The following is a 67,207-nucleotide window of genomic DNA, read 5'->3' as shown; positions in this document are numbered from 1 at the left end:
AGTGCCAGTTGCATAGTAGGAAAGACGCTTTACTTATTGTCTTCTCTGTAGTCCAGATCCTCGTTGATAGAACTTCTCCACGACCATTGTCTTCTTTGTCTTGAGAAGGTAGATGTCAGGCTTCCATCGTTGTCACTCTCTGACTCAGGTTGCTGTTATTTCTCTTTGCCTCACCTGCACATAAGTAGATGGCATTTATTTCACAAAACTCACACAGTTGACGTCACACTTCTCTTTCGCCACAAGTTTTACATTTCTTTACGTCAAAAGTCATGGCAGTATAACATTCTTATGATTTTCCGACACCGAATCGGTTCGGCGCCACGGGTCGAAACGAGCTGGATTGTTTTCAGGGACTCCGTGCCTGACGTCGTGAGTCTTAGACCCGTTTCATCTCTTCTGACTCCTAGACCTAGCTCTTTTGCTCTTCATCTCTGCGATATTTCACAGCGTAAGTATTGATCTTGAGTGTATCATATATGATGTCTAAAATGTTTAGTGTTTTGTTCAGTAGTAGTTTGTCCCCATTCTGGGTATTCCAATTGTGTGATGTAGTGCTGCATGTTTATTGCTGCTCCTGTTGCGTTAGGGTGTTGTATTATACTTGTAAGGTCGTCTGCATATGACAGGACCTCGTGCTGTAAATAATGGGAGATCGTGTAGGAAGAGATTGAAGAGGGTTGGAGAACGAACTACCCCTTGAGGAACTACACAGTAGAGTTACTGGGTTTAGGTGGAGCCACTCTGACAGCGTTGGCGGCCGGCTATGAAATTGGCAATCCTTATGTTAATGTTATAGTGGGTGATGTCGAGTACATTTTATGAGGATGTGCGGAGGGACAGTGAAGCAAATGCTTTGATACTGTTTATTGGCAATAATATTGTGCAGGAAGGGGTTTGTGGTTGGTTAAAAATATCTTGGTTATGTTGTGGGGTCAGTGTGTGGTGCGATGATGAAGTGATGGGGTCTGCAGCCTTATTGTGTACATGGGAACAGTTTTTCACGCTTTCAATAATGAAGACAGGAGTGACAAGGGGCATTAGGAAGTGGGGGAGTTGGTTGGTTAAGATGGTATACATTAAGGTAAATGGAAATGGTGAACAACTTTTGGAGTTGTGTGCTCAGTAGAGGAGGGGGAGTTAAGTGGTTAACATGGTATTCAGTAAGATGAATGGAAATGGTGAACAACTTTTTGAGTTGTGTGCTCAAAAGGGACTGGTGATTGGAAATAGCCAGGTCAAAAAGAGAGCCATGCATAAGTATACATGAGGAAGGGAAGATGGAAAGTGGACATTATTGGATTATGTATTAATTGACAAGCATACAAAAGGAACTTGGATGTGCACGTGCTCAAAGGAGCATATGGTGGGATGTCTGACCATTACTTCATGGAAGGCTAGGATGAAGACAGAAAATTACATGGGTGAGAATATGGTAATAATTAGGAGGAACCTTGGAAAAGGGGGTTTGAAGAAATACCAAGAAAGATTTGAGTGTAGAATGGGAAAAGGTGAGAGCAGATGAAGCTAAGGGAGTGGGTGAGAAATGAGAGGTATTAAAGGAACCATGGCTGACATGTGCAAAAGAAATGTGTGGCATGACAAGGAAGGGGATGGGTGCGTGAAAAATGTTAGTGAGCAGTGGGATGATGAAGTTCCCTGCGAAAGAGAAGAGGTGTATGAACTATACTTACAGGGAAGGATTGTGAATGATTTGGGGATGTATAAGAGAAAGTGGCAGGAGGTCCAGAGGATGGTGCAGAGGCTGATAAAGATGACAGCTTTGGTTTCTTTCCATATCGACATCACTTACACAGTTCCAAATATGAGGTAGGTCTTCGATACATTGAATGCTCAGTCATCCTGTGTAGGTTTCAAGTTAGCCTTAAATTTTATTAGCAAGAAGAAATTAAACTGTCCTGTGTATGATGCTTTCTGGTAAGTTGAGTGAGTGAAACTGTTGTTCTCTTTGTAAATATCAATACTTAAGAAAGGAAGTTTACTGAATTTCATTACAAGTGTTTTCAGTTCTACTTATATAATAGTAACTGAAAATGATGTCTAGCTTTGAAAAATGGAAATGTGTCATAGACATATCTGTAATAGAATGAAAACCTAAATCAGGAAGATACTCAGCTAACCACTTTTGGTCATAATAACTACATCCTCAATCTATTTACAAAGCTTACCATTAAAGAAAAATAATGTTATTGGTGATAAACTGCAAATGGGAGGTTTTCACATTTTAGTGAGGTGATGGTGGGTCGTGCTAGAAGAGACTCAAGAGGGCTGAAGAAAGAACTGCTCCTTCTGGAACTCCACTGTATGGCTTGAAAATATTGAGAAAGGCTTTAGCTTGGCAGCCATCTATGAAGTTGGCTAGCATTTTTTCTCATTATGGTGGAAGGTAGTTTTAGGTATCTTTGGTGTGAGGATGTGTTGAGGTATGGTGTCAAATATTTTGCTGATATCTGTTGCCACTTTTACTGTGCAAGAGAGGATATGTACGGTTGAAACCATCCACGATGTGTTTTGTGAGGTTCATGTGCGGTGTAGTAGTGGAGTGATTGAATCTTGTTATATGGATGAGAGTGGGATACTTTAGTTGACTCTGTTGTCGATCAGTGTTTCTAAGTTTGGAACTGACAACAATAATGACATAGGAGGAAGGGGAGTTAGGTGATTTGGAGGTATTGGGATGGATGCTATACTGGAGGTTTTACAGATGTTTCAAATTTTACGGTGTGACCAGGAGAGGTCACAGATATCTGTAAATGCTGGAATTACATTTGGGCTAGGGTGTTTTATAAGGAAATTTGTTTTGTTGTCTGAGACAACTGCAGGAGAGATCTCTTTAAGGTTTTAACAGCTGGCAGTGTCAGTGGAAGAGAAGGGTGGGTGAGTAGTTGTTTCAGCATGTATTTTATGAAGGTTTTTCATGGCTGTTCTGTTTGCTTTATGGCTAACTTTCAAGGAAGGTTTAAAAAATGTTTGTGTGCTCTCTAAAAGGAATGGTGTGGGTTTAGGTTAAAAGTGCTTAGAATGTAAAAGCCAGGGTAGCATGGGTGTATTGTCTTTTCATTATCGTCATTATTATTATTCTTTTCTTTCTTTTAAACTATTCGCCATTTCCCGCGTTAGCGAGGTAGCGTTAAGAACAGAGGACTGGGCCTTTTTTGGAATATCCTCACCTGGCCCCCTCTGTTCCTTCTTTTGGAAAATTGAAAAAAAAAAAAAAAAACGAGAGGGGAGGATTTCCAGCCCCCCCGCTCCCTCCCCTTTTAGTCGCCTTCTACGACACGCAGGGAATACGTGGGAAGTATTCTTAATCCCCTATCCCCAGGGATAATTATTGTTATTATTATTATTATTATTATTATTATTATTATTATTATTATTATTATTATTATTAGCCAGAGGTGGGTGTTGATGGTTGAGAGGTTCAGATATTAAAGGAGTATCAGTTTGCTCAAATTACAGAGGTATAAGTTTGTTGAGTATTCCTGGGAAATTATATGGGAGGGTATTGATTGAGAGGGTGAAGGCATGTACAGAGCATCACATTGGGGAAGAGCAGTGTGGTTTCAGAAGTGGTAGAGGATGTGTGGATCAGGCGTTTGCTTTGAAGAACGTATGTGAGAAATAGAAAAGCAAATGGATTTGTATGTAGCATATATGGATCTGGAGAAGGCATATGGTAGAGCTGATAGAGATGCTCTGTGGAAGGTATTAAGAATATATGGTGTGGGAGGCAAGTTGTTAGAAGCAGTGAAAAGTTTTTATCGAGGATGTAAGGCATGTGTACGTGTAGGAAGAGAGGAAAGTGATTGGTTCTCAGTGAATGTAGGTTTGCGGCAGGGGTGTGTGATGTCTCCAAGGTTGTTTAATTTGTTTATGGATGGGGTTGTTAGGAGGTGAATGCAAGAGTTTTGGAAAGAGGGACAAGTATGCAGTCTGTTGTGGATGAGAGAGCTTGGGAAGTGAGTCAGTTGTTGTTCGCTGATGATACAACGCTGGTGGCTGATTCATGTGAGAAATTGCAGAAGCTGGTGACTGAGTTTGGTAAAGTGTGTGAAAGAAGAAAGTTGAGAGTAAATGTGAATAAGAGCAATTTTATTAGGTACAGTAGGGTTGAGGGTCAAGTCAGTTGGGAGGTAAGTTTGAATGGAGAAAAACTGGAGGAAGTGAAGTGTTTTAGATATCTGGGAGTGGATTTGGCAGTGGATGGAGCCATGGAAGTGGAAGTGAATCATAGGGTGGGGGAGGGGGCAAAAATTCTGGGAGCCTTGAAGAATGTGTGTAAGTTGTGAACATTATCTCGGAAAGCAAAAATGGGTATGTTTGAAGGAATAGTGGTTCCAACAATGTTGTATAGTTGTGAGGCGTGGGCTATGGATAGAGTTGTGCGCAGGAGGGTGGATGTGCTGGAAATTAGATGTTTGAGGACAATATGTGGTGTGACGTGGTTTGATTGAGTAAGTAATAATAGGGTAAGAGAGATGTGTGGTAATAAAAAGAGTGTGGTTGAGAGAGCAGAAGAGGGTGTCTTGAAATGGTTTGGTCATATGGAGAGAATGAGTGAGGAAAGATTGACAAAGAGGATATATGTGTCAGAGGTGGAGGGAACGAGAAGTGGGAGACCAAATTGGAGGTGGAAAGATGGAGTGAAAAAGATTTTGAGTGATCAGGGCCTGAACATACAGGAGGGTGAAAGGTGTGCAAGGAATAGAGTGATTGGAACGATGTGGTATACCAGGGTCGACGTGCTGTCAATGGATTGAACTAGGGCATGTGAAGCGTCTGGGGTAAACCATGGAAAGTTCTGTGTGGCCTGGATGTGGAAAGGGAGCTGTGGTTACGGTGCATTATTACATGACAGCTAGAGACTGAGTGTGAACGAATGTGGCCTTTGTTGTCTTTTACTATCGCTTCTTTGTACACATGAGGGGGAAGGGGGTTGTTATTTCATGTGTGGCGAGGTGGCGATGGGAATGAATAAAGGTAGACAGTTTTTTGTGTGTGTGCATATATATGTATACGTTGAGATGTATAGGTATGTATATTTGCATGTGTGGACGTGTATATATATACATGTGTCTATGGGTGGATTGGGCTATTCTTTCGTCTGTTTCCTTGCGCTACCTCGCTAACGTGGGAGACAGCAACAAAGCAAAATAAATAAATAAATAGAATAAATCAGTATGCTGTTTGCTTTGTTTTTCAGTTATTAGATTGATGAGCATTTTTCAGAGATTGGATTTACTCCAGTGGTTTCTTTTGATGGTAAATAGTCTTATCTGAGCTTGTTTCATTGCCTAATGTGGTCCTTGTAGCGTGTACTGTTTTTGCTGGCTTGATTGACAGTGCTGTTGGAATGTAAGAGGATATGATCTAGAGATGGGAAATTACCTAAGACGAAGTTCTGAAGGTTGAAGTGTATAAACTGTGGAAAAGCTAGCTAACCTGTTTACCTGTAGTTTATGTATATTTCTTAGTGACTGTGTGAGCTGGATGGGTTAGGTGAAGAGTTATCAGGATGGGAAAGTGGTCTTAGCAGAGTTCATTAAAATCTAACTCTGTTTTAAAGAATACCCTGAACAGTTAGCCATGGACCCGTAGTAAATTGTTACATTTTTATCTAGAAACTCTGTGTCTATTTCAGTGTATTCAGCTTACTTAAATTAACATAAAGAACAAACAAGAAATGGGAACTTTTTTATTCTCAAAGTGTATAGCAAAAACATATTTTTCATGTAATGTGTACCAATGCTTGAATGAATTTCTAGTTACTTCTAAAACAGTCAGTTGGATTGCACCAGGAGGAAATGAAAATCAATAAATAGTAACTATTCCTTCTTACATTTCATTTTCAAAAATACAAGTTCATAATGCATTAACATGAATCTTTATAACATCTTCGATGTCTTCCAATTTTTGGATGACTGTCGCCAGCTGTTTTGCACTTTCCTCAGGGAAAGTTATTGGCGATTTTGGTATAAAGTCAACATCAGCATAAGTGATTTCATAACCGAGGTTCTCCAGACCTTGTTTTACTTTTATAAAGTCGACAGGTGAACAGGTGAACTGGGGATAGAAAAATTAGGTTAAAAAATTCATCCACATATTTATATAGAGGTACACCAATGGGAAGCCCAAGAATTATCATTCCCTATTACTTTAAAATTATGCTAAGCTCCAGTTACTGAATGAAAAATCCCCTCTGACAAATTAGTTCACAGAACACCCCACACTCCTGATAAACTTCAAAATCTCCAAATGCTTTCATATTCAGTCCTCTCCACTTACCCTTCATGCATATATATTTTCAACTTCACTTTCTACTAGTACCTTATCTGAAGTCTCTTATCTTATCCTTTAAAATTACTATAGCAATAATATTCACGAAAAGACATATTTGTGTAAATTAACATTTTGTTTTTGGTGCACCTATATGAAAATGTAAGTTTAAAAGCTGAAAATCCATTTCTCTAAAGTTAAGTACATTTAGTACTCATTTCCTGGTGGTTCACTAGCTAGTGATAAGCTTGTACGGTGCTCACAATGAAATAAATCAATAATATAGTAATGTCACACGTGTAGCATTTATGGATCTGGAGAAGGCATATGATAGGGTTGATATACATGCTTTGTGGAAGGTTTTAAGAATATATGATGTGGGAGGTAAGTTGCGAGAAGCAGTGAAAAGTTTTTAACAAGGATGTAAGGCATGTGTATGAAGAAGAAGAGAGGAGAGTGATTGGTTCCCAGTAATGTCAGTTTGCGGAAAGGGTGTGTGACATCCCCATGGTTGTTTAATTTGTTTATGGATGCGGTGTTTAGGGAGGTAAATGCAAGAGTTTTAGAGAGAGGGGCGAGTATGCAGTCTGTTGTGGATGAGAGGTCCTGGGAAGTGAGTCAGATTTTGTTTGCCAATGATACAGCTCTGGTGGCTGATTCAGGTGAGAAACTGTATAGGTTGGTGACTGAGTTTGGTAGTGTGTGAAAGGAGAAAGTTGAGACTGAATGTGAATAAGAGCAAGGTTATTATGTTCAGTGGGATTGAGGGACAAGTTAATTGGGAGGTAAATTTGAATGGAGAAAAATTCGAGGAAGTGAAGTGTTTTAGATATCTGGAAGTGGACTTAGTAGAGGATGGAAGCATGGAATTGAAAGTGAGTTATAGGGTGGGGGAGGGGGCGAAGGTTCTGGGGAGTGAATAATGTGTGGAAGGAAAAAAATTTTATCTTAGAGAGCAAAAATGGGTATGATTGAAGGAATAGTAGTTCCAACAATGTTATATGGTTACAAGGCATGGGCTATAGATAGGGTTTTACGGAGGGGGGTGGATGTGTTGGAAATTAAATGTTTGGGGACAATAAGTGGTGTGAGGTGGTTTGGTCAAGTAAGTAATGGAAGGGTAAGAGAGATGTGTGGTAATAAAAAGAGTGTGGTTGAGAGAGCTGAGGAGGGTGTGTTGAAATGGTCTGGACATATGGAGAGAATGAATGAGGAAAGATTGACAAAGAGGATATAAGTGCCGAGGTGGAGGGAACAAGGAGAAGTAGGAGACCAAATTGGAAATGGAAGGATGGAGTGAAAAAGATTTTGAGCAATAGGGGCCTGAACATACAGGAGGGTGAAAGGCATCCAAGGAATAGAGTGAATTGGAACAATGTGGTATACCAGGGTCAACTTACTGTCAGTGAACTGAACCAGGGCATGTGAAGTGTCTGGGGTAAACCATGGAAAGTTTTGTGGGGCCTGGATGTGGATAGGAAGCTGTGGTTTCGGTGCATTACATGACAGCTGGAGACTGTTTGTGAACGAATGTGGCCTTTTTTGTCTTTTCCTGGCACTATCTCGCTGAAGGGGGGTATGCTATTTCCTGTGACGCAGGTTAGTGACAGGAATGGATGAAGGCAAGCAAGTATGAATATGTACATGTGTATATATGTATATGTCTGTGTATGTTTATATATTGTATGTATCTCCCCTGATGATGTAATCATTACATGAAAGTCCACTTAGGAACTTACTGTGTTTCACTTTCCTCATGGTTATCAGCAAATATATGTATATGTGTGTATGTGCTTATATGTATATATATGTATAAGTGAGTGGATGTGTCTTTCTGCATCTCTTTCTTGGAGCTCCCTCACTAACACAGGAAATGGCGATCAAGGAGCAGTGTAGTTTCAGAAGTGGTAGAGGATGTGTGGATCAGGTGTTTACTTTGAAGAAAGAAGTCTGATTATGTCTGAAAGGCTTAGAGATGCAGAGAATTATGAGCTGGTCCGTCTGGTGCAGCATGACAGCCAATGGGATGATGTCAACACTGGGAGGTGACTGCTGATTGGAGTGGGCATACTCATAGTGGGTTTAAACAACTTCAGCTGAATGAGTGGTATTAACCCCACCAAATGACAGAGATTAAATGCTTTTAACTCCTGGAGATCATGGAGATCCTTTTTGATGATTCAAGGGTAAATCCTATCCTAGAGAGAAATATTCTTATGATAAAAATAATAATCACAGAGTAATGGTCACATTTATTTCTTACCACTAGGTTATCATCTTCTTCAACAACTTCCTCTGCTCCAGTCTCAATAGCACTGTCCAATGCAGCCTCAAGAGATGTTCCTTTACTAGCTGCCACCACAACCCCCTTCTCTTCAAACATACGAATGGCACTTGCTCTAGCTTCTTGTATACTGTCAGAGAACATTTCTGTGTATCAAATTAAGTGTTGATACTCAAAATATTTCAAAGTAATTTTCATTTTTATACTCAAAATAATATCATTATCAATAGATCATCTATATACTAAATGCTTTTCCACATTAAATGGGAAATATCCTTTGCCTCTCCTTTTTCCACAATTTTTCTATAAGACTTTATACCTTTAAAGCATAAATACAAAAACATTGAAGAAGACTTACAGAGACAAATAAATCTTAGAATACAGTTAATATAAAGCTGCATTACTTAAACTTTTTAAGCACTCCTTGCAAAGTCCCCCTACTACGATTCAGGTTGTCAGTCAACAGTTCAGCTAAGATGAACAGACCACTTGGTCCTCTATATTCCAGGATGGCTGATTTGGCATTATCTTGAGACTTCTGCAAAATTGTAAAAAAACAAAATAGCATAAGTACTCTACACCTATCTATTTGTCTATGATGACTTGTGGCAGAAGTTTTAAGTCTGCTGTATTCAGATGCATCTTCCCTAACATGTTGCATAACCCTACCTCCTAGGTCCTCTCCCCATTATATTCCTTCACTTTTCATTCTCTATATGCTAGTTGTCATCCCTTCAGTTTAACGTCTTCTCTTTAGCAAAAATTACCTAATAAATTTGGGCAACAATGCACTGACTGGAGGGCTATGCTGTTATAACATTATTTTGAATCTCAAACATGTGAATTTCTGCCTATCTAAAAACCAAAAACAAATATCTTCAAACATTGTTTAATCACATGTAAAAGAGAACAAAAATATAGGGAATAATATTACAAGAAACTATTTGCCCTTCACAGTAAAACTAAAGTACACTAAACAGACTACACACTGCCAGTAAGCTCATTTTCTGATGTGATGAAATAAATGCCTAGAGTAGTTACTACACTGTTTTTAGCCTTACAAAATTTTGATTACGGCAATAACAAAACTAAGTCTGTTGAATGTACCTGGTAAGGTATGTGGGAGTGGTGGTAGCACCACACTGGGGAGAAGCAATATAGCTACAGGAGTGGTAGATAAAGCATGAAAAATACATATAGAAAGAGAGGCTTTGTAAATGGTATTCATGGACCTGAAAAAGAGCTCCCATGTGGAGGATACTAACAATAAGTGTCAGAGGAAACCTACTAAATGTAGTAAGGAGTTTCATGAAGACAGTAGGGCTAGTGCACCAGAGGAAGGGAAGGACAGTGAATGCTTCCAAGTGAAGGTAAGTCACATGTTCTCTGCATACCCATCATCTTAATTATCACTCTTCCACTGATAAATATTTGATTTTTATGATTAATGAAAATATAAGAGAAGTTCCAATAACTTGCACTTTTGGACCCCTTAAATAATGTAGGGTACTACAAGATTTCATTAAATCAGTATTTTCACTGAAACCGTTTATCATAAATGAACTCAACTATACTTTATTAATGTAAAAATAAAGAATTTAAAGTTTCTGTTCATACTAAATATTTCTTACCTGATGGGTTTCTAGTATATTATTTATACTAGCTTGTGGCACGTTACTGCAGCGTGCAGATTCAATAGCTTTAGCAAGCATGGAGTTCAACTTTGGATCTGCATTTCCACCTTCTAAAAGTAAAAAAAAAAAATATTTACATCTTTCACACTAACTTCACAACACTGATGATTACTCTAACAGTTATAGAAAGTAGTAAAAACTAGAGGAATTATACCAATCAGCAATAACAGTCTGAGAATCAGTGATGGTACTCATGTGTGAAAAAAAATTAATATGTAATCCTAGAACCCCGAGAGAGAATCGTACTGACAGCAACACATAAGACAAGATTTTACCAAAAGATAAGGCTTGCATGTAACATTTGCAATACATCTTTCTCATTGAATACTTTTTTATTTGCTGATCAACCATTGAAGAACGGTCAATTCTGGATTCATCTGGGACTTACTTTAATGATATATCATCTCTATTCCTGTGTTTCTTAATATCAATGTCTCTCTTTTATAATTTACCAAAACACTATTCCAATTTTGCTGATGATATGGCTTACCTTTAATAGCAAATCTGATGAGACGGGAAAACTTAATAATAGTCCTCTGTTTTACAGCATCTTTGCCTGCTTTAATGTGCCTTATATTAGCCCATTTGCTGTGTCCTGCCATCCCTCGTGACAGTCTTGCTGTATAAAGGATATCAGTGCTTTTTAACATACAGTCTAGATTCTTGTAAATAGCATTCTCCCTGAATACACACGGCGCTGAAGCTGCTCCCAATCTCCAAACCTTAAAGAATCAATTGGACTGTATTAAATAATGCAATAGATGCTTGAACAGATATCATGGACTTCCAGAATATTTATCAAATCTAAGGCATTTAATTTGTTCTTTTCATGAGAACATAAACTATTTACACTTGTACAGTTACTTTTTAAAAAGTGTGATGGCTTTCAACAAAGACAAGGACATTTCTTAAATGAGCAAATAATTTGAAATTAATGGATACAAATAAAAGATATCTATATTACAATACAGGCCTATATCTAACACCCGTGCTAAAATAACCTTTAATTATGAATCAAACTAGGATCACTAATACTGGGTAAATAACAACTGTTTAAAGAAGTTTTGATCTTAAGAAAATCCAAAAAAATCTGCAATGATACATATAGACTGCAACATTTTTTCTCTTTTAAAACATCTCTCAGCTTTCCCAAAAAGAAACTTCTGCAACTGTCTGAATATCAAGAGACAGGTTATTCAGTTCAACAGTATTCTAAAATCAAGGAACACCAAGTAATGCTGGATTTAAAAATGTTTTGATGCTATATACACTAAAAATTTTAGCTACTTTGTAAGGTTTTCATATGTTTTGTTGATATTTTATGAGTGTTTTACCTACTTTTGCATTAACTAACCTCGTTTTCCTCAATACACATTGTTATCACTTTATTTAACATCGTTTCATAAGAACCAATGCTCCAAATCATACTCTGCAACTATCATCTACTCTCTAAACATACCGTATATCAGCACTGAAGCACAAGAGTTAATAATTCAAAGCTATCAGTGATATGGAGCTATACTAGTCTATCACCAAAATGCCTGTCAATGGACTCAGACTCCCTACAGCCAGCATTATAATTTTTTCCTTGCAATACAATAATGAAGAGACTGGAAACTATAAAGATCACACTCTATGGTTAATTGAAAAGTAGTTGAAACATCTGCAGAAATCAAGATACAATGAGAACCTCACCAAGCTTCCCACTGCAGCATAGATTTATAATAAAAATGTAGAAACATTTAAGGCAGTAAGCAAATGAGGTTCATGACAAATGATTTCTTGAGTTGGCCGAGCAGTTGAACAACCAGTTGCTGTACTGTCTGCAATATTTATGTTTTGGGGGTTAGTGCATTGCCAGTAGTGGTGTTTGGTAAATTTCTATTAGAATACTAAAATCAAAGGTAAACCGTAGCTGTCAAAGAACATCAATTGAGATTTTCATGATTTAAGATGATGCACTCGCCTTTATATTAATTGCACATTTTCACTGATTTTCATAGCCCATTCAATCCTAATATACCATCGCTGGATTAAAAAGCAAATCTATTCGCTATGCTAGTCTACATGCAAGCAGTCCACTAATTTGGGATTCTTCCAAATTCCTTGGGTATTTCTGTGGTGTCCCTAAAGTGATAAATAGCCCGAGTTTTGTATGTTTAAGATCTATGGAGATGTAAGTACATAATTTTTCCCTGAGAAATTATCATTCTTTTTAGCCATACCGTTGGGTATGATAGCCAGCTTATAGAAAATTAGCTAATTCTTGAAACTAAGCGCTGAACTAAATCAATCCTTTCGATTTTTAAGTACTTCATCGACAGTACTCAAGGATACATACAAGTTCTGGATAAGCATCATAAACTCGTTATTTGCAAACCAACAACTAGGTATAACTATATATCAACCATCCTTTTCAAGAGTAATATCATTGCGATACAATAATGAGTATACAATCATTGAGATTTACTACACTCGTTGCACTGGACAATTATGTAATATATTTGAAAGCAATTGTTTGGGCAAGATCTCGTTTTATGTACTGATAGGCACACATAAGCCAATTTCATCAGGTCACACAGGCCAATTTTACTGAGTGCTTATCAAAGTAAAAGAAGCAATGATATTCCAAATTAGGAACCCCTCTCAAAATGGTTACAGTTTTGTGAAGATCGGTCATCAAAATTTGTATACCGGTACTATATCGTTTATTACTTTACGAAATATCATATGTTTTATCTTACCTGTACCATATAAGCCATAGTCTTTGAGTTAAATAATGAATGTATGGTGAATGTTCTGTAATTTGTCGGGTTCTACTTGAACCGACCACTTGGCCCGAGTCAGTCCTAGGGTTGGACTCATAACTTGTTGGAGTTAGCCCGAGCTTCTGAAGATCCTCATTTCGGACCCTCTATTCGAACCATATGAAACCCAATATTATGAACCACTGACTATTCCATTTAGCTCGACGGCGACGAGTCCATCCCTAAATTTGATGGGTTGATGGTCAAAAGGGGCTTCCTCCGTGAAGGTTGAAGGTGGCTGGCTCTGAACTCTGACCTGAGTAGTCGCCTTGGTCAGTGAAAAGTAAAATGTCATATGCTTAATGCGATAATGCAAATGGCCAGGCGAGGTGATATGAGTGTGATTTTATTAAACTGGACTTGAAATATTTATTGACATATATACATCAAAAGGTCGAGGTAGTATACTATCCCCTCCTCATATTGTCCTTGAGTATACTGTAATAGTACAGTTTGGAGGCAACTGGTCATGTAATTACAGGTAATGACGCTTGATCAATGCTTTAAGCTGTTTTGCTTTATCAAATATATATCTAACTATGGTAACCGATCTCATAATGAACTTACTTTATACAAAAGCCTCAACTAATTCTGTAAGAATTTGACTAATGTTTATAATTTAGCATTCAAATGTTAAGAAGCTTTAAAGTTCTCGGAGATACCACTCCTGTGTTTCGTCATTATCTTGGCAAGTTCGTAAACCCTCCCACCCTGAACTGAACCGACTCCTAAAGATAACTGCATGAATATTCAATCCCTTTGTATTTGTGGAGGCTGGGACACACGGAGAAAGAGCAGTGATGGAGTAAATTGTGTAGGATAAAGAGAGGACAGCAAAATCACGGCGGACAGAAATGAGTGGTTTGAAAGAGGTGAAGATACTAAGAAAGGAGGCTTTTGATTCCACTTTTTGCCTTGTTTTCTTTAGATTATTATCCTGTTCCAGTTTATCGAATATAATATTCCGCTTTTTTATCCATTTATCTTTAACCTCCATACTCATTTCTTGTATTGCTCGTACAAAGTCATTTCCATTATCTTTTGTGGTATATTTTAGATAATGAGTTCTTCCATAATCATTGGTTCGTTCACTGTCGATGCTCTGTTTCTCCCTTTAATGTTTCCTGGCTATATATCGCTATGTGAAAGTGGATACGATTATGCTAGTTTTTTTTTATTACAGGGTTGATTATTGGTGATTTGCGTTTTAGAGAGGCAAAAACTGCCCCAGTAGCAAAGTTTAAAAAGAAAAAAAACGGACGCAATCTCAAAATTTTGTTTATTCTAAATTGATATGATGAATCGTGCTCTGAAGAATGATATGCAAAGTTTTCTTATAGATGAAAAGTCTATTGCATCATCCTGCTATATAAAGCCACGGTCATTACTACTTCGTCTTGCCGCTAGGTACAACTCTTCAAAGTTGCTTTAATCGGAATTTCATTAAAGAAAAAATCCGCTTTTTGTGGTGTTAGCGAGAATTGCTTGAAGAGTATGATAGTCTGATTATAAAGTGTAAGAATACAAAAAAAAAATTGTTTTTATCAAAGGATTACATTGGAGCAAATGTTTAGCTATCTTATTGTCTCTGTCTTTAGTTGTATTTCCATGCAGTCTTCTTTTTCGACGGTTGCATATATTGAAAGTATACATAACTAGCTATTCTAAATATCCTATAGCTTGAAATGACGCTTATTGTTTCAAACATTTTAAGTAATGAATGAATCAATACTCATTTTGTTTTGAAGGTTCACATTTACATTCTTATAGCTTTCATGAAGAAGTAAAGACAGTTGTGGCAATAATTCTTTACATGTAGTAAAGTGATTTTATGTTCAACATATGAGTTGGTAAGTCACTGCCTCCATCCGTGATATTCCAGTTCACTGAGTATACGGGAACACTCCGTAACACACTAAATCATTAAGGCTAAAGCGTCACTAGCTACAAACTGGATCATTAAGTAAAAGGAACCTTCCCCTGTAACACCAAAATAGAGACAATAAAGAATTCACCATAACATACTAGGACATCAAATACTGTATAATAACTACACTCAATACTGTATAATGACACGAGTCGATGTCTCAAGCGACTCCTGGTGAAGGTAGACCACAGAGGTAAGGCTCCACAAGGGAACCATATGGGAAAATGAACATCAGGAGTCACGTAGGGAACTTCTACTGAAGGAGCAGGCGGCCAAGTATCGCTGAGTGGCGCACCATCCCCGGAGCCAGAAGGCTGCATTTCCTTGGAACCGCACTTGCCGGGAACATTGTTTAGTCTGTCTGGGTGGAGGGTATCATACGATTAAACGGAGCAGTTGTTTATCGTGGATCAGGTGTCCTGCAGACAAGTAATGCCGCTTGTATTGAGTGGTCCTCTTCTCTAAGACCCAGATCCTGTCCCGGAGACCGAGTGTCACTTGGCAGTCCAGAAGGTAGTATTCCAGTGGGCTTGCTTGCTGCTGGCTCCTGACATTATGCACATTCCCGAAATTTCCGTCGACAGTCTGCCAAGTACATTTGTACCCTATTCTTAGTCAATGAAGATTAACTTACATATATCTGGAAAGGTTTTATCAGTATATGGGGGTTCACCTGCCGGTGAAAACGTCGAAGTTCTCCGTGCGGATCCTTGTTATATTATGTGGTTCTTGGTTTGCCTCAGGCTCACTGGAACACATATGCTTACTTTGGCGAAATGAGTGGCTGCCTCGCCCGTGATCTCACCTCCCTCGATCCCTACGTGGCTGGTAATCTAATGGATGGTGACCTAACGACCCTGTAGCTGGACCTTCTGGAGCGTAGCAAGACTTAAGGTTATGAGTTTGATGTTATATCTGATATGACAGCTGCAGCGCATGTTTAGCTGCCTTGTAGTCGTGCATTACGCAGGGTTTGCAGTGTTCTGTCGATAAGTGGTGCAGAGCTTCGGATATCGCTATCAGTTCTGTTTGTGGTTAGTCTGATCCACCAAGCTATAGGTGAAATACGATGCTATTTGTGGTTGCCATGTTTCTATTTGAGCCTCTTGCGAGCCATCCGTTCTCCCGTTTTGGCTATGCAACTGAGGAGAGAAATGGATCTTGGCTTTTCAGGCTCTTTTGGCTTCGGAATGAGCCATATGTCTGCTTTTTCCCATTCCGGTTGAAGCCTTCGTGATGTCCATGAAGCACTGATTACTTGCAGTAATGCCTTGTGTCCAACAACTCCAGTGTGGCGAAGCACGTACCTGTCGGCCCCCGATACTGTGCCCCTGCTCCGTCTCATCGCTTTTTCGAGTTTCTGCTTGGTGAAAGGTCTTTACGTGTCATCCTTTTTGTTGTAGGCTTTTCGGATTTTTTTTTTTTCGGTCTACCCTGTCTAGACGTCGCTGTTTTCCTTCAGCAGTGCCGCGGGGTTGCATGTAGTTGCCCGGTCGTAGAAGAGGGTTGGAAGACTCGACTTTCCCTTCTGCATTTGGGTGGGTTAGGCCACTGTGATGCAAGGGTAAAAACGAAGCAGGTAGGACCGATCACAGAGGCGATCTGGGAGGCAAAGGTATCCCTCTAGGGAATAGGAAACGACGCTGATTGGTGCATCTGTGGAGTGGGACAACAAAGTAATTTCTCTGGGAATTAGTAGATCGGATGTGGTCACCGTGACACTTTGTGGAGCGAGACTAAGTCGCAACAAGTGTATCTAAAAAGAAAAAAAAAAGAAAAATCAACAGGACCTCCCCGTCCACAAGAAAATACGCAAGTATGTGTGTTTGTATTCAATAAAGAGAAGGATATCCTGACAACTGCAAGTACCTGACCGGGTTCCCCCCAACTCATCTCCATTAGCGAGTTAGATTCCCAACCAGCACGGCGTACTGCCTGTCATCTGTATGTCCTTTCTTTTTATATATTCCTACTTTTTCCTCCACAGTCCCAACCACTAATCACCTTTTCTCAATCTTTACCACTATTTACCCGTAGCGCGACCACTTTACTGGAATTTGCCATGAAAATTAGAAATTTCTGCTTATTAGAAATTCCAACACCGTCATTCAATTGACCTTAAATATTTGACTGGGAACAATAAAAAAAATATATTTTTTCCTTCAGATAGGCAGAATTTCTTACCATTTTGCGTTATTAACCAATATTATGTCCGCAGCTTAACGCTGAAACAGTGGATGTTATCCCTAGGAACAGTGGTGCCATTCACTGCCTGACGTACTACCAAACGGGAACTTTCTACAAAAATGCTGCACAAATTCCTAAATTCTGTCGTCAGACAGGGTCAGGCTAGCCAGGTATGTTGAAATACATTATGTTCGTGCATGGCACATGCTTGCCAGGTGTTCAGGTGTTAATTGGTAGGGTTTTGGATGTGGCCGGTGTAATGTTGTGTCATCTTTGCAGACGACATACGTATAGTAATTTGAGATTTCTGTTGGGACCTTTAGTAGGATCCTCACTGGGATGTATTAAAGGTTCTTATGAAAGTCTAATGTACGTGCACCACATGTATGATTAATGGCGTTTGAAGAAAATGCATCTCTGTACAATATACTTACTAGGAATATTTACTGGTTTACCTACGCATTAAAACTAGCTTTAGTAAGGATGCTCTACAGTGGTGGTATTATGCGAGAGAATTGAAAGGAAATTGCCAAATTTGATATATAGCATTGAATTTTAATTAAGGCTGTAGGCGTGAGGCTCATGAATATCAAGAGACAATATGGAATTGATCAAATTACAAGTGGATCACTTGTAAAAAATCATTTGAACCTACTGAGCCCTTATGTAACCTTAGCAGCTGATGAGTATCATGGATTTTTTTTTTCTATTTTGTCAAAATATACCTAATACTCATGATTGAGCATTACATTAAATAGATACAAATGTCAAAAAATTGATGACTGACTGAACAACTGTTCACAGACACACACCACCGCCCAACCTTCCCACCACAAGTGTACGTGGTCTCTTGTAGCAGATCTCATCAATATAGATATATTGCTATAACTGTCTGATGCTATTTTGGTTATGTTTGGTTTTCACAGGTTCTGTCTGTTTTTTAACCTAGTTTTATATTTATGAATCCCAGATTTTTCTTGATATAATCTTAACTACCATTGCCTTATTATGAAATACAGTTGAATGCTCCATAACACACTGCAGTTTCTGTTATGTACTTGAAGTCTCACGGTTGCAGAAAAAATTTAGTATCCAAAGCAAGTGTTGTTGCACACCGGTAACTATACTAGTAATTTTCCTTTAGTAGAATTGATTTAGACCAGGAGAAAGTTAAATGGAGAGTTTTTATCTTGTTGGTGAGTGGAAGTGGGGACTGCTTTGATGATCAAGGGGTATGTGGGTCAGCAAAAGAGAAATGATATTAGAATTCAGCCGAACAAGTAAAAGCTTCATCTAAAATATACATAAGACAAAACTTTAATGTACTGTAATATATAATGGTCAAAGTACACCAGCGATATTGTCATCTTTTTGCCTGTTTAGGAAAGGGCAGTAGATTGTTGCACATCTCTTTGTGCTAAAGATGTCACATGAATATGTGGAATTATAATATTTTTTGTCTTTACCCCACAGAGACTTGATTATCTGTGTTTTGTGCACACTAAAGATGTCACATGAATATGTGGAATTATAATATTTTTTGTCTTTACCCCACAGTGACTTGATTATCTGTGTTTTGTGCACACTGTACTGGTAAATTCTTCATATTTTTGTATGATTTTTTTTGAGCATGTAATACACAAGCAGGAAATCTAATTTCATTAAGCTCTATATAATCAGTGTTAGTGCTGGATGTATAGCCAAAGTTGTCTGTTGTCAGACAAACAGCCTCTGTCCATGAAAGATACATTCAAAAATGATTTCATGAACTCCGTGTGAAAAATATGATAATTCTGTCAGTGCACACATGAAATCGCATGTCCTCATCATCTGTAGACCATTACAATTTTTCAAGAATACTGATGTAATGTTTAATGTTGCTCACAAGAGAAGTTGATTAGGGCTTCACAAGTTCTGGTGTTTTTACATTTTTTCAGTTATTCATTAACACTACATTTTCCTTTTACAAACTTGCAGGCTATTTTTTATTACCGAATAGAAGAATACGAGTACAAAGTGTTGTAAGAAATGCTAGTTTACTGTGATTACACTAATAATAGATATGAGTTTGTCAGTATTTTTAAGTTGATAGTGAGGTAGCCTTAAGCTCTAACCTTATTTGCCTAAATCAGTTTCCTTTAGGCAAGTTGATGAGAGGTTTAGTCAGGATTTTGCAGCATAGCTTTAGCCTTTGGATGAATTAATGTCATTTTTTATTTGATCTATTCTTTTATTAGCTCTTGCCTTTTTATAGTATAGAGGATGAAGTCAGGGATCCTTAGAATTATATATCAAAACCAATATCTACTTGTTTGTCTTAGTTGTAGGTTATTTGTAGTACTTTGCTGGTAAATTAGTTAGGCTTTCAAGTGAGGAATGTATGTATTTTTGCATAAAGTATATTTGAAAAAATGAGTTGCTAGGAAGCCCATATAACTATCATAATTAATGTTGGCTTACTTTGATATTTTAAATGACGAAGTTCTTCATTTAAGTTGCAGAGTTTTGAAGTTCGCATAAAGATTTGACCAAGGGAGACTCACAGAATCACTCATAAGTTGTTAAGGAATTCCTTCCTTTAGAGGCACTATTCTCACAAGTCTGAATTAAAAAATGTCAGAGGCTTCCCAGTTTATTAAAGCAGCAGTGCCTGTATTCACCAAGGATGATTCTGTGGGAGGCCACAGTTCCCATTATTGGTTAAAGAAAAGAAAGTCAGTCTTTGGATAAATTCTTCAACATTAAACTGAAGGAGCAAGAGAAGCCACGAGAGTCTACGTATCCTGTTTCACCATTAAGATTGCATTCATTTTCATCGGTTTATGATCATGCACCTTTGTTTCCCTGGTTGACCAACACTTTGACCCTAACTGACACCTCATCCCCTAATATTTACTGATACTCCAGCCTCTGCTGACAGTTCGTCCCCCATCTTTGGTTTCAATAGGCTAGATTACATTTGGTTATGTTTACCGAAGTGTTGATAAGTATTAGGGGACAAATTTTTGGTAGGGGCCAAAGCATTGTTAAATATTAGTGTCCAGTATCTGTTTACCATTTGACCTTTCAGCTCAACCCACTTTTATAAGCAAGCTTCACAGCCATCTCTAGTGACTATCATGTCATTTATGCCATCCTTTGTGCTACATCCCAAGGAATGAAGCTAACTTTATACATTGTTTCCTGTGGGAAAAATTGATTCACTTTAAATCATTTCACTTAATGTTCCACTTTTCAGGAATGTAACCCAGTTAATTAGGACCAATCTGTATTTTTTACTTCAGATGCATTTTACTTTTGACAGCAATATTAATGAAGTTCATATCGGTAGATTCATTACACTTAGAACTCTGTTCTGTATGCAGCAATTACTAAGTTATCAGGATATGTTGAGTTAGGTTTTTTAGCTTGGTGTTTCATTTCTTTCCAAAACCATTGAAAAATTAAAAAAAAAAAAAGCAATACAAATGTAAGATATTAAAGCTGATGTAACCTAAAGTGAAAGCTATAGTAGAGAAGAATTCTTCTGGATGTACCTTATCCATTAATATGGTCTATGCTGATATTGGTAAGTTAGCGATACTGTGCCCATGAAATGAAGTAATCATCCCCAAAATTAAATCGTCTTGGTGGAGACTGACCTAAGTTCTAGAATATTAACATGCTAATCATTAGCAAATGTTTGAAACCATTGACTTGTATCAGAAACTGACAGTTACTCATTGGTTGTATGTACACAATGAAAACACATTTTTGTATCTTTTGATGCCATTAAGATTCTGTATTCCTTAACATTACAAAGGTGCTAGGTAGAAACCTTAACCTCAGCTAACTGAGGATATGTTTTGTTCGTTGTGTTTTGTTTTTCTTTTGATCACTTACCAAACTTATTGTCTAGTTCATAATATGAGTCATAGATTTTACACTTTTTTCATGCAAAGGTTTTCTTTAGTGTGTCTGATGTAGCTAATTCCTATGCTGGTATTGGAGTGTGAGGTCAGGTGTATTAAGCTTTGCAACTTAGAATAGTCCAAATTAGATTATACTGTATCAGAGAATATTTATGCAGTATGATGTGTACCTGAACCAGACCTTTATCAGTTCTGTACTGTTAGAAGAAATCTGTTTTTGGCAAAACTTTGATGAATACATCACTAGTTAGGTAGATAGTACACTGCAAATCCATGATCTTATGCTTGTATGCATGGATACATGCTTGCATGTATATTCTAGTAACTTGCAAAGCTTCACGGACTTGAAAGCTATACTTCTAGCCACTGTTTATGTTTATGTGCTTTTACTCATGCACATAAATGTGTGTTGTCCCTTAGATGCACCAGAAAATCAGACTGAAACAGACCACTTTCTGTACCTTTTCATAAGTGACAATAGTCACATTTTGGTAAAGTTTTCACTAAATGCATGTGTTACAATAGATTCTTGGTTTGGACAGTGGGATCTTAGGACCTGAAGTGAAAAGCTCTTTCTCATGGGAATTGCAGTGTATGAATCCCCAGCATTTCCTGTATTTTGAGTGTAAAAGAAGGTATTATTAAATGATTGTACTCTTTAAGATTATAGATGATGATGTAATAGATAAAGTTGGCAAAAAGTAAAGTGCTGAATGTGAAACATACCAAGCATTGTCAGAAACAGGTTGAACCTTTTTAAGAATTTGAGTGAAACAATAGAATTGGTGTACAGAGAAGCAAATCAGGAAGTGAACAGTTTAAGTACTCCAGTTTTATATCATCTATCAGTGATAATTTTGACTAATAAATTTTTTCTTAGTACTGGCAATTAAAATTCTCTCCAGTAAACATGTAATTAGATGTGCATTACCAGAGGTAAGAGTTACAAGTATCATATACCATTTTTTTTTTTTCCCACTATTTCTAAGCACTTTCAAGGCAGTGCTAAGTGATATGAATTGTATTGATTATATATCTTAAAATAACTCCAATTTCTCCTTTTGCAACACACATGGAACAGTACAGCGCATGGTCAGGTGCTCGGAGCACAGCCTCGCTGATGTGGACAGACTTCTGGGAATTGTCTATGGTATTTTCATAATTTGTACCATTGTTTGTCCTTTGTGTCAGTGGCATTTTTAGGTGGATCAATGTATGTTGCAGTTGCATTCATTGTACATCTCTAGTACCCGGAGAGAAAGAGAGAGAGAGAGCTGAATAATGCTCATCATTTCCTGATGTAGTATCTGTTAATAGGGTCTTAAAAGTGTGGAACCCAACAGTTGTTTGTTTCCTGTAGTTTTAATGTGAAGTTCAAAATTTTTGATAAAGTTAGCAAAATGTTGCTTCTAAATAAGTAATTGTAGACTTTGCTAATCAGTTGATATGTACTTTTCATGAAACTCAAACTGCAAAAGAACTGAAAGATTTTGTGAAGAAAGGTTTTCATGTATTTTGCTTCATTTCTGTTGATTTCTGTCAGTTTAAGGTTAGGGCATTCAATTGCCTGTACTGTCATGGCTAATAAACAGGAATGCTTTTGGGTGTATCACTGTCTGCAAAAAAAAAAAAAAAAAACTATCATTTCTTTCAGTTTTAGTGATCATTGATATCTTTTCTTTCAGTTTTAGAGATCATAAACTGCTTAGATATTGGCTCCATAATTGTCATTGAACTTCACTGATGTACTCCTTTGAAGTTTTTGTAATAATTCAACATTCATTTGCATTTCAGAAGAGGTTGTGTTTAAGTTTTGCATCATTAGAACAATTGGGGGCTGCTAGCTGGTCTTTCCGATGACATTGTAAAGTTATGTGAGAGTAAAATTATGAAAAAAAGTATGAAAAAAGTATGAGTCGCATACATCTCAGAATGCTGAAATGTGTAGTTGTAAACACAGGGTTCTGGAATACCAAACAATTGAAGTAGCCAGTCCAAATACTAACTCTGCATGTTCATGGTTGTTTAAGAAATGTTTCCATTGATCATTAGCATGAATATATATTTCATCGATAGAAATAGCTTGGTTTTGATGAAATAGGTGTTGAGAGTCCAGGATTTGCAAGAATGCACCAGTACAGTATGGTATTCTGTATGTGTAGTTTATCCTTGCATGCTCATAGGCTTTAAGATGAATTTGTTGATGCATCGTGATCGTGTGTTGTGGTGACTCAGTTATCATGTCATTCTCTTCTCAAAGAGAGCCCTGGCACCTTTTATGACATCGGTAAGAAGGAATGGCAGTGCAACAGAAGCCACTTTTGAAACCCGACCATACAAACTGCACAAGCTTGATGACCCTCCTAGTGGTACAACTGTCTGCACCAGGGATGATGCTCTCGTCATGTACCGTCAGATGCAGATGATTAGACGACTTGAATCTGCTGCCAGTAACCTGTACAAAGAAAAGGTTGGTAGGGATCTTAAGTATTTATGATGATGTTTTGAATGTGTAAAGATGGAGCTGCACTATTTTTGACCCAGCCATCTGAAATGGCAGAATTTGCACCATGCATTTGAACAGTCAGCAAGGCACATAAAGTCACTCCCTCACCAAACATTTGAACACAGAATGAAGCTACTTGTTTATACAAAGGTTATATTTTCTTTTGTATGAAGTCAGTAGCATTGTAATGTCATACACCTTGATCTGCAGTTGGAGGGTATGTGATCTTGTGACCTTTTGCTGTTAACTTAAAGTTTTGGTGACATGCAGAAAGTTGCATATGATTTGGATAGAAAACAGGGTTTTTTTAGATATTATGTTTCCCAATCTAAAGTGAAAGAAATAAATGTAAAAGTAAAGAATATGTACAAACAAGAGAGCCAACATAACCCCAAGTAGATATAAAAAGCTCATCACAATTAACCTCCCAACTTAGTCAAACCCCATCCCACCAGACATACACTCATCAGAAACCACACTTCCCAGACAAACATGAGTTACATATTCTCACTTATGCTATAGACTTCACCCATCACTCTGATACTGCAAACACCATTTCATCATATCCTAAGACCTTTCATGCCTATGGTGCATCTAACATAAAGACACCAAGCACTTGCTACCTAATTGCCCTGCACTCTATGCCCGTATGTTGATGCACACGCAACTTCACAGCACCTTGTGACCTGTAAACCTGATTGGTGGATGTGGCCAGCTTCCTGAGTGCTGCAAGAGCCTCATAAGGATAGTGGGTTGCAAGCACTATCGGGTTACATACTAATCGATAGCTGTGCAAAAGAGAGAGACTCAGATGTGAATGTGCTGAGAGGAGCTGAGGGGCCAGTGGTGGAATATCTGATCATTACCTGGAAGAGGTACAGGTGAAGATTGGATTTGGTTTTAGGAAGAGAGGAAATGATGAGAAGAGGAAGATGAAAGTGAGCAAGCTTGGAAAAGAGAAGAAATGCCTGAGGGGGATTGAGTGTAGAATGGCAAAAGGTGTGTGTGAATGAAGCTAGGGTCGTGGGTGAGGAATTAATGGTATATAGTGAAGCAGTGCTAGCATGTGTGAGAGATATGTGTGGCATTTAGAAAGAGGGAAGTGGGAGGGTGAGAAAGGGCAATAGGTGGTAGGATAACAAAGTTCAGAGTTCCTATTGAAAGAGAAAACAAAAGGTATATGGATGCTACTTGTTGGAAAGGAGTGTGAGTGATTGATAAACGAACAAGAGAAAGTAGCAGAAGTTCAAGACGAAGGTGCAGGGCTTGAAAAAGAGGCAAATGAGAGTTGGTGAGAGAAAGTAGCAGCATACTTCGGTATTCATTGTATTTTGAACAAGATAGAATTTCTTTTCTTGATGAAGTATTCTTAGTTTTTCAAGGCTTTCATCGAAATTCAAATCATAAAAGAGTGAATAATGGAAGTTGCAGTATTCATGGGATTATCCTCATATTCAATGGTATTGGCATTAATGCCATGACTGTTACATGTGAGGGTAATGAATTGGGTCTACTTACATATATTGATGTATAATAAATCTGATGGTAGAGCATGGATTTGATTTTTGCAGGCTATTCGTGGATTCTGTCACTTATACAGTGGTCAGGAAGCCATCTGTGTAGGTATAAAAGGAGCTATGAGACCTCAAGATTCAGTGATTACTGCCTATCGTGACCATGGGTGGGCATATACCATGGGCTGCTCAGTCACAAGTAGGTTAAATGTAAATCTTATCTGAGATTACATGCAAATTTGGTACCAACATTGTAATGGTAGTGTTTTGCAGTTAATGTTGTAAATAGTAAATAAAAAGGATAGAATTCTTTACCTTTCTACTTACAGTTAGCCATTGGCTTGTAAGCATTATGCCTACACTCCTCCACCCCACCAATGGATTTCGAAGACTTAAATCTAAAGAGATATATGAATTGAATGGCAGAAGTGCTGTTGGCATAATGTTATGTGTTTGTTATTTAATTCTGTTATCTTCTAGATGCCACTGCTTGATTTTCACTGTGCATTGAAATGCAAGGACATTGGAAATTATATTTAGTAGATAATTTTAATTCTCATATACTGGTAATTAGCTTATTCTGGGGCTTTACGACACTTCAGAACTGATATTATAACATTATGATATTCTGCCTCAATTTTTAGTCATTTAATCTTGTGATATGCTATCTTACTGTAGTGAAAAGTAAATTCTCTTTCATCTTAACAAACTGAAAATTTCACATTTGTATTTTCTCCTTTTGATTCTCATGATCCACAAACAAAATTTTGTGGAGGTTGGTCCATTTCTACTTGAGCACCACCCACATAACCATGTGTGTTACTTGTATACAAATTTTGCCATTTACATCACCTTATCTACTTTTGGCGTAGATAAAAGAGTTTAATCTTTCAACTCTTCATTTTATGCCAGGCATCATGGCTGAGCTGACTGGAAGAACACAAGGCATAGTTCGAGGCAAGGGAGGATCCATGCACATGTATACTAAGAACTTTTATGGGGGTAATGGAATTGTAGGGGCTCAAGTTCCTGTTGGTGCAGGCATTGCTTTAGCCAATAAGTATTTGGAAAATGGAGGTATCAACATTTGCCTGTATGGTGATGGTGCTGCCAATCAGGTGAGTGAATAATACTAATTTTTTATGGGCATACATTGGACATATGGCAGTCTCTCACTTCAGAGGAAGAGAGCATGGTTGGAGCCTCTTTTGACATATTGGAAGTTTGTACATAAGTAAGTGGAATATGTGAGGTATGAATTACGGACCTTCTCAGTATTTTTGGAAAGGGAACATTTAAGCTCATATGAAGCAAGGCTGAAGGGAAGTGGAACCTTTGAGTGCAATAGAGTAAAGGATGTGAAAGCAGATTTATAAAATGATGTAGATAGTTATGGAAGAGAAGTGTCACTTTTAGTGAAGGGTGAATGATTTGAATAAATGTTTGATTGCAAATATGTCAGTGCAAAAGAGCAATAGAGGATGTAAAACATATGGATTTATGGGAGAAACTGTGTGATTGGTAATTTGAAAGGTGGGTTAAGGTCAGAATAGAGGAAGGAATTATAGGTGGGTTTGAAATCCCATGTGCAAGTGACAGTGGTGAAAGAATGTGTATTATGATCATCATGAGGTATGAGTGTTTCAAAGGCACACTTAAATCAAACATGAAAACATGTATAAATATACATGATTCAGGCTCAGGGTAGACAAGAGCATGATTGATTTGCTATTGGTAAGAAGGAATATGGTAGACATGCATGATTTGTTGTCTAAGAGTGTTTTGAGAGTTGAATAGTCAGCGCATATGATAGTAACTTGTAGGGTAGTACTATATTGAGATGTTATTAGACCAAAAATAAGAACAAAAACAAAGGAACACATGGTGGATATGCTGAGGAATAAAAGGGTGAAGTATACATTCCAGGATGAGTTAGGTGAGCTGATTGGATCTAAAACTGTTAAGGATGAGTTGAAAGTAAAGGCAGTTAAAGATGACTTTAATGAAGGCTGCTCAGGAAGTATGTGATACATAAAGTATAGAGTGTAGCAAGAGAAGTGCAGCATGCTAAGAGGATTTTAAGAGTTGATGGAGGAAAGATGTTTGGAAGAAGTGGAATACTCTGTAAAGTAGTGATGAATAGGGGACGAAGAGTGTAGAATATAAAGCCTTGAATGAATTAGATAAAAGGATCACATGTATTAATAAAAGGAAAGTGAAAAAGGGTTGTGGAAGAAGGATTCAGAATATAAAAGATATTCTGGAAGCAAGTGAAAAAGATTGGAAGAGAGCTGTCTGTTGTGAAGTTTGAGATATATCCTCTGTCACAGTAAGAATGAAGGCAAGGAGAGAGAAAATGGATATATTGGAAAGGAAGGTATTACAAAGGAGAAAGTAAGAAAGACAATAAAGCTTTGAAAGATTTCAGGTGTTGGGGGCATGTGTGGAATAAAGAAAAGTGTTTGTGATTGGGCCTATGTAACCTGTGAGTTTTTGGCCAAGTCATATTACAGACTGGAGGTCTCAGCTCTATGGGGACTCTTTGGTTCAAATAGCCCCTTAACTCTAAATTCATTGTTCCTGCACTCCAAAATTCATCATTCCTTTACTCTTTCAATTTGTGTATCTTTAGTTGTACCATCCACTAATAATCATTCTCTGTCTCATCTTATTAATTTGTTTCTAGGATTCAATCTAATTGTGGAAGTATCACATCCATGTTTTTAGTGTACTGCAGGACTCGTTCACATTATCTTATTCATGCCGGTAAGGAATTGTATATTGTTTACATATGATATGAATAGACTAGGAATGCATTGTACATCACCCAGGTATTGGCAAGACAACTTAGAGAAAATCCTTTCTCTTTTTTTTTTATAGGGTCAAGTTTTTGAAGCTTACAACATGGCCAAACTGATGGACCTTCCATCTGTGTTTATTTGTGAGAACAATGGTTATGGCATGGGCACAAGTGTGGACCGTGCATCAGCCTCTACTAATTACTACACCCGAGGAGATTATGTTCCAGGAATATGGGTTAGTTGACATATTCTTGAATTGATCTGAAAATGTTATGATTTTGCTTATTTTATGTTTTTGTTTCTTGGTATCATCTAATGAACAGAAGAGCCCTCATACATTATCATTTGTTAATACAGTCAAAGCTTAAGATTTTGAACACCTGGGGATCAAGTAATGTATGGAATTCGTAAACATTACATATTTTTTGCAGTGAGACTCAATCTTTCCTCACAAAAGGGAGCTTAAAAGAGGCATTTTTTCACTTATGCATTACTTAAACCATTCATACATCCTTCATCAGGCTCTGTCAACCTTGCCCTTTGTAGTGATTTGTGCATGGTAATACCCTTGTATGTTTCACTGTCAGCAGAAACATAGTTGTCAAGTTTTTGTTAATATCTTGGTGGCATGTAATGTTTGTGTAAACTAACATCAGAGTCCCTCTATAGTTTCACGATTTATGGAGTGGACAGGATGTATGTGATTGCTTGAGGGCACCTGCTCTTAAAGTAGGACCCTAATTAAAGCTTGTGTGAAAATGGCTTTATGCCAGTGTATCTAAATTAATACGAATCCTTTGTATTTGATATTTCATGTATAAATCATGTCTAACTACTTATCGTAGAAGTCTTACACTTACCAGTAAAAATGCTGTCTTTAGTCATAATCATCACTAAAATGTTGTAGCTGGGTTATATCTCAGCTATAACCCATTCACTGTGAGGAGGATGTATACGTCATGGTAATTTTTTTTTTTTTATGTTCATTTTCAGTTGGGGCATATCTGTTAATTCTTGAACTGGCTGCCACTGACTTGAGGTAAAATATATATCCAAAAATGCTTCTAGTAGCATTCCATGCCCATGCATTATTTAGTTGACATTACATTCAAAACTTTTCCATGTATCAGTCAGTCTGTGTGGAAATGTCAAGGAAGCCTGTACGAGATCTGTTCCCTCATGTTATGTGATTATTTTTGAAGCTATCACTATGACAAGATATCAGATATGAATGAAAGCCCCAAGGAATTATGACTATATGTGACAAAAATACCACACACCTCGCCACTCATGCTTGAAAATACTCCAGGAGCATCTCATAATCCTAGAAGCAGAGCAGCATAAATTAAAGAATGCATTGAAGTAATGAAAAGTTTCTCTCTAGATGTAGATGCATGGAATTTTATTTGGAAAATTATGTTCTAATTAATCATAATAAACGAGGTACATTTTTTTAGAATTTCGCATACAGAATGCTCTTGGATAATTTGACTGCTGCAGTGAAAGGGTTATGATGTTGAGCAGTGCTATCAGGCCATTTAATGTTTAGTTGTGTATGGAGAAATATACAGTGATCATATCTAAGAAAATTTTAGCTTGTTTGCTGTAGAGAAGGAAGTAAGCCAAGCTAATTCATTGTAAGAAATCAGTGTTAGGATTTAATACAAAATTTGTCACCAGATTGATGGTATGGATGTGCTGAGTGTGCGTGAAGCCATCAAGTACTGCATTGATTACTGCACATCAGGAAAAGGTCCCTTGGTTTTAGAGGTGGCTACCTATCGCTATCATGGACACTCCATGTCTGATCCAGGCACTTCTTACCGCACTCGTGATGAAATCCAAGAAGTTCGCCAAACTCGAGATCCTATTATGCTTTTCAAAGAGTCCATTGTTGCTGCTGATCTTGTTACTGCTGAGGAACTGAAAGTAAGTTCTGAATATTTATTTTTTTATGCTGTACATCTTCAAATTCCATCTTAGTATTTAACTTTTCATGGCAAATTTTTTTTGGCCTCCATTGTGCAAGAAATATGTGATGTGAGCTGGTATCATGATATGAATGATAAAAGGGTAAGAGAGAGGTATGGTAATAAAATGAATGCAGTTGAGAGAGCTGAAGGGGGCGTGCTGAAATGGCTTGAATGTGTGGAAAGAAGTGAAAAGAGGTTGGCAAAGAGGATATATGAGTCAGAAGTGGAGGGAACAAGGAAAGGGGTAGGCGAAATTAGAAATGGAAGGATTGAGTGCAAAAGATTTTAAGAGAGTAAAGGACACACATGGGATAGAGTGAATTGGAATGATGACTGAATTGGGGCATGTGAAGAGGCAGGGAGAAACCATAGAAAGGTTTGTGGGGCGTGGTTGTCGATATGGGGCTTTTGTTTTGGTGCATTGCACATGATAGGTAGGGACTGGATGTGAGTGAAATTGACCTTTCTTTGTCTGTCTCTGGCACTACCACGCTAATGTGTGAAATGGCGATTAAGTGTGAATTTTATTTATGAAAATGTGTTGCACTGCCCTTTTTCTGACGTGACAGGATCTTTCATCACCTGTATGTCTGTACACCAACACTTATATTTATGTACCTCTTACATATTAGTTGTCATTTTATGATAATTACCCATTTCACACTTTTGGAGACTGACATGTAGTGAATGATAATGACGTTTCACTCCAAACTAAAGGGTTTTTACATGACTTGTGTAGTTAATTTTCAAGTATATCACTTTTTCATGACATTTTATTAACATAATTTTCAGATATTGACATTGATCAGTTTTATACACAGTATTGTCATTCACTGCACAATGACCTGAGCCATCTACATATATGCTTGTCATTGCTTATTGTAGATTGTTATACTCTTATATCCTCTATACAGTATATTATAATTACATAGTTCAGAAGGAAATCTGTTATACTCTTATATCCTCTATACAGTATATTATAATTACATAGTTCAGAAGGAAATCTGAACTTCCTTTTTAGGAACCACATTTGTGTAAGAACTTATGAATTTGTCTGATACATTACTTTCAATGGCAACAGGCTGTTATCATTTATGCTTCTCATGTCAGTGTGTCAGCTTCCCCAAATTAGTAGTGTCTGTGTTTCATTTTCGGACTGACTTTGTATTTGGCTATTTGTGTAATAGAACAGCATAATGCTTTTCTCTTGTGCTAAACCTCATCTTATTTATTCATTTCGGCTGTATGGTTAAGGTACTGTATTATGCATTCTTTACATTACTTTATGTTCAATATTACATTGTAAATATTGTTACTAAAAAGCTCTGTTTTCTCTAGAAAATTGACAGTGAGGTACGTAAAGAAGTAGATGAAGCTGTAAAGATTGCTAAATCTGATAAGGAGATTGCAGTCCAGGAGCTAGCAGCTGATGTTTATCTGGAACCTTTGGAGACAACCATCCGTGGTACAACACCATTCGACCCTTATACACACCAGCGTATCAGCAAAGCCATAAATTTGCACTAACTTTTCTTTGTTTATGGATATCATTTCTAAAGGGAAAAACTTTTGTTATCAATCCATAGTTAATATTGGTATATGAATTGAGTTTGACATAGCCACTTTGTACATTGTAATGTTAATATTAGATTATTCATCTCATTTTACCATACAATATTTGAATATTATGATATAAATCAAGAAAGTTCATAGCATTTTTTGGTCACACATGAATTTTTGTACTTTAATCATTAGTCCTATTTCATGTAAAAAATATAATTTGGTTTTGATATTTTAATTGGATTTATAATTCCTATTTATTGAATTAGACATAAGGCATTGTAAACATTCGATGAAATTCTTGTAAATACTCTTGGACATTGAATTCTATTAGAATTATATTTATAATGCTGAAATTATAAACGATATCAATCTGTGAAATGGAGAAAATTAGGGAATAGTTTTTTTTATTTTGTTGCCTTTTTCTACCTTTTTAAGGTAGCATTAGGAACAAACTAACAATGGCATCATTTTCTTTCACAATTACAATTATTTATTGATGAAAATCATCTACACTAGCTGGTGTAAGTATAGTGATTTACGTAGTATGCAAAAACTATTACAAAGATTACTTTGTAATGTTGATTTTATTTTTGCAGTGTTATTTTTATCAACATTGAATTATTTAAGCTTTGTATCCCAAACTCAGAATGTAAATAAAGGGAGGAATCATATTTGTACATTATGTTATTAAAGATTATTGAACATTGTGTTTACTCAGTTTCCTCTCTTTTTTTTTTTTTTTTTAAATGAGGGTACAGATGAGAGGTTAGTTGAAGACTTGATAATGCAATGTTATAAGATGGGAAGATTTTTTATGTGAGCCATTTATTTATATATTTTATTAAAGTTTACCAGGACACCTTTCTTGCAAGGATGCTGGAGTTAATCCAAGAGCTCCTGTAGCTCCAGGGCTATGGTTTGTTCATTAGCTGGGAATTGATGGACTCCTTTGATGGGGCTGTTCTTCTTACAATACACCCCTCACCAAAAGTGACTTTTCACCTGCAATTTAACCTTGAGTCAGTGGGATTCAGCAATACCTAGTGAGCCGTTAAGCTTTACAGGTATTCCAAATATTAAGAAAACTTATTTAGTTATTTATGTATGATTACCCAAGGACCAACAATCTATGAAAAAGTCTTGGTGTTACTTGGGACCATTTTAAAGGTTCATGCATACAGGAATGTAGACCGCAAGTGATACTGTAACTTTTCCCTTGGTGTAACCTCAAGCTGCCGGAGTCCAGGAACACCATAACCGATATTGGATACACTTGATAGAAAAGTTCTTTGAGGATCAGAATGTGAACGGGAAAGTGATCCAACTGACAAATCACTGGTGATACTCTCTCCTAGCACAGAAGGCTACTCTGTCATGTTACATGTAAATGATAATCAAGTCTTCATTCACTTTATCAACCTAATTTTTAGGAAAGTAGATGAAGGAAAATGACCGGCGTTCATTATCACATGAAAAATTTAATTTCATTTATGTCAAGGCATAGAGGTGGCTAATGTAATGAATAATGCAGTCTATTTTTACATATGGTCCTCTGATTCTGCCTGGTAGTGGTGGGCCCACAAGCAGATAACCTTTTGATGGGGCTGTAGTACAGCATCATCAAGGTCCTTCCTCACTAAATGGAACCCATCTTACCCTCCTGGCATGTGGAGTACAATCTAGAAGCTCTTTCTAGCTCAATTTGATGAGATAGGCTGAAAATAAAGCTATATCTTCTTTCTTGAGTATTCCACTAGAGGCATATCATTTGCAAACAACCACTGACTTGCCTCCTGGGCTGTTAAGAGGTAGAATATGTACATGCAAACTACAAGTATTTCTGTATCAATTGACACCTGACAAAACTTACTAGATAACACTTTCAGGAGAAATTGTGCCCAATTTTTTTTCAAACTGAATATTTGCAGATATGTGTGGAAGAAATAATGAGACAAATTGGTTCTAAGGACCTTTGAATGAATTTGAGACCAGTAATGATTTTGGTATATTTGATCTTTGACCCCATTTAATCCTTTAATCCATTGTTTTTGGAAAACCTTTCAAGGTATGCCGCTTCTGTGCAGAACAGTTTTTGTCATTTTAAACTTTCCTAAAAGCATGTCAACAATGTTTTCATAGTAACCATAAATTGCAATGGGCCACAACACATTTACCTATTGAATAATATAATTTGTCAGTTATACTGACCACATCAGATTTATTCATCAAGTTTTATGATTTATTCATAGCTCATGATGAAGTGTTTGCAGTTGTCATGAATTGACTGACTGTGTAAGGAGAGAACTACTCTGGTTTACAACTGTGAATGACCTGGAAACAGTGCACTGATGTCCAGAGATTTACAGTATAAACATCCCTGTCAGCCCCCTAGGACCATCCATGTAAGACTGTGAACCTACTTTCTTGTTTTGTAGTTATTTGGTTATGTTACTGGTAGTTAATATGGGTGTTTAGAAATGCTGGTTATTCTGTTAATAGGCAGAATGTAATCAACTGCATCATCTGATACTCTGCCTGGATGAGTTTGTGGCTCTCCAAGAGATACAGGCAATTTTATATTTTGATTTTATTTGGTTTCTTCATGGTTTAAGTATTTTATATTTTCTAAAGATTATTTTACCTTCTGTCTGGTCTTCCACCCTATCAAAAGCATATATAACAAAAATGGAAACAAATAACAAAGCACTCAGAAGAATCACCAATATTCATCAATAACAGTGATGAAAAAAATGCCTCCAATACAATCTTAATACGCACAGTATTCTTTGCAACAGATTTAAACCCCTTCCATCCAACCATCAACCCCAAAATTGAAGAAATAGCTAGTTCCTGCTTCAAACTTCATCAGCTTATAAATTAATTTCCTTGACAAACACATTGTCAGCAAAACATGCATGCTGTAATTGTAGTACAAACACAAACCCAACCTTAAGCTACTTCACCAAACATACACCCATTTTAATGTACACTTTCCCATTTTATTGACTAACCCTGAGGGGTGGATGAACAGCTGGGTTGACTGTGGACCGTCTGCATTAACAAGGATTTGAACCTATGTACTTGACCCTGGGCAGCCTGTGAATATATCATGGCTAGGAATGCTAACCGCTACACCATAGCATGCAGTTGACTTTCTTAAGACAGGGTGACTATTGTTTAAACAGGATTTTTAATACATGTATGGATCATGGTGAAGCATATATAGGCACAGGGAATAAAGGTAAATGTTGAATTACAGAGGTATAAGTTTGTTGAGAATACCTGCTAAGTTATACAGAAGAGTTGTGTCTTACACAAAGCATCAGACTGGGGAGGGACAGTGTGGTTTCTGGAGTGGTAAAGGATTTGGGGATCAGGTGTTTCGTTTGAAGAATTGAAAAAACCCAGAGAAGTAGGATTTGTATGTGGCATTTATGGATCTGGAGAGAGCATATGATTGGGTTGATAGAGATGCTTTGTGGAAGGTTTCAAGAATATATGATGTGGGAGGAAAGCTCTCAGAAGGTAAGTCTTCTCATGAGTAAGGAAGGCCTGTGTGGAATTTGATAGCAGGGAGAGTGTCAGTTATTGTTTGCTGATTACAGATTTATGTGAGAAACTGCAAAAAAAAATGGTATCTGAGTTTGGAAGTGTGTGAGAGGAGAAAGTTAAGTGTGAATAAAAGCAAGGTTCCTAGATTTGGCATTAGAATGAAAGATAGTAAGGGTGTGAGCTTGAATGGAGAAAACTTGAAGGAAATTAAATTATTTAGATGCCTGAGAGTGGACATGCATCGAACAAAACCATGGGAAGTGAAGGGAGTCATTGGGTGAGTTAAGGGGCAAAGGTCTTAGGAGAATTTAGAAATGTGTGGAAAAAGGGGGTAACTATCTGGTAGGGCAAATAGTGGCATGTGTGGGGGTTTAGTAGTCCTGACAGCGTTGTTTTGGTGAAAGGCACAGGGCTTGAGATGAGAATGATTCAAAGAGGGCAAATAGGTTGGATATGAAATGTGTAAAGACAATTTGTGTTATGGTAAGGGTTAACTGAGTGGGTAAGGGAAAAGTGAGGTAATATGAAGAGTATGGTTGAGAGAGCTGAAGAGGCTGTACTGAAATGGTTCGGACGTATGGAAAATAAGTAAGGAGAGATGACAGAGATTATATGTCGGAAGTGGAGACAAAGAAGAAGGGGTAAACTAAATTGGAGATGGCAGGATGTGAAAATGGTTTTTGTTGCTCAAGGCCTGAACGTGCTGGAAGATATAAGATGTGCACAGGATAAAGCAAACAGGAGAAAAGTGTTATACAGGAGGCCAGTTGCCATCAATCGACTGAACCAGGGTATATGAAATAGCTGGGGAAAACCACAGGAAGGTCCAAGGCCTGTATATAGATAGACAGGTATGGTTTTGCTAACTTTGTATACAGCAGGTAGATAATGCAATTGAACAAGTGAGGCCATTTCTTCATTTGTTCAGGCAGTGCTTGACTGATGCAGGAAATGTTGATGAAAAAAAATACTGGTCCTCCATTTCATGCGTTAGTGCCAGGAACTGATGATGATTGACTGCATTTGCTCATATCCATTCTTTATCTGTCATATGCAGTGCACCAAGACCACAACCTCCTGTCCATAACCAAGCCCCACAGGCCTTTCCATGGTTTCCCCAAGCCATTTCACATGCCCTGGTTTAGTCCATTGACATGATAAGTGTATACTGTATTTACAGAGTTCAGGTGAAGGTAGGTCTGCAGTGTAGTAGGGCTGTGATATCAACATGGCATTTAAAACTGTTTTTATTATGACTTTATGATACCCAAAATGACATTTGCCATTTCTGTACAAGCATATGCATTCATGATGGTGTGTTTTTTTCCATTTGTCTTATAGCAAGGGTAATGACTAGTTGAGTTCCCTATTGTGTATTTGCATAACAGAAGTAATCCATTGGCCATACTGAAAAGATGTTTTCTAGGAATGCACTTTTTATTGCTTCAGTTATTAATAAGTTATTGTGGCACAAGAAAGGTGAAAGGTTCGCTAGCAAATAATTTATTCATCAATGCTTGCAGTTTAGGATGTACTTGCATTTAAAATGGTTGTCATGTTTCTTATCAATTTGCACCGTGTCTTAATCTCTCATTTCTCTACTTCCTACCCCTTTTTATTTCATTCTTCTTGTAAGCCAGTTTTCTTTGCAAATATCTATTTCCTCTAATGCACAATTGATTTTTGAGTGCCTCAGTCTCTGACAACCACAGCACTGTTTAGCTGTGTTGGTCTGGCCTTAATCACTTCCTAACCCAATAAAGTACATGGTAAATAAAACAAATTTTGATTCAAAGATGGTTTTAAATGTGTTATTTGTAAAACATGAAATGGAATATGAGTACAAACTTATGGAACCTAAAACACTTGCACAGTCTTATAAATATTATAAGGTACTATAAAAAGTAGTTCCCTGCACATTTTGCAGTTATACAAGTATCTTGTTTCCCCCCCAATTTCTGACTTGCTTCAATATGTCACTGGCTACAATGTCATAGTACAAACTCCTAACTAGGTATACTCCCAAACAAACAGTTCACAAGGAAATCTTTAAGAAATTTTTTATAACAGTGAGCCTGCCTTATACAACAGAATTAAACAAGAAACTACTTTCAATGCAAAAAAAAAGTCCTTTTTATACACAATTCTCTTCATTATTCCTTCATTTGCCCTTCTTCTTCATCATCATCCTCAGCTCCACGGATGTATAGAACATTGTTACAGCGGATAAGCACTTCCCCTAAGCTACCAGTTGACTGACCTTCAATGTACTCCTCAGTATTTGCAAGCTGTAATAAAGAAATTAGTCATGACTTTAAAAAATTTGTTACTTAAACATGAATTAGTATAAAGATGTGTTAACACAGTTCAAAAAGGAGCAAGAGGCTTTAGATAATCATTAGTTCAGAAGAATGGAACAAAAATGTAAAATAAAAAAAAAGCTAAATTTCTAGGTAGAGGAGCTAATTTGAGTGCTGAATCCTTTTCTTAAATCCACAAAGGAAGTACAGTACTGAAATAAGAGGTAACCAAATTTATTTTAGTGAACACAAACACAACAAACTACTTAAAGAATTTCACACAATTAATGTTCATAATCTTCTGCACCGCAATTTCCCCATTTAGCAAACTGGCGTCTCCTTAAATCCCATCTTCTTTTCCCTTATTAATTTCCATTAAGTAACCTTTACTTCTGGTTCATTCTTCCTTGAGTGTTCAAGCTATTATATATCTAGCTCCCAATTTAAACACAGTGAATCAAGTGTATACAGCCTAATGGTTTACTCGAACATATCTTCAGCTTCTCTCCACTGCCATTTACAATTGTAGAAACACTCGAACTCATGAATGAAGGTGGTGCGAAGGGAGAGGCCTTGCTAGATGAACCTTCTTACTGTGTAAGATTTAAAAAGAAAGGACCTTTATAAACATGGACGTCCACACTTCACTTTAACAAATTGGGCATGGGTTAAGGGCGTATAAGTTATGTTGTAGTGGCTTATATACCAGATGCAACCCATTAAATTGAGAAAGAAGTCATGATAAGAGACATGTAAACAGACAGAAAGGTTGACTGCATTACTCAATGCCATGGCAGCATAACTATTTTGGTGAACTCACCTGGAGGTTCATATATCCATCAACAGACACAAGGATACCCTTATACTCATGACCCCACTTCAGTTTTACAATGACAGCCTGGCCAGTTAGCTGGTTCAAGAAAGGCTTGGGGTTAATTGGAGTTGGTACTGCTACAGACTGCAAGAGAAAAAAAAAAGTATCCCTCCATTACAACATATCAAGTAAGCAATACTTTGAAAGGATCCGACAATACTTTCAAGTATGACATTTTGACGAGTGCAATAATCCTTAAGAAATTTTTCTAGTGAAAGTGGAATTTTTAAACTATCCTATCACAGAATATTTTGATCACAAATTAAAAATGCTGTAAATTATGTAAAAGCTATCCTCTGAAGCATTCAAAATGTCGACTCTAATTCAACGATGCAGGGTAAAGTAGTTGGGATTACAGTGAAATTTTTTGAGACCATACACGGATGGCTTGTTTTACATCTTTAATGTTATGATATGTTGCTAGGCTGAATGAAAGACTAATCAGTAAAAATTTAAATTTCACCAAGAACAGCACAAAGCATAATTATGTATACTTCCAAAGTGATCATGATATATACAAGGTAAAAAAAATGAATACGTAAATGCACGTGAATGAGTAACTTAAAACGATTGCATAATTAAAATCTGAAGGCAGAGCTGAGCACAGGTAATAGCACCAATGAAGACTTAGAAACCTGTTAGAAATATATTAAGATCAGCATCTGACTTGTTCTTTCTTCATTATTATAAACCTAAAACTGCAATGAGCTATCCAACATCGAGAGATTGGCTTGAAAAGACGCTACTTCCCACACTTATATAATTCTTTCTAGTAGAAAGAATGATTCTATGATCAGTGATCATAAACATAAACCATGAGCGTTTGCAATTAGGGACTCTACCCTACCTCTAATCCAAAGCCCAGCCCATTGTTTCAGGAATTACAGTTGTTTGAGTAGGATTGGCTTACGTATAAAATTTTACACTACCCAACCAATATAATATTTTTTTTTAAATATCACCTAGATAGAGTCATCTTTTAAATTTTCACCACAACTTTATTCAATTTCGACAGGAAACAGAAAATGACATTTAGTTTGTTAAACACACCAAGGGCTTTCAAATATCACATTAATATAAGTTCAAGATTATAGAAAACTTTGACATTAATCATGTCACGCTTATCAGAACACACCAGAAAGTAAGGTTTACACTTAGAATGCTGTAAACAGATCTTACGCTTTTCTTAGTATACAACCGTTAACATGTGCACCAATACTGGTAATATAATTTCCTTATCCTCTGATAAGAGTGATTTCCTGACAAGCATATAGTTTATAAATTATTTCAGAATCTTTATTTTATAAGAACACTGGCAATTGTACAGAGAAACATACGAGCGGTGTCACAAGAGGTAAGAGTTGGCTCAGTTACGTTCTATTATTCCACGCCCAAGTATGCTATCATGTATTCCTTCTTTAACAGAACGATAACACATCAATTCGTTATGTATGAACTATCTAACTTAATATAATATACCATTTTTGCTAATTCTCGTTGCCTTCTACCCTTGGCTTGGTTTGTCGGCGTGCCCGTCTGTTTGGAACAATAACTGCGAGTTATATACCATGTATAGTGGAAATTGATTCTAATAATTCTCAGATCAAATATACCAGTTATTTCATTAAATAATATCAATTTTTTTTTAACATTATTGCTTAAGCAGGATACTAGGAAATAAAGTTAGGTAAATTCTTTTGGAAATATATATTTGATCCGTGAGCCGTATATAAAGCCCAAGCTAGTCTTGTGCGCCAAAACGATTTGGACGTCGTGTTACGATACCAGTATTTCTACGGAATGAAAAATATGTACGATATAAAGTCCTTCTAAACATGTGGAAATACATCTAACACCTTAAATTAAACCGCACTTTAAAATGATGCAACCAAAACGCTTATCTTTAGATTAAAGGTCTTGTTTTTAAATTCTGACATTATCATTGGCACTTAGCACTAGTCATACACCTACGACAGGTGATACCGGACTCCGCCTGCAGAAGCTTATACCGCAAGTGAAAAAGTCACCTTTGGTGACGCTGTATCATTTGGAGTACAGTCTCTTCAAAAAAACTCACTCTTAAGGAGTCCATCATTTTCGTGCTACCTTAAATAGCGCAGCTGCAGGAGGCAGGGACCTCTGGAAAGGAGGTCCTGAGACATTTATGAATGAACACACAATTGAGTTTCTTGTATCTCGGTGTTAACATGGAGGTGGTGAGCTGAAAACAGACACTTATCATACAACTTGTATCATCAGTTTAAGAAACTTTTATCACCTAATCCAGTTTATGTGACAACTGATAGATACGAACTTGACCGTTGTAAGTGATCAGACTTTATCAAGATTTTATAATAATTATTTCCACTGCGTTTCTTTATCATGAATCGGGTCGGAACTATTGTGTGGCGTCTATGATGTGGTGGATATGGATGGCAATTACTGTGTGGTGAGCGTGACGCGTGGTGTCATGTGGTGGGCGAGGTGTGGTAAGTATTGTGTAATGGGTGTGACGTGATGTGGCGAGTATATAGTGTAGTGGGTGTGATGTGTATGGAAAGTATTGTGTAGTGGGCGTGATGCGGTAGATGAAGTGTGGCAAGTGCTGGGAGGAGTGGGAAATTTTTGGCGTGGTGTGACCGGCGTGGGCGGGAAGCAGGTCCTAGCGAGATGCGGGAAGGTTGCAGGTCCTAGCGAGACGTGGGCGGGTTGCAGCCCCTAGTGATGTGTGGGCGGGAGGCAGGTCGTAGCGAGGTGTGGGTGAGAGGTAGGCCGTAGTGAGGTGTGGGCGAGAGGCAGGTGGTAGCGAGGTGTGGGGGAGAGGTAGGTTGTAGTGAGGTGTGGGCGGGAGGCAGGAGGTGTGGGTGGGAGGGCGGGAGACCATCAATATTGGCGGGAGGGGAAGGTCCTGAGAGACTCGTTATGCCAGCTGCCGGATTATCCTTACCTTCTGACGACTTGTTAGTGGTAGGGCAACCCCCTGCCTGGTGTGTGGGGACCCCACTGACTGGTAAGTGGGGACTCCACTGATTGGTGAGTGGGAACACTACTGACTGGTGAGTGGGGACTCCACTGACTAGTGAGTGGGGACTCCACTGATTGGTGAGTGGGAACACTACAGACTGGTGAGTGGGGACTCCACTGACTGGTGAGTGGGAACACTACTGACGTGTGTGGGGGGGGGGAACCCCACTGGCTGGTGTGTGGGGACCTCACTGACTGGTGAGTGGGGACACCACTGCCTGGTGTGTGGGGACACCACTGCCTGGTGTGTGGGGACCCCACTGACTGGTATCCAGGGGACGTCTTTGACTTTTTTTTGGTGTGTGTGTGTGTGTGAGAGAGAGAGAGAGAGAGAGAGAGAGAGAGAGAGAGAGAGAGAGAGAGAGAGAGAGAGAGAGACTGATGATACAATCTTGTGAGATTCATTTGCCGTATTGGCCAGGTAGTTGGTGGTGGAGTCGGCGCCTCCCATATATCTGAGCGACCCTGTGACAGGTGATGTCGGGCGGGCTGCCGCTTTATCCTCAAAGGGCCGGAGAGAAGCCACACTCTCTCTCTCTCTCTCTCTCTCTCTCTCTCTCTCTCTCTCTCTCTCTCTCTCTCTCTCTCTCTCTCTCTCTCGTGGCCCTTCTGCGCAGCCAACCACATTGCCAATGACCGTAAGAATCAGCAGTTAAGATCCACTTTATTGCCTACCACACACACACACACACTCGCACCTCGCCCGCGTTGGTCTAAGAAAACAAAAAAGAGAGAAGGAAAAACAGAAATCCGATTTCTAGTTTCTAAAGTGACCGTCAAACCGTAAGAGAAGCGTCCTACCAGTGCCAGTCTACCTGAGCATAATGTTGACATTATTGTTATCATTTGTAGCAACGGCTTTTGGAGAGACCCAGACGTGTATATAGCAGGGAGGAATTGTCGGTGTTAGTCATGGTTTAAAGATGTCGACACTATGGTTCTTCAGTGTAGTGTTACTATATTGCAAAATGAGGGTAAACTTAGGTTGGGTGAGTCACTTGTTTTGGTCTAAGTTGGTAGACTATGGACGTCCTTGTCTGGTTAGAATAGGTCTGGGTCATTATTGGCCAGGATTAGGTTCAGATGCAGATCCACGTTCGGGTATAGATATTTCAGGTCAAGAGCTTAAGTTAGTAAGCCTGGAACGGTAATTTAGACCTGTTTCCTAGTAGTTCGAATGGCAGTTAAGTTTTGTTCTAATAATTACAGGTTGGAAAAACGGAATCCGCTTGAAATCAAGTAGAGTTCCATCTCCTGCTGATGCTCAGGGACATCAGGCTTGGGTAAAGTTAATGATGCTTGTATCTCATAAGACTGACCTGCGGATACAAACAGCTCAAGGTGAGTTATGGTGCCTAGCATCCTGAGCGTGACTGTACGACCTTAGACTCAATCCTCAATGAAGGATCAAGTCAAAAGCACCAGGCTATCACACCCTAAAGGGTCGTACAGTCGTACTCAAGAGTCCTCAGAGCGATTACATTGCAGCTTGACTGAACCACTTCAGATAAAGGTTAATTTTTTTTTGTGTGTGTGTGGGGGGGTCAGCAGGTTCTTCTGAGAACGATGGCGACACAAGGAAATGACTGTAAGGCAGGAGAGAGTCACGCCTCAATCCCGACCCTTTGTTTAAAAAAACATCGGGAATCTGGCGCCTTGCGACTTAAACCTTTAGCCAAGTCCTCACCACAGAAGACACAGATGATGGCGCACCTCAAACATGTGTGAGGCAATGTGCGTTTCCATCCTACGGAGGAATTGATAAGAGAAGCAAGTCAAGGAAGGCCTGGCATGGGCTGGCCAGAGTAGTGTCATGGTATATCAAATGAATGGTAAATAAACCCGAGTTCTTTGCCTTCATGACGAGCCAACGCGGTCTGTCTGAGGGGTCCGGAGTAGGGCAGGGATGGTGCATGTGGTGCGGGAGGAAGGGTCATGTTGTGCTGAGGGGAGGTCAGTGTTATGCTAAAGAGGGGAGGGGGGGCTCATGTTATACTGAGAAGAGGTCATGTTATGCTGAAGAGGGGAGTCATGTTATTTTGAAGAGAGGTCGTGTTATGCTGAGGAGAGGTTGTATTTGCTGAGGAGAGGTGGTGTTATGCTGAGGAGAGGACGTGTTATGCTGAGGAGAGGTTGTGTTATGCTGACGAGAAGCTGTGTTATGCTGAGGAGAGGTTGTATTATGCTGAGGAGAAGCTGTGTTATACTGAGGAGCGGTTGTGTTATGCTGAGGATAGGTTCATGTTATACTGATGCCATGAGAGGCGTGGGAGAAGGGAGAACTATGTATACATCATCATCAGGAACCTGATAAGCCAGGGCAGTCACAGGGCGCCAGCAGAGAGGCCAAGACACGGCCCTGGGCTGCAACACAAGAACTGTAACCGTTCAGTAGTACAGTAATAGTGACAACCACTCGCACATAGGGATTGTCTCGCTCACAGCAGGTAGGTCATGCGTAAACTTTTCTTTTGCACAACGGTACAGCACCGTGACCTCGAGGGGACACCACGGGAGCGTGACCTCTGACTTGACCCTCAATGGTCAAGTCAGAAAACAAGACCCCTAGATGAAGAGAACTGAGGAAAGGATATTAAGAGAGAGAAGCAGCAGCTCAGGTTGTATTTGGCAGAAGACAGCGAACAAGACAGAGAGAAGTTCGACTTGTTTTTGGATTGGAAAAACCAATAATGATAATAATGATAATGATATCAACAATAGAATTGATAAATGAGAATGATTTATTATTACTGTTATCATTATTATTATTATTATTATTATTATTATTATTATTATTATCATTATTATTATTATTATCATTATTATTATTATTATCATTATTATTATTATCATTATTATTATCATCCTTATTATTATTATTGTTGTAAGTAGTAGTAGTAGTAGTAGTAGTAGTATCATTGATAATGATGATTATAATGATAACAACATTGATAATGCTATAAATGATAATATCCACTCGAGATATCAGACAAAGTGTATCGCATTTGGCAACTGTGAGATATGCTCGTGTTCGTCTTGAGTCATCCTCCCGGACAACACATTACTGCCTGTGTAGTAGAAGCCAGGCATCCTGCACCACACCTCCCTGCACGGGACTACACCTGTGCAAAACATGTTTTCCTTCGCAACCCAGTTTAACACCAGTTTAAGACGGGTTTTAGTGTCATGGTCTTAATAAAACCCGTCGGTTGATGAGCAACAAGTAATTACTTGAATTAATCTCATTTGTTTGTGGTAAGTGATTAACTGTCTGGCTCCTACACTTGTGTACCTCCCAGCCCTACACCTGTGTACCTCTCAGCCCTACACCTGTGTACCTCTCAGCCCTACATCTGTGTACCGCCCAGCCTTACAACTGTGTACCCCCCAGCCCTACAACTGTGTACCGCCCAGCCCTACACCAGTGTACCTCTCAGCCCTACACCTGTGCACTACCCAACCCTACACCTGTGCGCTACCCAGCCCTACACCTCCACTTCTTGTATTTCAGTTTCTAAAAGTAGGAACCGAAGAGGAACCAAGTGAGTTCTGCCTCCTCTTGGATAGGCTCAGGCTGGGATGCTTGCCTATACGCTAGAGAGAGAAGACGGGAGATATAAGTATCACCCTAAGGGAGAGGAACCTGGATGGTATGGTGTTAAGTGAAGCTAAGCTCAAGGGGAAGGGGAAAGAATGGCTTTAGGAACCTCATATGGGTAATGTCTGGGGCCAGTGTGAGGGCGAAGGCAAAAGGAGTGGGTGGCACACTTCTGCTGAAGGAGTTGTGGGAATGCGTTTAAAAAATGAAAACAAGTGGGCTTAAGAGTGAGTGATGCTGGGGAAACATGAAAGTGGACCAGAAGAGGTGGGGGGATTGTCGGTGCTTTATGCACCTAGTTGTGAGAAGAGAGAGCGAGTGTGTCAACAGTTTTTGGATACGAGCGATCGAGTATTAGTGATGGGTGACTGAATGCAAGAGTGTGGGAGTTGAGGGTATAACTTGGTGACGTAGGGTTTCCTAGTGTGATGGAAAATGATGAACAGGTTGTGAAGTGTTGTGCTGGAACAGAACTGATGATTGACAATACATGGTTTAAAGAAAAAAAGAAAAAGCATTTTTAAGAATACTTGGGTGAGTGGGGTTGAGGTCAACGCGAATTTTTGGATTATGCACCAACCGTCAGGTGTGCAAAAGGGAAATGCACTGATAGGGGCAGCTGGAGAGATTTCTGATTACTTCTCGATGGAGATAATGGTGAAAATTTGTAGGAATTTTAGGAAAAAAAATGTTTTGGTGGGAAGAGGATGGCGAAAGTGAGAGAGCTTTAACAAGAGGCTTTTGTGAGGAAATACCGGGTGAGATCGGGTGAAAGACGGCAAAAGGTGAGAGTAAACGATACTAGGGAAGTGGGCGAGGAAGGGAAGGTAGTTAAAGAAATATGCATACGTATGTAGGGTAATGAATGGTGGGATGAGGAAGTTGATATGCTAGTGAAAGAGTTGTGTGGGCGCAACCTGCGGGGAATGGAAGAGAATGATCGGGAGATGTGCGAAGAGTGGGCGGCAGGAGGCCGATAGGAAGGTGAAGGGGTGGAAAAGCGAACAAATGAGAGGTGACGTGAGAGAGCAATGGTCAACAGTGGTGTTTGTGTATTATACGTGCGATTCCAAGTGGATTAGCCAGTGCTGCCCTCTCATGGCGTGACTCAGTGCGCGAGTGCTGCACTCTAGCGGCGTGAATGAAAACTGCCGCTCTATATTGTCAGTTGTTTGTCTAAGTGTTTGAGTTTGGATGACGTGACGAGCCGTTTTATGTTGTAGTGTTTACCTCTGGTTGGGTCAGGTCATGCAGACCTGTGTTACTTATCTCCCGGGTAAATACACTTGTCAAGCCTGTGTTTCCTTAAGCCGTCAGACTTCATACAATACTGAAGCATTACGCTGTGAGTAGGATGAAACGCAAAGTCCATAGCTTACTGAAGGGTGTTACCCAAGGTAGATTAGCAACAGGGTACAGCTGACGGCACTCTTGATGAAGCAAGCTGAGATGGCTCAGCAAGCCAAGGAAGAATTACATCAGAGGGAAGAGCGCTTGATCCAAATCTTCAAGGGATGGTGGAATAGTAACCATCAGGTAATAACAGTGCAACGACCACAAATGACGCCGCTGCCAGAAACTGTTGTGCATCACTATGTGCAGTATTCCGCTCGCGATACATCCCCTCTGCACCTGTCGTCTTCAGCTTTATTAAAAGAATTCGATGCAGGATGCCACAAATTTAAGGGATATGTGACGGTGACGAGGATTTCGTTCCTGCCGTAAGCGGAGCAGATTACATCCTCGGCGTCTCTTGGACAACGGGTGGATACGATTTCTGCGGTACGATATGTGTACTAGACGGCGCGGGACCGGAGACTGGACTCTATGAGGCGCGTCTTCGAAGACAGCGGAGCGTCATCGTGGACCCATGGGACTCCTTTCATGAGTTTTAAGAACCAGATGAAACGCCTTACTGTTTTATGTTTGACGTGAAATGGCAATTTTTATTTAGGCAATCACCTTAGAAAGTAGATGATACGGACTCGCGATGAGGAAGTATTGCAATGCATATTTGAGAGAAAAGATTTAAAGTTACAAAAGTGCTATTAACATATGTAGAGCTTCCAAAAATGCTATTGTAAACGGTGTAGTGATTCAAAGTTCGATAGGTCATACGCTGACCAAAGAGTTTCGGAATAAGCAAGATTAGAAGTCGCGCATTGCGCGATTGCGAGGACTAAGCCTAGTGTATGCTGTAGATGCGTTCAGATTCGTCATAAGGACATGCGTATGAGGCCGTAGATAAGGACGTGGCAAGAGACCATTTTGCAGTGGTGTGTAGAAAATCCGTTGGGACTTCACGAGATGAAGTTTCGAAGGGTCGTCGAAGCAGTTCTCAAAGCAAGGCGCCGATGGATGAGTCAAAACCAGGCGATTCACCAGCTCCCTGCTGGCGTCTACTCTGTCGGCAGGTCCGACGCTACGAGTGGAGGTCAGCGCCACCCACTATGCGAGCCCACGACGCACTCTTGTGGACGCCTGACCCTGGGACCGAGGCTTCAGTCATGGGGACCTGATGTGGCTTAATCCCTAGGTATATCTCAGTCCACCCTGAAGCCCATATGTAGCACTGTTTTCTTCGTTGCGGGTCGCCAGCCACTCGCCTGCTTGGGAGCCTTCTCGTCCACCCTGGAATGGAAGGCACGAAAACGGTAGTGTTTAACATCACTGCGGTTGGGATGCAGCCGGATGATTTTCATGCTAAGATCCAATCGGCTTGGCAGAGGGAGTTGACGCTGGGTCAAGGCCTATCAACCGCTCGTGGTGATCCGGTTATCGCCCCTTGCCCAGCCGGTGGTGCTGCTAGTGGCAGAACGACCACGATCCCGCTGAAGCACAGCGAGCAGGACACCCCGTCGCCATACTTGCGGCCTTCCCGAGGGTCTCTTGTGCATCGGAGACGCCGTGGAAGATGTATGGAGGCCCCCATTCGTGTCCAGCTCATAGACGATGCTCGTCTTTTAGACATAATAGCTTCCCGCACCATCCCTTACGGCTGGCGGGAGGGAATCAAGTCACAACTGAGCGACTGCATTGCTAAAGACATCATCGACGAGTTGGAGTACTCTACGGCTTGGTGCAATTCTATTGTTCAAGCTGCGAAGAACCCGTCTGGCATGATGTCGTGTGGGGACCTCGCACGCCTTAATGGATATGCCCGATGGCCAACGTACCCTGAGCAGTCCCTTCATGACACCGTAGCTTCCACGAGATCGGGTACACGATGGCTCGCTACCATAGGCGCATAGATGATGTATTTTCAAGATTGCTGACGAGGACCAGGATCTAACATGCTTCTTAACTTCTATTGACGCTTTGAGTTTAAGCATGCAGTCGTGGGGCTTGTTTCTTCCAGCGACGAGTTCACCTTCTGTGGCGTCCAAGCCAAGGGTGGCCAGTTCCTCAAACAGTCAAGATCCTGGACGATGCCTTGCCGTGGGCTCCCGCAGTCTTCAGCTCAGCTCAAGCCAGCAGTTCCTCACTCTCGACAAAGAATGTCGCTGTCGCAGTTCTTACTGGAAAGAAGCTCGCCACGCATCAGCAGACCCATCCGGATCTGGACACTGTCGACTCCAGTCGACCCAAATACTTATAAGCCACGTCTGAGGAAGCAAGGGTAGGGTTGATAAGTAGAGACTCTCCCACGGCTGGCGGACCTCCCGTTGGAACCCCGTTAGCTGCTGAGGGTCTCTGCCATTCAAGTCTGGTCTTGTGGATTTATCAGACACTTTCCCTCTGACTGACTTCCTTTCCTTTCTCCGCTGTCGTGGAGGGGCCTACTGATCCTACGGTGAGAGTAGGGTCAATATTCGCCCCAGAAGCGCCTCCGGTGCTGCACACCTCACTTAGAGTGGGTTTGTGTGCACATTAGGGGGTCGCAGCAGCCTACCGAGTCGCTGTGGGATCCCGTGATCGTGCAGGAGCACCCACAGTTGAGGGTCGTAGGAGATAGGTTTTGTTAGGGGGAGATCTTCATAAATCTCCCAAAGTTAGGATTTTCCCGCTAGGCATGGAAAGCTCACGCTTCCAATACCGTGACCACATGTATTCACCGTCGCAGGATGCGTTCCGAAGCGCGACCCACCGCGAACGACGACGACGAATGGTTCCGGACTAAGAAGACGGAGGAGCTACGATGCCTTAACGAGGGTTGAAGAGATCGACCACCAGACGACAACGAGCAGACCACCGCCACCACCACCACCGTCAGCGAAGAAGAGGAAAGTCTTTGGACCAAAGAGGACAAGAAACTCCGCCGTGTCTTGGGGGGAAAACTCTGACCAGCAGGAGGCTCCCAAAACCACCACCACCACCACTACTATCACACCACCTCTCCCCAGGTTCAGGATTGAGACCACGTCATACGAATAACCTACGTCACGATCGTATGGATCGAAAAGAACCCACAGGTGAAATTCACCAAAGTTTGAAGGAGGAGATGGACATCCATCCCAAAGATGCAGTGTTGCTGAAGAATGTGGACGCCCTTTTCGAGACATCCACCATGGTAACCTCAATGCAGCTGGACCCGGCCATGAAGGAAACAAAATCTCTTGTCCTTAACTACGCCAAGGAGCTTCCTTTGGAGCGTCTGGAGAGCCATTGCACGGTTCTCACGGCGAGTAGATGCTCCGCAGCAACACGCAAGTTGGTGACAACAAGGCAAGTTCTGATAACTCGCGGATCATCACCGAGCAGCACTGACCTGGGGAACATACAAAGTGCTGCTCCGCGTCCCACAGCCCCTCAGATGCTAACGGTGCCAGAATTTTGAGCACCACCAGACCAGATGCACAGCACCTCCAGCCGCCTCCACCACCACATGCCAATCAGCCCCTCCAGGGACCTACGTCTCGGGGTCAAAGAGACGATTTCAACAGCGTTTACCTCCCCCACCTAGAGAGATACCGCCGAGAGGCAACGATTGCCATTTCTGTTTATTCTTAGCGTTCTCGCTGACGCGGGAAACTGCGAACAAACTTGATAATAGTGATACAACTACTACTACTTCTACTGCTACTACTACTACTACAAATGATAATAATGATATCGATAATAGTGATGATAGTAATAATAAACTCGTCTTTCTGAAGATGTACGAAGAGTGATTTCTCTTAAACTATAGATTAACTTGTAATCGTGGAAGACTCTCATAATGTCAACAGTGGCTGCTTCTCTCCTCAGATGTGAGCGAGACACACACGTCACCAGTGGATATGGGTCAGTGATACACAAACGCTCTCGACAGTTCTAGAAGAAAAAATCGGAGATTACTGACGTATCAGATCTGATGAAACTGTTATTTAAGCTTAAGTTCGGTAAGGGTAGGTCCCCTCAGGGATTCTTGCGTAACTTCTTTTCGTTCCTTTTGTGAGAAACTTATTAACGCTGGATCGAAACGATTCAGTTCTAGAGTGCGTCAAATTATACGTAATTGGAAGAGATAAGCGTAATCAGATGTCCAGGAATTCGGCTGGTGAATCTGAACGAACTTGCTGGGGGTAGGGTGAGAATGTGTGTGACGTCATGTTGGCAGGGACCCTGAAGTACTAGGAGTGACGTCATGCAGAGAGGGACCGTGTAGTAAGAGAGGTGACGTCACACGGGTTGGGGGTTGGGGGTAATCCCTGCGGCGCCACACGTAACCCAGCCATACACAGCGTTGCCAACCTCCGCGTCCCGATAACCAGCCCGTATATGGAGACCCTGGTGATAATCAAGACGGAAATAGGTTCTCGTGATAAGGAAATACCAGTCATTCCTCTACTGTGGTATGGTAACACGGATGTAGGGGAGGAAGGTTGTGTCACTGGCCCCGGTTTTCCTCGCTTATGCTTCCGGTCAGTGTTTCATGAGAGACAGACGAACAGACGGAGGGAAGGGAACGAGCGAAGTACCATGGACTCCCCTAGTGTAGCAGTTAGCGTTCCTGACCGTGACGCATTCACGGGCCGCCCGGGGTTGAGCGCATAGGCTCGAAATCATGGTTACGGCAGTTGGTTCACGGTCAATACAGATGTTTATCCACTCATAGGGGTTGGTCGATAAAATGGGTACCTGGTTCAGGCTAGAGTATACATGTAATACAGTATTAATCCTCCGCAGGGAAGACATCTTAGATCATGCAAATACGTGAGAATATATCTTACGTGCCAAGAATACCTTACAAACTTAAATCCTAATTCAGATTGGATCATCTTCCTTCTTTACGACTGATCATGATAGGTTCGTACATCATAGACTATCACTGGTGTGCCGAAGGATCATGCAGAGTAAAGACAGAATATCTCTAGAATATCCCTCGTTGGCTGGCGATACACTGTCTTTTCGTGCACATGAACAAATCACCGGGAAAATATGTAGGAGAAAGATTACAGTCATTGCTGATCATATTGTTTAGCTACATCTTTGTCCAAACACAGACACAAATATAATTTCTCCTGGTATATGATATCAGTTACTCTGTAAAAAAAAAAAGTAAAGACAATAAAACTATACGTGTATAACAACAAAGGTAGTACTTACTGTACAGTTTACCAATCGTGGATGTATTGAGGGTGTGGGTGTCCCTCTACTCTACAGCGAACGTGCTGTAACCCGGAACCAGCAGCAACATCATACGAAATGGTTGATGTGAAGAGAGAAAAAATTCACCGTATCTGTCACAAGCGAAATTCTGAATCCCTGTCTTTTGTTAGGTGTACACTCACACCCTAGCAGGGATGAAGCCATCAACCGAGCGAGAGGACTTGGGTCAAGAGATCCAACCTGAAAATCTTTGCTGTAGGGTAATGGCTTATCAACACCTTAAGATCGACAGTACCACCCTATGTAGGTCAAGTTAAAGATGAGGTCATTAAACCCAAGGGTCGCGCATCGTGCGGATGTTCAATAAATATGTTTAAAATGACGAAAGAGAGTCTTAGATCTAATTACAACACTGTCTTATTACTCGGTGGATCAGTCTTAGATAAGCTGCGCGGTATGGTCGTCGACCCGTCATTGGCTCGCCCTGACGTAAATCGTCTGTGCATTGTTCGCTCCGGTACAAATGGACTAGGTTGTGCCATATTCAGGAAGGGAGAGCCGGTCCTGTCATCGCGGCTGCTTAGAATTGCTCTTATATGAGATTACTTCGCAACTGGTTGCCAGTGTTGAGTGATAGCAGTCGCGGTTGGCCTATCCTAGTGTTAAGCCGTACACTTGCCATTTGCTCGTGTAGGCTTTTGGGCATAGTCCTATGGTCGTAGCCTCTCTTCACAGGGCGATCGACCAAGATCAGATTAGTAGGGCTTCTGAGACGTTCGCAACATGGGACATAGTCAACTAGTTGGCCTTCACATCCACTGACCCTCTCCACCGTATAAGAGAACCAGGTCGCTGGCTGGAATTCAGTCTCTTAAACATCCTCTACTGACCTATGCTCGAGGGTGATTCAGTCCAATGTTCCATTCAGCAGAGGCATTCTTCTCTCTGCCCCATTCCAAACTCGACACACATTGCCTTCATTCCGCCTTTCTTTCTTCCCATTTATTGCTGGTGAAGCCTTCTCAACACCAGTTCGAACAGAGTAGATATCTTTCCCACAGAACGCCTGTATAATTTAACGAACAGGACTCTGTCTGGTTTTGGAAGTATGTATCCATAAAGCAGATTGTGAGGTGTTCGCTGGTGTATTGTTTTTTAACCCGTGTACCTTCCCTTGTGCGGTTCTTGCGTCAATATCGACTGTCTTAACGTTACGGGTCAGTCATAATGCGCTGTGTGAGTCCGACATTTTCCACTGACCCACTACTTTTATGTGTATGTCTGTCAGAGTAATCACTGAGCTTTAAAACGCTTCTGCTTCTTTGCTGGTACTGACGCGGCCTTTCACATTATACTCTCAGGCTCGTGGTGAGAGGACCTACGTAACCAAGTCCTCATCAAAGTAGTAACCCTGTGTTGCTCAGAGGTGGCTCATTTGGTCGCCAGTCCATTTACTTATCAGTTGCTCACCTGTACGTGGTGTGGTTCCCTGCGTCACCACTGGATTCATTCATTGATCTCCTCCCTTCACGTTGCCAGAGAGGTTCCCCCCTCCGTCAGCACGGTTCTAGGGGGTCCGACAGCCCCCACGCCCCGGCTTCGTCTTGGTCACTTGGTCTATAAATCCAGCGAGACATGAAGGCCCTAAAAATATCCTGGGATGAACTTATGTGTGAGGCCAGCTTGCAGCCCCTTCCCTCCCTCCCCACCGTCTCTGTGAAGGAGACGTTTGCTCACAGCTCGACGACCAACCTCTGGACGACCCCCAGAAGGGCCTTAACACAGCTGCAGCGGCTCCGAGACTTCCAGTTTAATGTGTATTTTCGTCGGGAGTGTCTCCCTTCGCTGGGGTGACAGTGAGAGCAAACTCTCTTTAATGACAAGTTAGGCAAGATGTTTACATCAGTCTTCCTGTAAATGTCCTCGTCTTGATCGTCTGCCAGACATTTGCTGAAGAACTTAAGCGGACATAAACAACAATTGTACGGGAAATAGACATTCAGCGCCTCGATGCTTCTGTCATTATCCGGATGTGTCGATATCTCATTGTTACTTCTGATAAGAAATTGAGGGCGCGCACACACACACACACACACACACACACACACACACACACACACACACAGGGAGGGAGGGGGAGGGAGAACCTTTTAGACAAATTAAAGAATTGCTGAATGGTTGGTCGAGGTTGTTGTCTGCCTCTTGTTCCCGAGGGTCCTTGTACACACTGCTTAGTGCGCCCACACCCCTCCACTCCCCCAACCCCCAGCCAGGACTGGCTTAACTAGCCCGGCTGGGGAATGGCTTAACTAAACAGGCTGGAGACTTGTTTAATTAGCCCGGCTAAGGAGTGGCTTAACTAATCCGACTGGGATATGGCTTAGATATTCCTCCTTGGGTGTAGTTTACCGTAACCTGTACAGTACTGGCATAACTAGCTGAGCTGCAGACTGGATTAACTGTCCCAGCAGCGATCTAGCTGGAACTGGTTTAACTAATCCAGCTAGGGACTGGCTTAACTAACCCATTTAATTAGCTCGGCCAGGGACTGGCATACCAGGTGTGTGTAGGAAGATGCATATACAACTTTTTAACTTTCAGTTCACAACACCTTGTTATTCAGGGCTGTTTCTTAAGCCTCCTCGGTAAAGAGCTCAATCCTCCAAGGAACTGTACTTGAACCCACTCATGCTCCTCATTCTTATATCTGACGTTGATGCAAACACAGAGTCACAGCTCCATACTATCCTTCGTAGATAATACTGGAACAAGTATAAACATCTCGTCAACACAGAACACTGACAGGCTACAAAAAGACTAAACTAAGTCATCCGCTCGGCGTCGAAAATATGCTTTTCAATGGGGGTAAGTGCCACCTCCCAAAGTATAGGAAGGAATTAAGAAATCGAGAATCTCCCAAAGTATGGGAAGGAATTAAGAAATCGAGAACAGTGCAGGATAGCCAGAGGACAAAAACGCTGTCATATTTCGACTGAACAATATGAAAGACATTAGGGTAATGCTATCTGACAACTTTACCTTCAAAAAGGCAACAGTTGCCTCTTTCGAAAAGATGGTAGGATGGATCATGCGGACTTTCAAGACAAGAGGAAGCAGTGATAACGCTATTTCGGGTCCTAACAGCACCCTATATGGCGAACGAGACTGCAAAATTTGAAAGTGGTCAGGGATCTCACATGGCCTGTATTGATGCAAAGGTTTGAACTGCTGGGAATGACTGAAATCACTGAGCACAGACATGAGAGATATAACATTGTTTACACATGGAAATTCCTACAAGGCTTGGTCCCTAGCCTACACTCAAAAGTAATTTCCTACTGGCCGTACACAAGTATTGCCCAGTCTCTTAACTTTGTATATATGCACACACACACACACACACGCACACACACACACACACACACACACACACACACACACACACACACACACATCCTTAACCAGGTATCCATTTATCGACCAACCCCGAGAGTGGAATGAGCACTGGGACTGAGTGTAGGCCAACTTACGGCTCCCAAGATTCGAATACAAGCGAGTCCGAACCTTACGGGGCCTAGTGCTCACTCATAATGACTGTCGTGTCCAAACATTTCCTACTGTTTCCGGAACAAGAGCAACGCTCCCGCCTGCTTAATCATAATCTCTTGCACTCAGTGGGGTCTGCTGCAATGCACTAACTCTACATCTTCTTCGTAATGGTGAAAATTACCTCATCACACAAAAATTTGGTGTATATATGTGTAGGTTTCCTGGGTAAAAATTATACATGTAATATGTACATGAAATGATAACAGATGGGATATTCCTTGAGTATAACTACAAAACTCTTGAGCATTGTTGTACGACCCTGGAGCATGATGGAACGACCCCTGGATGCGGCGGTTCGACCCTAGAGCATGATGGGACGACCATTGGGTACAGCTGTACGACCCTCAAGCATAATGGTGCTACCCTTTGGTATGATGATGGTCTGGCCATCGACTCGACCTTAAGGGTGAGGTCAAAGGACAGGCCATCACACCCAGGGGTCGTACTCTCGTGCTCAAAGGCCGTCGCCTCGCGTCGTGCTCAAGGAACAACTGAACAAAAGGGAACTGTATCTAAACCACATGGTTGCTCAAGAGATTCTTCATAAGGATTATATTATGTAAGGAAACGAATTTCTCATGAATGTCTTAAGAAGTGTGGCGTCACACTGTCATGATCCAGCCGTGAGATAAGGGACCACATGAATGCCATCCCTCACAATGATCACAGCCATGAGTTAGGGACCACAGGAAGGCCATCCCTCACAATGATCACAGCCATGAGTTAGGGACCACAGGAAGGCCATCCCTCACAATGATCACAGCCATGAGTTAGGGACCACAGGAAGGCCATCCCTCACAATGATCACAGCCATGAGTTAGGGACCACAGGAAGGCCATCCCTCACAATGATCACAGCCATGAGTTAGGGACCACAGGAAGGCCATCCCTCACAATGAACACAGCCATGAGTTAGGGACCACAGGAAGGCCATCCCTCACAATGATCACAGCCATGAGTTAGGGACCACAGGAAGGCCATCCCTCACAATGATCACAGCCATGAGTTAGGGACCACAGGAAGGCCATCCCTCACAATGATCACAGCCATGAGTTAGGGACCACAGGAAGGCCATCCCTCACAATGAACACAGCCATGAGTTAGGGACCACAGGAAGGCCATCCCTCACAATGATCACAGCCATGAGTTAGGGACCACAGGAAGGCCATCCCTCACAATGATCACAGCCATGAGTTAGGGACCACAGGAAGGCCATCCCTCACAATGAACACAGCCATGAGTTAGGGACCACAGGAAGGCCATCCCTCACAATGAACACAGCCATGAGTTAGGGACCACAGGAAGGCCATCCCTCACAATGATCACAGCCATGAGTTAGGGACCACAGGAAGGCCATCCCTCACAATGATCACAGCCATGAGTTAGGGACCACAGGAAGGCCATCCCTCACAATGATCACAGCCATGAGTTAGGGACCACAGGAAGGCCATCCCTCACAATGATCACAGCCATGAGTTAGGGACCACAGGAAGGCCATCCCTCACAATGAACACAGCCATGAGTTAGGGACCACAGGAAGGCCATCCCTCACAATGAACACAGCCATGAGTTAGGGACCACAGGAAGGCCATCCCTCACAATGATCACAGCCATGAGAAAGACTGGTAACTACACTCAGGTACGATCTACTCGTTCACCAACACCCAGCAGATCACACACACTTCCTGTGTACTATGGTGGCTAATGGTGATCCTTCCCGTTTTCTGTGTGTATGTGTGTGTGTGTGTGTGTGTGTGTGTGTGTGTGTGTGTGGACCAGCAGAGTGTTAGCTAAGGTATGGACTTTATCCTCCTCCGTGGAGGGGAGCTACACTTGAGGACTAAGATAATACGTTACAAATGATAGAAATTGAATTATAATCCACAAGAAAATTATACAACCATCATTAGACGCATTACAGAAGCTGATAAGGTATACGTGAAAGGATGGGTTACTGAACACATGAACAGGATATAGTTATGGAGGAACATACCCCAACCCGAAGGGCATGTTCTCTGACTCAGACGGGTGTGGCTCCCTCATGCAGGGGCACGGACAGGTCATGCAAAAGATGCTGATATAACGCGGTGGACTCCGCCCGCCGCCGCTAGCGTCACATGGTGCAACCGTTGCATTCTTCGCCGCGTCACGTCCACTGCCGTAACGCTGACTAGCATCTCTGACGGCCGACCTGTACCAATCCCACGGACCCTTGTCTCCCCTCCCCTACCACACTTCCCCTGGATCTCCGACCCTCAAACATCCCCGGCTGCAGTCGGTACGTGAGCTACGGCAACACCACCCTTGATGCAGCCGCTCTCCTGTAACTTCCTGTCGAAGACGATAGCAACTGCTGTATTGTAAGACCCGCTACACATGCACACACACACGCACAACCCAATCACGAGTTAAATAGTACCTTTAATTGTACTGTCTGTCATAGGCTGATATCCCTTCGCATTGAACTATTGAGCGAGTGCGCAAATGTTTATTTGGGGATTCGTATGTGTGGGTGTGGGTGTGTATTTTCTTCATTCGTGTTCGCCGTCTCCCGCGTTATTAGGGTAGTGCCAGAAACAGACGAAGAATGGGCCTCATTTGTTCACATCCACTCTCATTAACAGTGCACAGAAACCAGAGGCCTCTCTATCCACAGCCAAGCCCCCCAAAGATTTCCGTTAGGACCATGCCCTATGGTGATCTGCGGTACTTTCAGTAGCCTGGGAAATGATAATACTTCCTTGGAGTGAGATGGTCTTCGATAAGAACGTACCCCCTTATGTCATGACTCGATGATATTGCCTCACTGAAGGTGACTTTCCACTCGCGGCGTAACCACAAGCAGGCAGAGTCCGGCAACAGAGGCAGGTGGTGAGAGGTGGGTAGCATGATGCAAGTGATGCATCACTACTGTAAGCCATGAGGCTGAGGTAGCCAGTCATGCTTCAAGGAGGAAGGGGGTGAGTGTTGCCCTCCCTCCTCCCACATCTTACTCACTCCTTCCCCTACCCAACCATCCTCTTACCAAACTCCACCACCACCACTATCGCCACCAGAATCATAATCACAAACTTAAAATTCTATTATATTTTGATATCTTTATATAACATTCTCTTGTCCTCTGCCACCTTCATGTGTCACCTGATCTAACGTGTAGAAAGTTCACACATTCGTCACTCTAAGACTGATGGTCACAAGTTGGTTCTCATCACAAATTTTCTTGACTGTCGCGTCTCGTAATATCTGGCCAACCTCGCCTCAGAAAGCTTCCTCTCCTAGATTAATAGCTGCATATCTTTATGCCCACGTTGTCATTCAACGTGTAATGCTAAGAGAGTTATATTTACGTATAAAAGACTTCAAGACTGTGTAAATTTTGGCTGACTTCACCTCTTCAAATTATCACAGTTGGTCACGTGTTATCAGGCCTGGTGACTGTGGAAATGCACATAGATCCGGGCCGGCCTCCTTGACCTGGCTGAAGGAGAGGCTGCAAGCTGAAACCTGTCTCTGCTCTTGTCAGGCAATGCCAGCAGCCGTTGCATCACTACCTTCCCGCTATCTGTACCATCCACCCTTCCCGGGATTGTACATTTCTTGACGTCAACTGTGTCTGGACTTCATTAGCGGCGTGAGAAAGCGTCTCCCGCCGCCTGCCCACCCTTGGCGGGGGGGACCGTAGACCCAAGGGCTGGGAACGGGAGAGAAACGCCAGAATGACGTTAGTAAAGTTAAGGATTAGGTTAGGTCAGGCCTTGGACTGACTAAGGGGTTAAGGGCTATTCTGCCGGGTAAGGAACAACTCGGAAGATTCCCCTTTCACAAGGGTGATCCTGGAGCTATAATCCCATGGGGGAACAGTCTTATTCCAGTTACCTGTCCAACCTCTAGTGGTATATGAGATCACTTAATGGTGTCCCCAGGTCCCTCCGGTTCCAGCAGCCTGTTACACTGAGTTACGTCTTGGTGACACCTCCTTAGCTCAAAGCCGCGGAGGTGGTGGACATAGGGAGATTTTGTCGCGTCCACACGAATCTAGCGACTCCAGGGAACGTGGGATCTTGGGAAGTCCGCTGTCGCCCTGATGGCAAGTCTCAGTGGGTCTTAGGAAGATTCTGGTAATTGCTGTGCGTAAATTTTCGGTTCTGAAGGAGCATTTTATAGTTCTTAGACGCGTCTCACTAATGACAACCAGAATTGGTGTCTTTTAACTAAAACCAACCCGACTGTAGTTTCTCAACTCCTTATGAAAAATCTCACATAGGGATTCCACGTATTACGCACATCAGTTGACAGGCTTGACGTCACAGGAGAAATCTCAAGACTGCTTATATCATGAATATTGTCAAGACATCTGTCTCGGTAGAGAGGATGTTGTTCGGTGAGTTCCCTTGCAAGTATTGAATAGATTCGAAACATCGACAGCTAATCATAACAGGTGACGTAATTAGTTACCATTTCGGACAAGTTCCGCACACAAGAATGGAGTCGCCGTTGGAAATACTCATCTGGACGACTACATCTTTTCTCTTTACCTAACAAAGGCCTGGCGACAAAGGCGCCTCTGCAGTCGCAACCACACCAGTTCCTCCAACACGCTACGCTTTCCTGAAAGTCTTGTCGACAAGTCATGTATGCAAACCCATGTTACGTGGAGAAGTAGTCACTCCTGAGGACCAGATGAGGCTCGGATGGTGGTCATGTGTACCAGGCAAGCCCCAAGGGGCGTTGCATTGTGTGTACTCAGTGTTTCACACCTTCACGCGGTCAGGGATTCCTTCCCAGAACATTTGTGATGCTAATGAATTCTTAACTTATGGTCAGTCATGACCGGTAGTTTACACTCGAGTCTGATCCTTCTACAGCTGTGTGATTACTGTCTTCTTGTTGGCTACAAGGAGACAGTATTACACTCGTGTTGCCCGCGTCTCTTAACCTTGTATATACTCGTATATACCATGTCTTTATTCCTATGAATTTATGCGCGCACACACACACACGCACACACACACACACATACACACACACACACACACACACACACACACACACACACACACCCTATCCATGTGTGTGTGTGTGTGTGTGTGTGTGTGTGATAAAAGGTATAGAAAAGTGCACAGCATACAGGATCAGTGCTTGTTAGCAAAAATAGACATTACGGACAACTGAGACACTGAGGATGACGAATAGGAACTGAAGCACTTACACTTAGCGAGCTTAGTACACCAGGAGGATAAGAAATCTTTAATTTTTTTTTGGACTGGATGAGGATCATACACCAGATTAAAAGGAAAGTAAGAAGATATGCTCTTCAAAGATTACTGGAGGGCATAGAACTGCTAGACGCAATGCCTGTGATAAAAGAAAGAATTAGTGGTGATAAGCAAGACGTACGGCAACGACCAGATGTGATTATGTTTGCTTTGGAATCATCTATCCTGGAGGTGCCTAGGCATGGTAACAAATACAAGATCAAGGCGGTATTCAGTGGGATATTCATCAAACGTGGCAGACCGAGGTAGAAGAGGAAGAAGAGCAAATAGTCAGTAGGCAAAAGGACGGGAGACACCAAATCAGACAAGAAGACGGATCACACCGCCGTCAGCACTGCATACACGTCAATAATGTTAGGCGATGATCACCTCCGACTGCAAGTAAAGTATACATATACTGATAGATAAATAACAAATATGTATACAGAGCTGGAACTTATGGTGACAGGAAATCATGGAAGATACAAGTTCTTGGAGTGTGGGCAGCAAAATTTTCTATAGCAGTACGTCAGTGAATACGCTAAGATGAGGACTGATTCACCATCATCATCAGATCTTATCTTCACACACAGAATACTTAAGGGCCTTGACCCATATAAGGCTTATAGTCTTGATGAAATTCTATCATTTGTCCAAGATGTCTCTAAAGAAAGGCAAAGTGTCAAGGGAGTGGAAAAAGACTGAAACATCATACCTATTTACACAAAAGGAGATTGGAAGATGCGTTGAACTACAGACTGGTCTCAGTGATTAGTGTGGTCTGTAAGATTCTGGAAAAGATAATCAGAGAGCAAATGGAGGACTTTCCCGCAAAGGAGAAATTGCCTTGGTGAGAGAGAACATGGATTCTACCTGTCTTCTGTGTTCCTGTAGAAGTCAATTTTGGACATCTTTGCTGCGAAAGTATGCATCTACAGCAATTGTATCCTCTAGAACACATACTCCATGCATTCTTGTTTCCTTTCTGCTTGGAATCCATACTTATCTAAAACTCCGTCTAACCTACCTTTCACCAGTTTCCATAAATTCTTTAGATTAATCAACTTATAGCTTATCTTCAGAACTATTGTGACGATTCTATATTTCTTAAGTTTCAATCTGCAACTAATAGCCTTCTGCTTACCCATCTGAATGGACTGTTTATTATTCATATCGCTTATCCTTCAAAACAAAATTCCAACACACACACCCCTTGCTTACCCTCTAGAGCGTCTGTGGTCCTCCTGCTAGGCTAGTCTTCCGTCCAGTTATCTAAACATGTCTGTCTGAGACATAAATAATCCTTCATGATAATTTCAACAACATACATCCACGACGTCCACTATTTATTCCTCTTAGCCAGAATCAGCATGTGGACTTTTGCAAGGCCGCCTGCCGTGGTCTGTGTGAGTATAGTGAGTGTGTCGATATGACGATTGTGTGGCTGTGGTGTGCATGTAGATATGACGAGAGCGTGGGAACGGTGTCTGGGTGCAAACCCAGATGAAACCAAATAAAAGAATTTCCTTCTTGATAAAACCTTTGAACTGAATACAAGAAAATATATCACAGATTAAACCACTGAATAGAGCAAAAACAAACAAAAGATATAGGACGACACTGTTATAAATGTCCCAGAATAAGTTAAGGGAGTGAAGAAATACGGCGATAAAACTTGAGAGGAAGGGCAAGGGAACTTGGAAACTCTAACGAAGGCTTTGAGGACACCAAAACAAAGCACCGTACTAGCCATATCTTATGGAACACCTCACCCCCCCGTACACCAAATCCTAAGTCTATTCCCCAGGAATCTCTTTCTACCTCTTACTTCGTCCTGTTGTATTTCTCACAATGAACATGCTGGTGGCCGAATTGTAGTCGTTCTCAATTAAAACGAGTGGTCAGAGTTGCTCGATTCTTCCACTTAATTAGGGTAGCTTAGCTATAATATGTTTCCAGCCGTTAGTCTGGACGAGGCTCGTACTCAACACGATTGGTAAATATCTCCCACATATATATATGGGGAGAATAAAAAGATGTTCTGGAAGGAGGTAAATAAAGTGCGTAAGACAAGGGAGCAAATGGGAACTTCAGTGAAGGGCGCAAATGGGGAGGTGATAACAAGTAGTGGTGATGTGAGAAGGAGATGGAGTGAGTATTTTGAAGGTTTGTTGAATGTGTTTGATGATAGAGTGGCAGATATAGGGTGTTTTGGTCGAGGTGGTGTGCAAAGTGAGAGGGTCAGGGAAAATGATTTGGTAAACAGAGAAGAGGTAGTAAAAGCTTTGCGGAAGATGAAAGCCGGCAAGGCAGCAGGTTTGGATGGTATTGCAGTGGAATTTATTAAAGAAGGGGGTGACTGTATTATTGACTGGTTGGTAAGGTTATTTAATGTATGTATGACTCATGGTGAGGTGCCTGAGGATTGGCGGAATGCGTGCATAGTGCCATTGTACAAATGCAAAGGGGATGAGTGAGTGCTCAAATTACATAGGTATAAGTTTGTTGAGTATTCCTGGTAAATTATATGGGAGGGTATTGATTGAGAGGGTGAAGGCATGTACAGAGCATCAGGTTGGGGAAGAGCAATGTGGTTTCAGAAGTGGTAGAGGATGTGTGGATCATGTGTTTGCTTTGAAGAATGTATGTGAGAAATACTTAGTAAAGCAAATGGATTTGTATATAGCATTTATGGATCTGGAGAAGGCATATGATAGAGTTGATAGAGATGCTCTGTGGAAGGTATTAAGAATATATGGTGTGGGAGGCAAGTTGTTAGAAGCAGTGAAAAGTTTTTATCGAGGATGTAAGGCATGTGTACGTGTAGGAAGAGAGGAAAGTGATTGGTTCTCGGTGAATGTAGGTTTGCGCCAGGGGTGTGTGATGTCTCCATGGTTGTTTAATTTGTTTATGGATGGGGTTGTTAGGGAGGTGAATGCAAGAGTTTTGGAAAGAGGGGCAAGTATGAAGTCTGTTGTGAATGAGAGAGCTTGGGAAGTGAGTCAGTTGTTGTTCGCTGATGATACAGCGCTGGTGGCTGATTCATGTGAGAAACTGCAGAAGCTGGTGACTGAGTTTGGTAAAGTGTGTGAAAGAAGAAAGTTAAGAGTCAATGTGAATAAGAGCAAGGTTATTAGGTACAGTAGGGTTGAGGGTCAAGTCAATTGGGAGGTAAGTTTGAATGGAGAAAAACTGGAGGAAGTAAAGTGTTTTAGATATCTGGGAGTGGATCTGGCAGCGGATGGAACCATGGAAGCGGAAGTGGATCATAGGGTGGGGGAGGGGGCGAAAATCCTGGGAGCCTTGAAGAATGCGTGGAAGTCGAGAACATTATCTCGGAAAGCAAAAATGGGTATGTTTGAAGGAATAGTGGTTCCGACAATATTGTATGGTTGCGAGGCGTGGGCTATGGATAGAGTTGTGCGCAGGAGGATGGATGTGCTGGAAATGAGATGTTTGAGGACAATGTGTGGTGTGAGGTAGTTTGATCGAGTAAGTAATGTAAGGGTAAGAGAGATGTGTGGAAATGAAAAGAGCGTGGTTGAGAGAGCAGAATAGGGTGTCTTGAAATGGTTTGGGCACATGGAGAGAATGAGTGAGGAAAGATTGACCAAGAGGATATATGTGTCGGAGGTGGAGGGAACGAGGAGAAGTGGGAGACCAAATGGAGGTGGAAAGATGGAGTGAAAAAGATTTTGTGTGATCGGGGCCTGAACATGCAGGAGGGTGAAAGGAGGGCAAGGAATAGAGTGAATTGGATCGATGTGGTATACCGGGGTTGATGTGCTGTCAGTGGATTGAATCAGGGCATGTGAAGCGTCTAGGGTAAACCATGGAAAGCTGTGTAGGTATGTATATTTGCGTGTGTGGACGTATGTATATACATGTGTATGGGGGTGGGTTGGGCCATTTCTTTCGTCTGTTTCCTTGCGCTACCTCGCAAACGCGGGAGACAGCGACAAAGCAAAAAAAAAAAAAATATATATATATATATATATAAATATATATATATATATATATATATATATATATATATATATATATATATATATATATATATATATATATATATATGGCTTGAGGTAGAGATTGAATGATAGTATGTTATATACTTATTGGATCTATAATGACTGATGTCTTGAGTACCAACGGTCTGACCCTCTGAGCGTTATGGCATAGCCTTTGATGTAATCCCCAAGGTCTGAGGTCATGCAGTCGTACTTGAGGGTCGTACCGTTGTGTTCAAGAGGTTATCCCTTGCCAAGTTTTGCGCCTGGCCTCTTTTTCTTTCAACAATACCCAAAACCCGTTACAAAACGAAACGTAGATTCTGTGAAATCTTTCCTTCAATACAGCAGTTGATATATGCACGGTGTGATGTTTTTCTCATCCTTTGCCAATTTTTTTTTCAATAGACTTCCCTTGCCCAACCTAACTCACTTTCCCTTACGTTCGATAAGTTTGGCGAGGTTTAAGCTCTTGGTCTATGAACGGCTGAGGTTTTGGCAAGCTGTCACTGTTCTAGACCACCGCTGGAGATCAAATTAAAGTAAGCAGTAACTGAAAGAAGCCACATTGTTTATAGATATCAGCTGACGCAAAGGGCAGACAATATCGCAATCACTTCATTTGATATCAATTGATATACAATCCGTGCATGGCAGTCGATTTTTCCTCTCTTGTTCTTGATTTTGTCCAAAATGACAGAGTATCATGATTATATGTATTCCTGTATCAGAGATTGTTTAATTTCCTCTTAGTCGACCCTCGCAAGATGTGGAGGAGGCAAACCCGCTGGATACGGGCTCATTAACCTTCCAACTTCGGTACAAAATGCACCTGCTCTTCTGGCCAGGCTTTCAGCCCCGGATGGACACGGGGAAAAAGAATCAACTTGCCGGATTCTTGAATTCTCAAGAAGTACGATTTGTGAACCAGTTCACGAGTTTCCGACAAATTATGATATCTTTTGATCGTCGGAATCCACCGTGCCATTGCTAATCAGTATTTAGAATCCAACACTTGTCACTTTTAAGTGTCAACTGACGGTGGACTCTCGCCCCATCGTGAGTAGAAGAACCCTGGGCTTGTGGAAATATGAATTTACCTACTTTCTGTATGTCTGACTCGGTAATTTCTTTAATCTTTAGAGTATCACACACACACACACACACACACACACACACTGAGCTGATGTACAGGGAAAGCTTAGAGGCCCTAAGTTCCCCACCATGGGAGAGAGGAGTGACTTGATCACAGCCTTTAAGACTGATAATGGTGACAATAGAGACCATGACTTGAAAGTAAGCAAGAATCTTTAAAGAAATAAAGATTTAAAGAAGTATTCTTACGCTATAAGAGCGGTGGATGAATAGGATAAAAGATTGAAAAATTAGTGTTTTTGGACAGCATACGGAAGTTTAAGAAGTCATATGATAGAAATTGTCAAAAGATATGGGGCCCCGGGAGGGTACAATTCCTTCTGAGTTCAGTGCAAATAGGTAATTACACACACACTCTCCCTCTCTCCATGCTACCGCCACCTAAATACACCATATGTGCCCCCGCTATCATCTTATATACTCATCAGTTCTCCACAATACTCACTTTTTCAGTTTTCCAATGCCTGTTATCACTTCCCCTATCGCTCCCATTTGTTCCCATGTTCTTCACACATTATTCACCTCCTACTAAACCACTTATCTATATTCTTTTACCCCCTCATCTGAACTGCCCTCTTTTTTAGCTCACGTACCTTTCTCTTGACCTCTCTCTTCTTTTCCTTGTGCACCCCTTCCCAGTAGATGCCATCTAGACACCTCCTTTCTCCAGTTCATGGGCGATTTACCTTCCTCATCCCACCACTCACTTCCCCTTCCTCGTGGGTCCACATCCTGCCTTGCGCATTCCACACAGTACATCCGTACGTTTAAACATTGTTTCCCTTAGTGCATATCATCCCTTTTCCAATGTCCTGTCTTTATTAACTCTCAACCTGAGACGTTATTCAATCTCTCTTGGTATCTCTGTCTTTTTTTTCTTCTTCTTCTTCTCCCGAAGCTTGCTCATTTCCAACATTTCTTTCACCCTTATTTCCTCTTTCTCCAAAACCACCACAGACCTTCGTAATCGTCTCGATCATGATGTTATCAAACAGTCCACCTGCTGCCGTCCCTGTTAGTACTTTCACATCCACGAACCTCTATTTTGCACACTTGTCAGTTACCAAGTAATCTGATAATACCGTTTGAACCCCCCACCCCAGCCGTACACACCCATGCGTACTTATGTATGCAGTTTTTAATGATTAACATACATAAGCTTTTCAAGATGTTCATTTACATTAGGAACGCCATGTCTCCTGATTATACCACCAACTGCTACATCACCCATTCTTGCATTTATATCCCTTATCATCGAGATACGATCCTTTGCATCGAAACTGTCATTGCCCTTCATCGCCTTACGAAAAGCACTCCTTTCTTCTTTACTCCTCCCTTCTACTACCAGGTGCATAAGCTTTAGTTTTTACACTAACATACGCACCTCTCGTACACTGACTGCTTTTTAACTCCCTTTTTTTCACATCCTTACACAGTTCCGTATCGCCTTCACCAGAGGTGCCACCACTTCCTCTTGCGCCGTTGCCCTCACGCTAACCCCGAACTTCAACCCTCTGAACTTTATCGAACCATTTTACCCCCCCACTCACCTTCACATTCGTTTCGCTCAGAGCAGATCATCCTGGTGTGTCTCATCAAATGTAACATCTATCTCTCTCTTCCTCTCATCCCGTTTACAGCTACGCCTATTTAGATACCCAGACTTGCGCCGCCTTCGAGGACAAACCCTCGCCTGGCTTCTGCCCTAATTTTCTTAAATGATGATATGTACAAAGAGGGAGGAGGGTTTCCATACCCCCTACTCCCGCCCCTCGTGGTCGAATCTTACGATACGCAAGGGGGAGGGTGTTCATGGGCAGGTCTTACTCCCTCATCCCC

General features: G+C 40.9%; 3 protein-coding genes across 6 annotated transcripts; 1 reads left to right on the top strand and 2 right to left on the bottom strand.

Moving 5' to 3' along the window:
• Nucleotides 1–5,840: 5,840 nt before the first annotated feature.
• On the bottom strand, nucleotides 5,841–13,817 carry LOC139746413 (probable transcriptional regulatory protein Desal_2886). 2 transcript variants are annotated; one of them, XM_071657631.1, is made up of 7 exons: nucleotides 13,650–13,817; nucleotides 13,020–13,350; nucleotides 10,766–10,997; nucleotides 10,213–10,325; nucleotides 8,986–9,119; nucleotides 8,561–8,711; nucleotides 5,841–6,084 (listed from the first exon to the last, which is right to left on the bottom strand). In XM_071657631.1, the coding sequence occupies exons 2-7, from the start codon at nucleotides 13,035–13,037 to the stop codon at nucleotides 5,884–5,886; spliced, it is 849 nt and encodes a 282-aa protein (XP_071513732.1). In that variant the 5' UTR covers nucleotides 13,038–13,350; nucleotides 13,650–13,817; the 3' UTR covers nucleotides 5,841–5,883. The 2 variants fall into 2 exon arrangements, with proteins under 2 accessions (XP_071513732.1, XP_071513733.1); XM_071657632.1 differs by lacking the exon at nucleotides 13,020–13,350 and having other exon boundaries at nucleotides 13,650–13,791.
• Nucleotides 13,818–17,227: 3,410 nt separating this feature from the next.
• Nucleotides 17,228–32,168, top strand: LOC139746587 (probable pyruvate dehydrogenase E1 component subunit alpha, mitochondrial). Of its 3 annotated transcripts, none has more exons than XM_071657980.1 (8): nucleotides 17,235–17,366; nucleotides 22,189–22,257; nucleotides 23,368–23,577; nucleotides 25,185–25,326; nucleotides 26,040–26,245; nucleotides 28,008–28,163; nucleotides 29,609–29,857; nucleotides 31,240–32,168. In XM_071657980.1, the coding sequence occupies exons 1-8, from the start codon at nucleotides 17,316–17,318 to the stop codon at nucleotides 31,426–31,428; spliced, it is 1,272 nt and encodes a 423-aa protein (XP_071514081.1). In that variant the 5' UTR covers nucleotides 17,235–17,315; the 3' UTR covers nucleotides 31,429–32,168. The 3 variants fall into 3 exon arrangements, with proteins under 3 accessions (XP_071514083.1, XP_071514081.1, XP_071514082.1); XM_071657981.1 differs by having other exon boundaries at nucleotides 17,282–17,366; nucleotides 19,692–22,257; XM_071657982.1 differs by lacking the exon at nucleotides 22,189–22,257 and having other exon boundaries at nucleotides 17,228–17,366.
• A 4,631-nt stretch (nucleotides 32,169–36,799) lies between these two features.
• On the bottom strand, nucleotides 36,800–39,745 carry SmF (small ribonucleoprotein particle protein SmF). The gene is made up of 3 exons (XM_071657983.1): nucleotides 39,670–39,745; nucleotides 38,137–38,274; nucleotides 36,800–37,304 (listed from the first exon to the last, which is right to left on the bottom strand). Exons 1-3 carry the CDS (start codon nucleotides 39,670–39,672, stop codon nucleotides 37,170–37,172), a joined length of 276 nt encoding a protein of 91 aa, XP_071514084.1. The 5' UTR covers nucleotides 39,673–39,745; the 3' UTR covers nucleotides 36,800–37,169.
• Nucleotides 39,746–67,207: the final 27,462 nt, after the last annotated feature.

This window comes from Panulirus ornatus, chromosome 65, assembly GCF_036320965.1.
Source record: "Panulirus ornatus isolate Po-2019 chromosome 65, ASM3632096v1, whole genome shotgun sequence".
In the NCBI taxonomy this organism is placed as follows: domain Eukaryota; kingdom Metazoa; phylum Arthropoda; class Malacostraca; order Decapoda; family Palinuridae; genus Panulirus; species Panulirus ornatus.
The sequence above is the reverse complement of the archived record's forward strand: the minus strand, read 5'-3'. Positions and strand labels throughout refer to the sequence as shown.

What these genes read in the sequence shown, in the direction of transcription:
- LOC139746413 (XM_071657631.1), bottom strand. An exon ending in ATATACTAGAAACCCATCAG is followed by an intron (nt 9,120 to 10,212) that starts GTAAGAAATATT and finishes ACAATTTTGCAG; the next exon opens with AAGTCTCAAGATAATGCCAA. An exon ending in GGAGTGCTTAAAAAGTTTAA is followed by an intron (nt 8,712 to 8,985) that starts GTAATGCAGCTT and finishes GTTCTCTGACAG; the next exon opens with TATACAAGAAGCTAGAGCAA.
- LOC139746587 (XM_071657980.1), top strand. Translation starts at nt 17,316, where the DNA reads ATGCTGCACAAATTCCTAAATTCTGTCGTCAGACAGGGTCAGGCTAGC. An exon ending in GACAGGGTCAGGCTAGCCAG is followed by an intron (nt 17,367 to 22,188) that starts GTATGTTGAAAT and finishes CACATGGAACAG; the next exon opens with TACAGCGCATGGTCAGGTGC. An exon ending in GTGATGGTGCTGCCAATCAG is followed by an intron (nt 26,246 to 28,007) that starts GTGAGTGAATAA and finishes TTTTTTTTATAG; the next exon opens with GGTCAAGTTTTTGAAGCTTA.
- SmF (XM_071657983.1), bottom strand. An exon ending in ATGGATATATGAACCTCCAG is followed by an intron (nt 37,305 to 38,136) that starts GTGAGTTCACCA and finishes TCTTTATTACAG; the next exon opens with CTTGCAAATACTGAGGAGTA.